Source organism: Hyaena hyaena, unplaced genomic scaffold (genome assembly GCF_003009895.1).
Source record: "Hyaena hyaena isolate Hyena2069 unplaced genomic scaffold, ASM300989v1 scaffold_2289, whole genome shotgun sequence".
NCBI classification, from domain to species: Eukaryota; Metazoa; Chordata; class Mammalia; order Carnivora; family Hyaenidae; genus Hyaena; species Hyaena hyaena.
In genome coordinates, this window is record NW_024082922.1 from 1 (window position 1) to 65,603 (window position 65,603).

General features: G+C 46.3%; 1 long non-coding RNA gene and 1 pseudogene across 1 annotated transcript; one reads left to right on the forward strand and one right to left on the reverse strand.

The window, feature by feature from the left end:
- Window positions 1-6,458: 6,458 nt before the first annotated feature.
- Window positions 6,459-6,840, forward strand: LOC120227414 (annotated as a pseudogene).
- Window positions 6,841-19,032: 12,192 nt separating this feature from the next.
- On the reverse strand, window positions 19,033-40,964 carry LOC120227413. Its single transcript, XR_005527249.1, has 2 exons — window positions 40,892-40,964; window positions 19,033-19,828 (listed from the first exon to the last, which is right to left on the reverse strand). It is a non-coding gene; the product is annotated as an uncharacterized LOC120227413 (long non-coding RNA).
- Between the last annotated feature and the right edge of the window lie 24,639 nt (window positions 40,965-65,603).

Below are 65,603 nucleotides of genomic sequence, written 5' to 3' on the forward strand. Positions count from 1 at the left end.
AAAAAAAAAAAAAGAAAATATAAGGATTTAATGGCCAAACACAATTGCTTCATTTTGGAGAACATGCATTTATTTCATTAAAGACACTATGCTAGATGGATAAGGCACCCAAAATTTTGGGTATGTTATTTAAGCCACCCAGTTTGTAGTATGTTGTTATATATATTGTAGCAAACTAACACGCTCGTATATCCCCGACTTGGAGCTGAGAAAGCTGACAATCTTGAAATGGCAAAGGACGCAGACAAAAAGAGCCCCAGCAAAGCCTGCTCTCTCTAAATAAAAGGGGCAGGATAGCAAAGCAGAAAACTTTTACATGATAGTAACTAATTCAGCCAAACCACCCAGAAGAAACTCAGCCCACCCTCACCCACACAAGCAAATGTAGACAGCCTATATTTCCAGCCTTGTCCCACAGCCCCTAGCAGAGTGTCCGAGAGGGACAGCAGGGAGGCAGAACTGTCGTCCCTGCCAGCAGGTGATGAGGCATCCGCCTCAGCAGCATTGGTGGAGACTATGTGGGAGCCCCCAAGAGGCAGTAACAAGGCAACGGTAAGACCCCTCTCTACTAGGTGATATCAATGGAGAATATGGAGAGTCAGGTTACTCAGTGCTTATGAGGCCACTCTTCCCCTACAGGGTCACTGAAGCAGCAATAATGAGGCCCCCTCGCCCCTCCCAGCCAGGGTTGTATCAGCAAAAGACTACTGGGGGGAAAAAGACTACTGGGGAGCCAGAACTCTCACCTCACTCAGCAGTAATGAGGAAGTCCTCTCCTCAGGTATTAACAGAGATCGCGTCAACACCAGGACTTCTACTACCATCTGCCAATAATGATGCTGTACCCCATTTCCCTGCTCAAAAGTCACTAGAGGAGGCCTACTAAAACACAAAATTTAAGTAAAATCCAGAGTCTTATAGTGCCCCAATATATAAGTCTCAATCAAAACTCACTTGTCATATTAAGAACCAGGAAGATCGCAACCTGAATAAGAAAAGACAATTAACAGAGGACAGCACCAAGATGACACAGATGTTAGAGCTATCTGGCAAAGATTTAAAGTAGTCATCCTAAAATGACTCAGCAAGCAATTAGAAACATGTTTGGAAACATTAAAAATATAGGAAGTTTCGGCAAAGAAATAGAAGATATCAAGTGAAACCAAATGGAAATCTTAAACTGAAGAATACAATATCAAACAAAAACTCAATGGATGGGGCCTAAAGTAGAATGAGACAGAGGAAACAATCAATGAACAATAGAAATCACCCAATCTGAAGAATGGAAAGAAAATAGAATGGAAAAAAGATCTCAGAAATGTGTAAAACTGTAACAAAAGACCTCATATCTGTGTCACTGGGGTCTTTTTTTTTTAATGTTTCTTTATTTTGAGAGAGACACTGGGGGAAAGGCACAGAGAGAGGGAGAGAGAGAATCTCAAGCAGGCTCCATGCTCAGCACAAAACCTACATCAGGCTCAGTCTCACAACTCTAAGATCATGATCTGAGCCAAAATCGAGTCGGATGCTTAGGTGACTGAACCAACCAGACACCCCACTGGAGTCTTGAAAGGAGAAGAAAAGGCAGAGCTGAAAAAGTACTCCTAGAAATAGTGCCCAAACACTCCCTCCAAAGCTGAGCAAACTCCAAACAAGATAAAACCAAGGAAATTCTCATTATAATATAGTACAGTGAAATTTCCAAAAGCTAAAAACAAAGAAAAGTGGAAGCAACAAGAAAGAAACATCTTGGGGCACTTTGGCGGCTCAGCTGGTTAAGCGTCCGACTTCAGCTCAGGTCATGATCTCACAGTTTGTGGGTTTGAGCCCCGCGTCGGGCTCTGTGCTGACAGCCAGCTCAGAGCCTGGAGCCTGTTTCAGATTCTGTGTGTGTGTGTCTCTCTCTGACCCTCCCCTGCTCACGCTGTCTCTCTCTCTCAGAAATAAATTTTAAAAAAAGAAATTTAAAAAAAGAAACATCTTATCTATAAAGAGAAAATAATTTTGATTAAACCAGATTTCTAATTAGAAAATATGAAGACATATAAATGACATATTATTTTCAAGGGCTGAAGCGAAAGAACCATTAACCCAAAATATTATACCCAGTGAAAATATCCTTCAGGAATGAAGAGAAAATCAAGACGTTCTCAAATGAAAGAAAACTAAGAGAATTTGTCACTATTAGATCTACCCTACAAGAATTAAGGAATTTCTGTTAACCAACTAACCAACTAATTGGATGGATGGATGGATGAATCTTGGAATAATAGGAGAGAAAAAGAAAACATGAGGGAGAATAAAAATATGGTTAAATGCAATAGACTGTCCTCCTCTTAAGTTTTCTAAATTATGTTTGATGGTTAAAGAAAATTTATTACGCTTCATGATGTAATTCTAAATGTATGTAAAAGACTTATTTATGAAAATTATGCTGGAAATAGGGCAGGGTAAAGGAAAAGAAAAGGGGCAAGATTACAACATATCACTGGAACTGGTAAAATGATAGCACTAGAAGATTGTGATAAGTTACTTATATATAATATAACCTGGAACAACTAATTTAAAAAGCTATATAAAAAGATACAGTCAAAAACACCTTGATAAATCAAAATAGAGTTGCTTAGAAATATTCAAGTAACCCAGAAGAAGGCAGGAAAAAGGAAACAGAAAAATTAAAAACAGAGAACAAAATTAAAAATAAAATATTTGACTTGGGCCCTGACACATCACTAACTACATTAAATATAAATGCTCTAAATACACCAATTAAAAAACAGAAAATGAAAGAGTAGATTTAAAAGCATGACCCAACTATATGCTGTTTACAAGAAATTCACTTCAAATATAATGACATAGCCAAGTTGAAAGTAAAAGGGCAGAAAAGATATATCATACAAACACTGATGAAAAGAAAGCAGGAATGGCTATATCAGTCTCACATAAAATAGACTTCAGAGCAAAGAAAATTACTAGAAAAGAAGAGGCCATTATATAATTCTAAAAGGCCAATCTACCAAGAAGAGAAAGCGATCCTGAATGTGTGTGTACCAAACCAAAGAACTGCAGAATACATAAAAGCAAAAAACAGATAGAACAAAAGTCGAAACAAACATCCATAATTATAGTTGGAAATTTCAATTGATTGAACTACTAAACAGAAAATCAACAGGAGTACAGAAAAAAATCAATAATACCGCCAACCAGCAAAATTTAGTCAACATGTATAGATTTCTCCACACACCACCAGCAGAATACACGTTCTTTTAAACTGCCTTCAGAATGTATGCCAAGGTATACAACACTGTGCGTCATCAGATAAACCTCAACATATTTAAAAGAAACAAAATAACAGTAAATTCTACTACCATAATGGAACCAAACTAGACATTAATAACAAAAAGTAAATAGAAAATACAAAATTGGAAAAGAAGGAACTGAAAATCATAACAGGAAAATGTCCAAAATGAAACAACATTCTAAGTAATCAACGGGTCAAAAGGGAAGTCTCCAGCAAATTTAAAAATATACTGAATTGAATGGAAATGAAGTATAACATAAAATTTGTGGAAAACAGCTAAAGCAATAAGAAGAGGGAATACTATAGACTAAATGAACACAGTAAAAAAGAGAAAAAGTCTTAAATCAGTCATCTAAGCTCGTCTCTCAAGCATCTAGAGCAAAAAGAACAAAATAAACCCAGCACAAGCAGAAGGAAGGAAGTGAAAATGGTAACAGCATAAATCAATAAAATTTGAAGCAGAATAACCATTAAAAAAATCAGAGAGTTGATTCTTTGTTAAAAAATCAACAAAATTCACAAATCTCTAGCAAGGCTGACAGAGGAAAAAAAAAGAAAGCAGAAGAAGACACAAATTACCCATATCAGGAATGAAGTGGGATATTACTGCAGACTCTGTAGACATCAAAAGGATAATAAGGGAATGCTATGAACAACACTGTTATGAATGCTATGAACACAAATATTTGACAACGTAGTTGAAATGGACCAAGTCCTTGAAAAACATAAATTGCCACAACCCACCCAATATCCAATCAATCACTTGAATAACCCAAAAACTACTGTGAGGAAACTGAACTCGTAATTTTAAAACTATCAAAAAAGAAATCACCAGGCCCACATGTTTTCAATAGAAAATTCTAATAAAAGTTTGATTAAGAAGTAACACAAATTCTACACGATCTTTACGAGAAAATAGAAGACTTCCCAATTTATTTCATAAGCTAATATTACCATGATCCCAACACTGGAGAAAGACCAAAAAAAGTGCTGACCAATATCGCTCATGAATATTGATGTAAAAATCCTTAACAAAATATTAGCAAAGAAAATTCATAATATACAAGAGGAATTATACATCCTGATTAAGTTAGATTTATTCCAGGGATTCAAGGCTGTTTCAATATTCAAAAATGAATCCATGTAATCTGCCTAAAGACATACGAAGACTATAGAAGAAAAATCACATGTTCATATCAATTAATGAAGAAAACATTGAGAAAATTAAACACCTTTTCATGATTTAAAAAACTCTCAGAAGGAAGCATCCTCAACTTGATAAAGAACATTTACCAAACAACCTATGGATAATATTCTACTTGAAGGTGAAAATGCTTTCTCTCTAAGATTAAGACCACGGGAACTATGTCCATTCTCACCACTTTATGAGTACAGTGCTAGAAGTCCTAGCCAGACTGATAAGTGAAGGAAAAGAAAAAAGAGAAAGGTACCCAGACCAGAAACGAAGAATAAAACTTTCCCTATTTGCAGATGACATGATTATCTAGTACACAGTCACAAGGAATCTATAAAAGAAGTCGTATCATAAGAGGTGAGGTCAGCAAGCTTGCAGGAGACAATATAAGCATCCAGAAATCAACTGTATTTCTATATACCAGCAGTGAACACACAGACACTGAAGTTAAAAATATAATGCCATTCACAATCATTCCAATAAATGAAATAAGTGGGTTTAACTCTAGCAAAACTCATGCAGGACTTGTAGGCTGCAACACTGAGAAAGAAATGAAAAAAAGATTTAAAGAAATGAGTTATAATGATGGATCAGAAGACTTATAGGAGGAATCTCAGTTTTCCCAAAATCAATATACAGGTTTAACCTAATTTCTTTTTTTCTTAGTTTGTTTGTTGGTTTGTTGGTTTGTTTTGAGAAAGAGAGAGAGAGAGAGAGAGAGAGCTGGGGAGAAGGGCAGAGAGAGAGAGGGAGAGATAGAATCCCAAGCATTCTCCACACTCAGTGCAGAGTCCAACGTGGGGCTCAATCCCATGAACTGTGAGATCATGACCCAAGTCAAAATCAAGAGTAGGATGCTTAACCCATTGAGCCACCTAGACATCCCTAACCCAATTTCTATAAAAATTTCAGCAAAAATTGTTTGGTATATAGACAGGATTATTCAACTTATATGGGAAGGCAAAGAACTAGAATAACTAAAGTAATTGAAAAAGAATAAAAAAGACTCAGTCTACCCAATTTGAAGACTTAATATATAGGGAAAGCAAGCAAGACATGAGATATATTAAGTCTCATAATTTATACAAAAAGTAACTTTTTTAGTAATTAGCAAATTATAAAATTACACAAAAGTGGATGATGAACTTGAATGTAAATCTATAAAATTTCTAAGACCAAAACATAGAAGAAAAGCTATGGGAGCTGCAGAGTTCAAACACATGAAGGAAAAGCACAACCCATAAAGGGAAAATTGATAAATTGGAAGTCATCAAAATTAAAAACATTTGCTCTGATAAAGGCTATGAGAGCCTTTAAAGCATGAAAGTCTTGAGAGCATGAAAAAAAGCTACTGGCAGAAAATATTTGCAAACCACATATCTGAAAAAGAACAAGCATCTCAAGTGTCTGAAAATTTCTCCAAACTCACCAGCAAAAAACAACCCAATTAGAATATGGGTAAGAGACATGAAGACACATTTCATTGAAGAGAATATACAGATTGCAAAAAAAGCACATAAAAAGATGTTCAACATTATTGGCCATTAAGGAAACTCAGCTTACAACCGCAATAAGATATCACTACATATCTATCAGAACAGCTAAAAATTAAAAAATAGTGACAACGTGAAATGCTGGCAAGAACACAGAAATTGGATCACACTGCTGGGGGGTATGTAAAGTGGTACCGCGACTTTGGAAACCAGTTTGGCAGCTACCATATGATGTAGCAATTGCACTCATTGGCATTGATCCCGGAGAAGTGACGACTTATGTTCACACACACACAAGCCTCTCCGTGGCTGTTCACAGCAGCTTTATTCATAATAGCCCCAAACTGGAAACAACACAGATGTCCTTCCACCAGTGAATGATTAAAAGAATAAGTACAGAACAAAGGTTGGGTGAGAGAACTGACCACAGAAGAAGGGTCAGAGAGATACAGTGTTGCTGGCTGGGAAGGTGGAGAAGGGACCAGAGGCCGAGGAACTCAGCTTCTAGAAACTGGAAAAGATCTTCAAAGCAAAAATAGAGTTGGAATCTTGGCAGAACTGGACAGAGAGAGAAGAAAATTACCAATTAATCTTGGCAGAAGTGGATGAAGAGAAAAGAAAATTACTAAAGCGGGGCCCACCTTCAGCGAGTCATCCTGGAGCCGGCACTGGCACTCGCAAGACTGGCTCTTAATAAGGACTTTCGGGACAGTACTGAATGCAGCATCCATGAGTCCAACTAAGGGCAGCATTCCAGCATGCACACACACCCTCACCTGGATACCTCATAACTCCAGACGGCGTTTGGGAGTCTTAGTCTTCCAGTTTTACCTCTCCTTGACCCAGAATGAAGAAAGTATTTTACTGAAAGTGACTTTGTAATATCAAAGGCCAAAGCTACTCTCATTCAGTCTTGTACCAACTGTGACTTTCAGAATTCTGGTGAACTTCATGAAAAGAATGGTCTGTGTAAGTGAAAGCAAAACAGGTGGATAAGCAGGATGATGAGAGGTTTGGGAATTGTGTTATCTGAGGAACTAATGTGCTGCCAGGACTGTCACTTTTTGGTCATGCGGTTTGATTTTTGTAAATGTTTATTTCTGAGAGAGACAGAGCACGAGCTGGAGAGGAGAGGAGGGAGACACAGAATCTGAAGCAGGCTCCAGGCTCTGAGTGGTCAGCAACAGTCCGATGCGGGGCTCGAACCCACGAACAGAAGATCATGACCTAAGCTGAAGTCGGACACTTTACCAACTGAGCCACTCAGGAGCCACTGATTTTTAACCCTAAATGAGACTCTGCATTGGATGGTCACATCAGTTCACTCCTGAGCCCCCAACCAGTTGGACTAAGTATGTCATGTCCATAGAAGACTTTCAAGAACCGTTTACGGTACTCGACTTGAAAGAAATGAGGGTGCTTTTTCAAAATGTAAACTAGTAGGCTTAAATAAAGTTACACTCCTATTTGCTGTTTATAGAATTGGTATCAGTGTAGCTTTTGAGTTTATAGCCAACATGTCATCCTGAAATATTCTTTAACTCATACTACTTCTCCTATTCTGTTTTAAAAGAAAATCCAAGATAAGACTGAGTTGTTAGCCAGTCTTAAACATCTTCTATAAACCTATGCCACTATGAATAATGTGAGTAAATGCTATTAAAAACAGCTCTAAGGAAAAAAGTGATACATCCAAGCCACAGAATAGCACTCAGCAATTAAAAAACAACAACAATTGATTCTTTAAAAAAAAAAAAAAAAAAAACCTAGAGGCCTCTCAAGAATTATACAGAGTGAAAAAAGTCAATCCAAAATGGTTGTATTTTGTTATATAGCAAAACCTTCCTGAAATGAGAAAATGATAGAAGTGGAGACCAGATTGGTGGTTGCCCTGGGACAATGAGGGGGCACAGGTAAGAGGGAAGTGGGCGTGGCTATAAAAGGAGAACGTGGGCATCCTTGTGATGATCTGTATCTTCTCTGTGCCAATATCAATATCCTGGCCGTACTAAGATATTGCACTATAGTAATATTGGGGGAACTAGGTAAAGTGTATGTAAGAACTCTCTGTATTACTTCCCACAACTGCATTTGAATCTACAATTATCTTATAATGGACAGTTTAATTTTTTTAAAAAAGTAGCTATTCTTAGCTCTCCATCTGTTCAAAACAGATGGCAGGCTGGATTTGACCCACAGGCTGTAGTAGTTTATTGAGTTGAATGCAAACACCAGGAAATGCTATATGTTCATTTAATGGTGTTTTACATGCTAAAACTTTATAGAGATCCAAGGACAATCATAGCTCTTAAAATGTGTTTTCAATCTTCAGTTCTTATAATTACTGTAGTGGGTTTCTAGAGGGGGGTGTCCGTTCCCAGTCCTAATGTGAAAGGGTTACAAGCAGTGGGGCTATGGCCTCCTCTGGATTTGGCATCTTCAAAAGTCTCCGTTCTTGCTTTCATATCAGCATCATGAGCTCCTCTTCTCCTCATACACTGCTCCGATCTCCCTACATCCTGGTTTTCACTACATCACGGGAGCTGGTGTTACGTGGTGGGTCACAATAGCTATGATTGTTCTTTGAACAGTCGTTCTGTTTGAATTGTATAGATTGGTTTAATTTTCTCAGTCTTTCCATTTACAGTCTCAGTCTTGTCAGCTGTGCAGCACACAAAAAAATTTTAAACCATATTTGAAATACCTATGTTCACCTTCATATTAGGAAATCTACTTTGATCCAGTGCAAACGTCATTATTCGGTCATTCAGTATGATTTCTTTCCCTTCCATTGCTCTTTGTTTCTTTGTTTGGCCTGTTTTAATAAAATGCATGGTGATCCTTAGCTGTCTGACTTTTGTAAGGGTGGGGCACTAAGAAGCTCTGTGGCCAAGGGCGAGGCTTGGTGGAGTTTATCAACCCTAGGCTTTGCAGAGCGTAATCCAAATAGATCATTTCTTTGGGTAGTCTACACTGTTGGGTCCAGGTGTTAATAGATTACCTGGAGGAGATGCTTTAAGTTTTTGTCTGAGGGTAAATAATCCTCTTTGTTGCATTCTGCAGGCTGTGGAGAAAAGGCTGGGATCTCAGCATTTGACACGTATATCACGTAGGCCCCATATTTTTAGCACAAGACCTTCTTCAACTATACCTGGTGCAGGCAGCCAAGACATCATGTGTTTTAACCTTCTAAGGATCACCTGCCTTCCACCAGGGCTGGGAAAGGAACCGGGGGTTCTAATGAGTACAGGCTCACTTTCAATCAATGTCCTTTCTAGCTCCACTTTCACAATTACTTCGTGAAGAACCTAGTTCTATCAATTCCTGAGCACTTCCGGGATCTGCCATGCAAGCTGGGTTGATTCTTTGGTGCTCCCACTGGTAGCTTATAAGGCAGCATTCTGAGTTCTGCTAAGCCAGTTACCATGTGTCCCTTTGCTCTCCATCTGCCCAGACGTTGTTGCTCTTAACTCAGCTCATTTTCTGTTCATCCTGGGAATTCTGTTTTCCTTTACTGTTTTGCCATCAGGAAGGGAGCATGTGTTCAGCTCACCATCATCAAGCAGAGGTCTTTATTCAAATAATCATAGTCTGAGCCAACACATCAGGCACTCATGAGGTTGTAAGGGGGTTTAGCATGACATCCGGGCCAGTCGTCATTCTTAGCCAGGCAGGAGCTGGGATGTGTGCATATGCCCCAACCCATGGTCACTTCATGCACTTGGGCTCAAAGTATCCTGCTGGATGTAGCTGAGATGTGTGCTTCTTATTACAGCAGATGGTTAGACTAGCAGGCAGGGGGGCCAAATCTCAAGCCTAACTTGAAAGAATAAGATATCCTTATTTGGACGTGGAATATTCTTCAAAATCCTTTTTCTCCTGCATTGGGTTTTGTTTTGTCAATAACCACACTTGGGGCCCACCTTCTCTGGTTGCAGATTCTCCTAATCTTAGATAATTAATCAGAATCTACGGGGTTGCGACAGGAAGCGATAGGAGATTAAACCAGTAACCTCTACAGACCTTTCTAGAAATATGCACATTTAAAACATTGTGCTGAGTTCCATGTAGCAAATTTACATGTCAGCAGTTAGCTAAAGGCCAGCCTGAGGAGACACTCCCTGGGAAGAGAGCTGCATTCAGGCAAGAACAGCTAAGCATAGAGTCCTGGGGACTGTCCAGCAGTAGCTCAACCTCTGTTGTGGGCCTATAGGGATGGCATGCTTCCTGCCTCGGGCCGTGCCACCCACTGAAAGTTAGGATACCACATAACACCAGTAGTTCATTTCCTCAAGGTCATGGCTCACCTTGGATGTTTGCATGAGGGGATTAGGAACGGAGAAGAACTATTTGTGTTATCTATTCCACTTGACATTTTGTAGCACTGACACATTATTGAGGCATGCATTTATATTTAAGGCAAGGATTCAGAGCATGTTTTAAGTTTTGCCAATTTGACAGGTACGATGGTATTCTGTTATTAAACAGAAATACCTTTGTTTTTAAAGGTTGCACTTTTTTTGCCCCCATGGACTTGCTGGCCATTTGTATTTTTCTTTTGTGAACTATGTATTCTTTCACTTACTTAAAAATGCTTGTTTATTGGTCGGGGCGCGGGGGGCGGGGTGGGGGGCTCAGTCGGTTAAGCATCTGACTTCGGCTCGGGTCACGATCTTGCAGTTTGTGAGTCTGAGCCCTGAGTTGGGCTCTGTGCTGACAGCTTGGAGCCTGGAGCCTGCTTCGGTTTCTGTGTCTCCCTCTCTCTCTGCCTCTCCCCTGCTTGCGCTCTGTCTCTCTCTCTCTCTCAAAAAAAAAATTTTTTTAATGTTTATTGGTGACTTCTGTTCGTTTCTGAGAAAACAGAGTTAACAAGATAAGTTCCCTTGCCATTTCATTGAGCTCCTAATTTTGAGTACGTAGACAAATATTAAGCAAGTAAATAGATAACACAATTTTTGTAAGTGTTTCTGAAACTTAAAAAAAATACAGAATTTGCTATATATGAGTCAGATCTATTTTATTACGTTTGGGTCTTCTAAACCCTTATCTTTTATTCACTCGCTCTGTCATGGGCTAAAAATGGTGGACAACGTCTCCATTTACTAATATGTTTCTGTCTATCACACTTTATAGTTCCTGTCATTTCTGTAAGAAAAACTTGATCACTTTAACTGGTGTAGCCACTGTGGAAGACAGTATGGAGGTTTCTCAAAAAGTTAAAAAACAGAACTACCCTACGACTCAGCAATTGCACTACTAGGTATTTACCCAAAGGATATTGAAGGAACACATGCTTACCAATGGTTCTAGCAGCATTATCAACAGTAATAAAGTATGGAAAGAGCTCAAATATCTGTCAACTGATGAGTGGATAAAGACCATGTGGTTTAAACACACACACACACACACACACACACACACACACACACTGGAATATTACTCAGCCATCAAAACAATGAAATCTTTTCATTTGCAATGATGTGAATGGAGCTAGAGAGTATTATATTAAGCAAAATAAGCCAGTCAGAGAAGGACAAATAACACGATTTCACTCATATGTGGAATTTAAGAAACAAACAGATGAACATAGGGAGGAAAAAAGAGAGAGAAGCAAACAAGGAAACAGACTCTTACCTATAGAGAACAAACTGAGAGTTGCTGGAGGGGAGGTGGTCAGGGGGTGGGTTAAATGGGTGATGAGTATTAAGGCAGGCACTTGTGATGAGCTCTGGGTGTTGTAGGTAAATGATGAATCACTGAATTCTACACTTGGAATTAATACTACACTGTGTGTTAATTGGAATTTAAATAAAAACTTGGAGGAAAAAAAGATAGTAATTGAATACATACATATGTACATACAATCATGGGGGCGGGGGAGGGGGGAAGGAGGCAAACCAAGAAACAGACTCTTAACTATAGAGAACAAACTAACGGTTACCAGAGGGGAGGAGGTAGTGGGTGAAATAGGTGATGGTTATTAAGTAGGGCAGTTGTGATGAGCACTGGGTATTGTATATACGTGTTGAATCACTAAATTGTATACCCAAAACAAATATTGCACTATATAGTAACTGGAATTAAAATAAAAACTGAAATATTTAAAATTGTTTATAAAAAAGAAAAACTTGACCATTTTGTACATATGCATAATTTTAAAATTTTCATCATGAATTATATATACTCTAGCATCCTTTATCTCTTTTTTGCTTTTTGCTCCCATTCAACTTTAACAGTGAGGTTGTGAACACTGCTTCCTTCTGGTTTCGCCAACGATTTCATGTTCTCACGTTTACAGATACAAATATTTAACACTTTGAATTCTCCTCCCAGCATTGTTAGCCATTTTGTATGTATGCTGATCTATTTTTTGCCCATCCTTTTACTTTGAGTGGTTTTGAATCACTTTAAGATGTATCCTTTTTAGATGATGTATACTTGGGTTTTCCTTGATAATCCTATTTGAGACATTAAAAAAAATAAGTATATCCAGGCCACTTACATTTACAGAGAAAAAGAGCTTTTTAGTTTTATGTCTGTCATTGTATTTTACACTTTTTATTTCCATGAATGCTTTAAAATAATTCCAACATATGGCTTATTTCCTTTGCTTATGTATGTGTTCAGATCATTTTAATTTTTTTATTCATTTTTGAGAGAGAGAGGCAGAGTGTGAGTGGGGGAGGGGCAGAGAGAGAGGAAGACACAGAATCCAAAGCAGGCTCCAGGCTCTGAGCTGTCAGCACAGAGCGTGATGTGGGCTCGAACTCATGAGACATGAGATCAGGAACATGAGACAAAGTGGAACGCTTAACTGACTGAGCCACCAGGCGCCCTTTGGATCATTGTAAAGGTTTGTATTTTGTCTCACCTTTAAATGGTTACCTTCACAGTATTTGCTCATCTCCTCTGAGCTTCTAATGATACAGTATGCAAACTACGACAAAATAATATGCTTTTACCTCCTAATAACCCCCTTTCCACTAAATTAGCTGATATGATTTCTAATATTTTTTTTCAGCGCTCACCCTTATAAAGTATGTTATAAACCTCAAATACTTTTTACTCCTAACAGTAAGAGTAAGAAATCAGAATCCTTATGCCACTTCTTACCTTCTCCTCCAACCTCCAAGTTCTGTTACAGCTCTTCTGTGACCCTAACTTGCACACTTGACCCTGTCTTTGTCTTACAGAAAATTCTTCTGCTGTAGTTTCTCAGTTTATCTCCATTGTTTGGACTTTATCCTCTTGTGGCTTCTTCACAAAATGCTCATGACAGATATACTCCTTCATTTCTCCATGTTTATGTGTATTATGTTGATACAGAAGTGGTAGTTTGATTGATACGTTCCCTTACTAGAATGGACACTAGTCAGGAATACGTGCCTGTTTTGTCCACTGGTGTATTTCAATGCCCAGGTAAATATTTGTTAAATGGATATACAAAGGAAAACCACAAAATAGGTCTTGGGTAGGGCTTCTTCCTCCTGAGAATTTTGTCAGCATCAATCTTTGAGTGCTAAATGCTCAGGATGAGAAGTTTGAGACTGGTTTCTGCCTCTGCTACAATTTATTTTTAGTTCTCAGCAATCTGACCTTGAGGTGCCTAGGTGTGGTATGGTGGTGTGTGTGTGTGTGTGTGTGTGTGTGTGTGTGTGTGTGTGTCTTTCTTGGCGTCATTGAACTTCTTGAACCTGTGGGTTTATATTTTATATCAAATTTAAAAAAATTTAAGCCAATTTTTATGAACGTTCCATGTGTGCTCTTAAAAAATATTCATTCTCTGTTGAGTGTAAAGGTCATTATTTATCTAGTAGATCAAGTTGATTGATTTTATCAAACCTTCTATATCTTTGCTCTTTTTAGCTAATTTATCCATTCTGAAAGGTATATCTCAAAATCTCCAACTAATACTATTGATCTAATTTCTAGTGTGTCCAGTCACTTGTTTTATATATTTTGAAGCTATATTGTTAGCAACAAACATATCTATGATCATATCATTTGTTATGATATACATTATCCTTTGCCCTTTAAGGCATGTTCATCTTATCATTGTTTTGCTCATGTTAAATAAATTGCTGCCATGGCCAGTCTGGGACGACTGTGTGAGGCAGGGAACTTCAAGGTTTCTGGAGAATCAGGGAGGATCAATAGATGGGTGGACCTTCAACTGAGCCAGTAATGCAGTGAGCAGCAAAGGTATTTCAGGGTAGAAGGGCTTGCAAAAAGGAGCCACAGTGGGCTTTATGCATTTATTCTAGTCCAAATGAGTTATGTCTTGTGAGTTAGGCCTAATCCCAAAAGGCTTAATATGCTTTCTGAAAGAACCGAGGCAATCAGCGTGTGGGCAGCTGTGCTTTGTTCCAATTGGAAAAGGAATAGTCACAGGGTGGAGAAAAGTTTCCTTCGAACTAGGAGGGCTCAAAGAGAGACAGCCTTCATATGACAATGGGGGAGGGGAGAGACCCTTCCTTACTCGTGGCATTACTGAGCATCTCAATGCTCACTCTGATCTACTTTTCCTTAAGTTGTTACTCAACAGCTTAAAGGATGAAATGCTTTTTAAAAAGACTGGCTCCTTTCCACAGAACTGGGAGGCAAGGATGACCCAACCGACATACAATGAAGTCAGAGGCACTTTCCTTGCAGAGTGATGAGAAAATACTCAGAAGAGAAGAGGACAGACTGGCTACTGAACTGTACAAAGCCCTGTAAGAAAAATTAGGCCTGATGGAGTGGGTGAGGCAAAGCCTACATGCACAGGTGCTCTTCCTTGGTCTGTGAAACCTGGGGGAGAGAGGCACTAGGACCCGAAGGAGGTGCAAGCCCTCACCCAATCCTAGTACAGATATCCTGCATGGGTCAAGAGGAAACTACTCCTAGATTTCCTTGATCTGAAGATTCTGTACCTCATTTCTAATGCTGAAGCAAGTCTGTGGCAAATAGTGTAGAGAACACAGAATTAGAGATGGCTCCCGGGGGAAAACATTGCATCTGAAGTAAGGCAGTCAGCTTCAAGTAGACAGATCATGGGGGACATTTTCAATACAGCGTTATAAAGGAACACACACACACACACACACACACACACACACACACACGATGGCACACTTCCAAAAAGAAAGCTAAGAGCCACAGTTTCAAGAGATTTCCTTCTTTTTCCACCTCTAATGGGTAAATAATGATGTTAGACCCTTTGGGGGAAAGGGGAAGGACAGCCATCCCTTCAGTCATCCTAACAGCCCTGAGGCGGGTGTTCCCATCTCCAATTTACTTTCCAAGGACTGCAGAGCTCCTTCCTGGTTCCTCGAGAAGGATGCATGAGGGAGAGGTGGGCGTGGCCTGCTCAGTTTCGAACTGACAGGCAAGGAATTAAAGCTGGTAGCTTCAGAACCAGCAGAAACACAAATACATCTTGGCATCATGGTTTTCTGAAACACATCAAGTGGCACCTTTTAAACCAACGACAATGGTTTCTATTTCTGTTTCTAAGCCGATTCCTCCTCTCGGAATCTGCTCTTTAAGAAATGTGAGGCTGGGTAATGAGGACTCCGAAAGCCCAGAGCCCAGATCCTATTGCAGAACCCCAGCATGACTTTCTGTAAAACTCCTAATAAATCATTCAGTTTTGCCTTGAAGCCACTGAATAACTTGGAGTAATGTGAAAGCTGGCATCTCAAATCATTACCGGGACACCCACACGGGAGTCCTATTTACCCCAGGAATTGTCAAATTCTACCCGTGGTAAATTGGCATCTCCTCCCTGCCATGAGGTGGTTCACTTCAAAGTTGTTAACTTTTAAAAGTCCATTTGCAGCCCACTTTCGCCAAGACTGTCTGGTAATTACCTTCTCTTGAAAATTCAGACCCAATCCACTAGGCCTCCTGACGGACAACCAAGAGGAAAAGGGTGAGTGAGAGTAAGAGCCAGAAGCACCTAAAGGATCTATAAACACAGTGTATGGTGTGGTGTTGTGTCGGCCTGGCAAGTAAAGCCGTGGGAGGCAGACTTCGATGCGTGTTCTGTGTGGCTTGACAAGGAGGAACGGGATGGCCACTTACCAAGCGTCTACAATGTACTAGCCTCAGGGTCGTGCCCTTTTCCTATTTATCTTCCTGGCAGCCTCTACATGGTAAAATGGATCTTACTTGATAGATGTGGGACCTGACTGAGGTCATCTGGCCAGAAAGTGGATGAGTTACGAGTTCCCAGAATGCATGCTTCCCTCACGCCATATCCAAAGTGTCCTAAGTGACAAGGCCAAATGTTTTAATAAGGAACCCAGGGAACAGCTATTCCTCCTTGATTGCTACGGGGTTGAGGTTCCTCTCAGAGAGCAACAGATGAGATCAAGCGGGCTGTCAGGTACCCAGCAGACAGAACTGAACTCCCAGCCTGTCTATCTAAAGATGGCGTCAAAGTCAGAGTGGCTAAAATGAGCAAATCAGAGGACTCTAGATGCTGGCGAGGATGTGGAGAAACGGGCACCCTCCTACACTGTTGGTGGGAATGTAAACTGGTACAGCCCCTCTGGAAAACAGTGTGGAGATTCCTCGGGAAACTAACAATAGAACTCCCCTATGACCCAGCAATAGCACTGCTAGGAATTGACCCAAGGGATACAGAAATGCTGATGCATAGGAGCACATGCACCCCAATGTTCATAGCAGCACTCTCCACAATAGCTAAAACATGGAAAGAGCCGAAGTGTCCATCAACCGACAAATGGATCAAGAAGATGTGGTTTATCTATACCATGGAATACTACATGGCAATGAGAAACAATGAAATCTGGCCATGTGTAGCAACATGGATGGACCTTGAGGGTGTTACGCTGAGTGAAATAAGTCAGGCAGAGAAGGACAAATATATGTTTGCACGTATAGGAGGATTAGGAGGAACTTAACTGAGGAACAAGGGGAAGAAGGGGGGAAATGGTGGGGGAAAGGGAGAGAGGCAAACCATGAGAGACTCTTGAATGCTGACAAAAACTGAGGACTGATGGATGTGGGGGGGGGATGGGCATGGAGGAGGACACTTGTGGGGATGAGCACTGAGTGTTATGTGGAAACTAATTTGACAATAAACTATTTGTAAAAAAAAAAAAAAAATTAAAAAAAAAATAAAGATGGCATCAAAAGCCATTTGTGTCTACTGTTACCAGTAAGGGCTGTTCACACATACGTGGGTAGGAAAAGGTTTCCTGAGACTGGGAGAGTGGAGAGAAGGACATTAGTATTTACTAAGAGGTAACAGATCTTCATGATGAAGAATGCGGATGCTGGGGCCAGACGGTCTGGGCCTTAATCTCATGCTGCAAAACAACCCAACATGGGTGTGCACGTGAAGGTCCCTGGGTGTGGGGGCTGCAGAGACAGACGAGCAGGAGTGGCCCGGCGCTGGCTCTGCTGAAACTAGTCAATGACGACATGAGATACATTGTATTATTCTATTTCTGTAGAGGTTTGAAATTTCCCATAACAAAAGCATAAAAATAAACCTGAACTCCTTCACTGCTTACTTGTTGTAAGAAAAACAAAAGTTTTTTGGCCTGCCTCAGTTTACTTATCTGTAAAACTAAGTACTAATAGTCCCTACCTCATAGGGCCATATGAAAAATGCATGAGTTAAGCCATGGAAAGTGCAGAGTAACCACAACGTCCCAGGCGCCAAACACAGGTTTACAAATTTACTATTTCAACTGATTCCTCCCCTCAACACTGAGGCAAGGTCACTTCCATTTTCACATGAGGAAGTGGACTCGCGCATTCCAGCAACAAAACCTGCATAAAAACTCGGATTTGCTCCGTAAGCCTGGTTTTCTCCTTGACGGCCCACTTCCCTAGAAGGGACGTGACCAGTTATTTACAGACAGGGACACTGAGGCTCAGGGGGTTTCCACTGTGCCTAGCGTAGCTGGGGACGAGACACAGCCAGGCAGTCTTGTGACATGCAGCCCGGGCTCTTTCTAGTGCACTGGATAGGCTGTCCCTGCACTCTTGGGGCAGGAGGGTGAGGCGCTCCGCATCTCAGTGGCCCTGTGGCTACTGTGAAGAGCACAGATGCCTCCTTCTCTCTGTGCCCCTGAGTGAGCAGGTCCCTGAGGCAGCGGCCTTCAGTCCCAGACCCAAGCACTGAGTCTCATAAAAGAGAACAAAACAAGGGAGAGAAAAATAGAAACCTAAGACAAACTTTAGGTTATGCTAGCAGCCTCTGCATTTAATAAATATTTTAGTACATCTCTTTCCGGGGCCACGGGCACTTGAGTGTGCCTAAGGCCGCACGGCGTCTCCCTCGGAGACCAGTTTTCACAGGGCGGCCCCACAGCTCTGAGTACCAGGATTGCAGGGCATCAGCTGGAGTCCTTCCTTTCAACAACAGCTGCTTCCTCTTCCCAAGGAACTCGCTCCAAGAGGCCCCAAGTCCCCCGTAACAGCCTGAGCCATCAGGGAGCAAGTCATGCAGGCTCGGTGATTAGAAAAACACTTCTCTCCCCACAAATCTCTCTGTAATCAGCAATAACAGGAGGATGGATACCCTCGGAACAGGCATCATGAATCTGACTTCCAAAAAGGGGTCACTCCCTCAGGAACCAGAGCTGGGTTAACAGTGCCCTTAGAATACAGTGCAGAACCTTCTAGCAGGGTCAGTGTGCATCAGAAACTCAGCTGGACTACAAAACAATTTGCATCCTTTCAGCAGGAACAGAACCAAGTCTGACCTTTACCTCCAGGACAACTTTCGGGTTGCCGTCCTAACTTGTGTAAAAAGCACCTGTGGTCATATTCCAATTAGAACTCTTTGCTAAAACAGACCAATGAATGCACCCCTTCTGCGCCTCTCAAGATTCTCCCAACCTTAAACCAAGGCAGTCAAAAAGCACAAATGCTACTGGAAGTGATTCAAGCTGGGACTGAAGGGGAGGTAGAGCAGCCGGGTGGGGGAAGGCGAGTGGAGTGGAGAATCACGCGCACAGCACCTCCCTGCACCTCCCCGAGAGCAAGGCCGCCTCTCCTGGCAAAGCAAGATAAACACCCAGTTTAAGGCTATTATCTCCTTTATTCAAAAAAATAAATATTTCACTTTTGAGTCGACATATTTCAAATCACATTAAGCACAGAGAAGAAGTACAGTCCCTTTGGAAATTGTGAACACGTGTAGGAAAAGTCATGTTCAAAACAATGGGGGTGGGCGAGCAGTGACTCCAACTGATTCATGACCCAGAGATTCCTCCTCTCACCAGGTGGGCTACATTATCGATTTTAGGAGAGAAACACACACACACACACACACACACACACACACACACACACACATACACACACACACCCCACTTTGAAGTCTGAAAGGCACATGAAGTAGACCATAAGGTGTATGGCACGTTCACTGATAAAATGTTCCCTATTCCCTCCCAGGGAAATTGGAGAAACTTTAATCAAGTCGAAGACCAGAGAAGACAGGGTGCTCCTGCTCAGAGCTCAGCATCAGGAAAATCTCTGAACACGAAAGCCATGTTTTGTCTGCTTTCCCCCTCCCAGGCCTGCACTCCCTGCTTGGGGAGCCGCCCACAGCGCTCACTCGGTGACGGTGGGGCGCGTGGCCACGTACACGAACACCACAATCAGAAGCACGACCACGGCCAGCGTGGGCAGCACCACCGTGGTGATCTGCTGCCGGGCCTCCTGCATGGCCTGCTTCCGCTCCTTCTTGTCCTTGGACGTCTCCTTCTTGGGCTTGCCTTTGAGCTGCCGCATCTTTCCCAGGAGAGGCTAGGAGGGCGTCCGGAGAGGGCTTTGAAGGAAGGGCCACGCTCTGCAGGTCAAGGCCCACACCTCCTGTGGGGAGAACTGTGATTAAAAACGAATGGAGTGAAAAGGAAATGAAATGATACGCTGCAAGGCAAATGCTAACCTAGGAAACACACCTGCAATTTGAAGATGAGGGGTTAGGAACAACAAGGGTCACACGACAGAGGTCACCGCTCTGAGTAGCGGGGGTGAGGGCGAACTGGATGGACCCCGGGGCTCCTGGCCCGGCGGCATACCATGAACGAGTCTCTGGCACACTCACACATGGCCTTGGTGCACGTGGGAAGATGCTGGAAGGTACACTGTCTCCACTCGGATGAGAGAGGCACATTTCTCCCCGCCTACTTTCCTCACTGGTCTGTCACGACCTCCCCAGCTGATCGTTACTGTGGGGCGGCCTGCGGACTCCAGGCACGTCTCCATCCTGCCCAAGCCCCGAGCCTGATCGCTGGCCCGGTCAGCCTACAGACAGCCCAGTGGCACGGACTTCTCCACCTGTACACTGGTTCACTCATCTGCCCAGACCTTCCTGAGCACCTACTATGTGCCGGGCACTGCTGGAGGAGCTGAGGAAGAGGTGAGGAAGTCAGTCCCACCCTCGCGGCACCCTCAGTCGAGGGGTGCACCACGGGCTGCGGGCAGGGTGGTGTCTGGGTCAGGCGGACAATGGAGCCGGGCTGAGCCTGCGGTCCCGCCGCCCACTTGGATTCTTGCGGATTCCGTGCCCCGAAGAGGGGCTCAGGTGGGAAAGCAGTGCTGTCAGGGGCCTGGGAACGAATAACACCCGTGGACAACTTTAGAGCAAGAGCTCCACAGAAGTGCGATTCCTAGCTTTAAGCAGCAGCAGCAGTCCTCTGGCTGACTGGGACGGAGAGGGAGTTTGCTCAGAGACCTCGGGCCCTTCTCAGGATCCCCAGAAAAGCCAAAGAACCAGGCTCAGGAAACGCGCAGGACACGGGAGCCGGGCGGCTGTAACCAGAGCCCAGCTCATACCGCAGCACCACCTGGGCACTGCCCCTGGCGCGGGAGGCCACCACCACTGTCCTTGGAAACTAGGTGTGGCTGCTGTCACTGTCCAAGACGAACGGCCGGGCGCCTGGCTTTTCTGTACCACCAGCTCCTGTGTGTGTCAGACTAGCCACGCCGAGGCCCAATACGCCTACAGCCCAGCCCTGGAGTCTCCACAGTAGGTGGGGTGTTTTTTAAACACGGAAAGCAAGTGGAGGTTGCATATTGGACCAAACAAGACATCTGGCCATCGCAGTACCCTGGGACTAGCATGGGGTTCGGCGCTCTCAGAGGCAGAAGGGCAGCACACGCCAATAGTCCTTGTAACACGATCTTGTGTGTGCGGTTTTGTCCAAGGGCGGTGGGCGGCCTGTCGCCATGCTGACAAGGAAGACAGCATTTATACCTAAGTCACCACGCTAAGTGGCAGAATACGGAACGTGGATTCTGAGACAGAAGACATCCTACCTGAGACCCAACTGCTGGTAGAGAGACCCTGATATCTCCCACCACTCCTCTCATCTCATATGGACCCCGGAACTCTTTTCTCTAGGACCCACATCAGGCAGAGTTTCTTATGGCACAAGGTGACGAATTTTAATACACTGGGATGGCATAAGGCCAGCCAAAAGCAAATACTGAAGTTCAGGGCAGCCCTGTTTTGGCCAATGTACAATTTCCACTAGGATTTTAAACATACTCAACACCTGACAGGTGTAGGAATCCCTGGCGTTACCAGTTTTCCTTCTCAAATCTTTCACAGGACGCTCAGACACAGCTGGCCTCCAACCCAGCACGTACCACTCACTGGCTGCATGGCTGTGGGCACGGCACTCAGCCTCACTGGGCCTCCCTGCTGTCATCTGAACAATGAGAACAACTTCCCTCGCAAAGGCTGACCGCAGGGACGAAAACGCACCGGACACGGAGCCCTACCCCGCCACAGGGAGGCAGGACAGTCCGCTGAGCCAGGTGGAGCTGGCTTCCTCTCCCCACGACTCACCTGCCTGGACCCTGGGTGGCTTCCCTGCGCTTCTCGGAGCTCCAGCTACCACCCAGGAGGTGCTACTGATGGCGGTGTGCCCTTCGCAGGACTGTGGCGAGAACAAGAATCTGGAACGCGGCGCATGGCACAGAGAGGGCGCTCGCTGCGTTAGTGGTGCTGCTGGGCCGAGCCCCAGCAGCCTGTGATGTTGGAACGCACAGGATGGAACAGGCTTAGTGGCCCCACTTCAGAGATGAGGACACCAAGGAGCAAGAGGGGAGGTCTCCCACCACTGGTCACCCAGTTCGTAAGCAGCAGCATCAGTGGTTTCTGGCAGAGCCGTGGACAGCACCGCTCATCAGCTAGGAACCGGGGTCCATCCTCTCCCTGACGACCCCCCCTCCCAGATGGTTTAGAAAGAGTCAAGCCATTAGCAGCACTCAGATTTACAGCTACTCCCCGGGGGGAGCTAATGGCCTGTGGGGCCTATGCAACATGGAGGACCTGCTGGTGCCGCTCACAGGGCCCATCACTGGCCGGTCGGTCGCAGGCAGGCAGCCCCAGAAGCCCCAGGTTAACAAGGTCCCAGGCTGCTGTGGCTGCTGCTCTGCCCAAGGGCATGGGCCCTGATCCTCCTTAGCTGCGGTTGGCCACCCTCCCATATTAGCATTTCAAAGGCACCAGCGTCCGTGCAGACCAGCTCCGCCATCCAGAAGCTCCTGGGAGCTTAGGAAAAAGTCCAGAGTTGCTGGGGACAGCGCAGGTCTGCAGACGTCAGGATTTAAAGGACAAGCAGGCTGGCCCAAATCCTGGGCTCCTCAGGAGGCCACAGCGGGCGGCCTCCCTGCTCTCACTCACCCAGGCTGCGGACCTCTAGCCACAGCCCCATACTCTCGCTGGGGCCCAAGAGTCACGGAAACCGTCTCTGAGATGACCCCAGAGGAAAGGGAAGGGGATCAGCCAGGACAGAAGCGGGCAAGCACAGCAGGCGGGGAAGGAACCAGGCGGGAGGAGAGTGGCAGGCGGACCTGGAGAGGGCGGCAGAGGCCACGGCAGCGAGTCACCATGTGTGAGTGGCCTGAGGCCCTGAGGGCTTCACACTGGGAGGCACGGGCTTTAAAAGGCTCCCTCTGAACTTAACGAAGGACCAGGGGAGAGAAGAAGGGGAAAAATAGTGGGGGAGAGGGAGGGAGGCAAACCAGGAGAGACTCTTGAACGCTGAGAACAAACTGAGGGCTGATGGGGGTGGGGAGGAGGGGAAGGGGGGTGATGGGCATGAAGGAGGGCACTCGTTGGGATGAGCACTGGGTGTTATATGGAAACCAACTTGACAATAAACTATTAAAACAAAAACAAAAACAAAAACAAAACAGCTCCCTCTGGCTGGTGCGTGGAGAGCGGGCAGGGCAGAACAAGGGAGGCTCCGGAGCAGGCCAGCGGGGTGGGGGCGCTCACACTGGGAGAGGCAGTGGTAACAGGGAGGACAGAGTCAGGCCGCACTCTGGGGGCACAAGTGACAGGCCCTACTTACAGATTAGATGTGGCCTATGAGGGAAAGGGAGGGCATCACCGGTGGACCTAAAGTTTGGAGCTCAAGCAACTGGTCGGAGTGGTCCTGCCTCATGAGTGGAGGGAGAAGGGGCGGGGGAAGGGGTGGGTTTGAGAAAGACCGGGAAGTGCTCTGTTCATCTCTATCCACGGGTGAGGGTGCCTATTGGACATCGCCATGGAAATAGCAAGGAGGCGGCTGGAGCAATGAGTCAGGAGCTCGGGCTGGGCCGCAGATCTATATTTGGAAGTCATCTGCTATTAGACAAGGTGAGCTCACTAAAGGCAAGGTGGACAGAGAAAAGGCCCTGGCCTGCCAGGGTCCTCCCACCTGATGGAGGACAGGTAGGGGTGGAGCAAGCAAAGAGGCGTGGGGCGAAGAGGCCAATGAAGGGGAGAAACAGAATATAAAGTCCTGGGGACCAAGAGAAACAAGAAAGGTACTGCTTCAGAACACTACTGAGACAAGGTGAAGATCAAGGAGCATCTACGGGCCTTTGGCAACATGAAGATGTGACATGAGCGACTTGGGTGATGCTCAGGGGAGGGTGCAGAGGAGGGGGTATTAAAAGTGTCACCCACAAACTTGGCTGAGAAGGGAGAAGCTTGTGCCAGAATGCAGATGAACATGCTGCTTCCTTCATTGATAAAGTTTTGCCATGAAAAAAAAAAAAAGCTGAACTAAATTAGGCGTGTCACAGCTGACTTACACGCTGGCACAACGTCTCGAATCCGGTGACGACTGGTGATAAATGGCTCACATACCAGCACTCTGACCAGCACTTGCACAGACAACTGGCCTGAGGTCCTGCTGGAAGAGCGTGTGCAGCCGGGAGGGAAACCGGAGGAGGTCTGGGGAGTCCAGCAGAACGGGGGGCAAGCCCTGGTGCTGAAAAGAGGGCGCATGAGGCCCGCCTTGCCTCTGAGAGAAGCGAAGGCACACAAATGCACCAGGAGGCAGAGGAGACAGGGACGGAGGAGGCAGGTCTGTACTGTGAGTAGGAATGAGAGGCTCGTGCTTTCTTAATGGAACAGGCAAGGGCTCAGCTTCAAGTCTGGGGTGGTGGGAGGCAGGCTTGAGGATACAGAAGGCAGGAAATAACCACGCTGGAGCCAACTCAGCCGGGAAACATCAGCCCTTATGGCTGAAGTTCATAGATGCTTAATATCCAGGCCCCGCCTCCTTGTGGGCCATCAGACCACCTCACCACGTGCACTGGCCTCAGTGGACCAGGCGGCCTGCTGGGCCACGGCTGGCTCGTGCACACTCAGCCAGGACCTCTGATGTGTGTGGCCTGCCTTGTGACCCTCCTGGGATTTCCCTACTGGGAAATCCACAGTAAGAAACATCAAGGGACATTACAGGTAGCCAGCTGGGGAACCATCTGATGCCATGTGCAGAAGGCGAGAGAGAAAGAGCCGGGCCGGGGAGAAGGGATGGGGCAGAGGGGACCACACTCCTGTCTTCCCAGCTCTACCAGGCTGTGGTCCTCACAGCACACTGATGTGTTTCTGTGTCTCATGGTGGACACCTCTCACCTTGAGCTCCGCGGGACCTCTGTCTTCCAGTGAAAAGAGCCCTGGCTACAAGGATCACTCATCCAGTCTCACCAGTGAGGAGTCCAAAACCCTGCCTCGGTCCCCAGATTAGGGAGTGGCAGACTTAAAGGTCAATCCCACATCTGTCAGACGGCAAAGCCCGAATAAGTCACCACCTGCCTGCGCCCACCCCACCTACCTTCCTGACCCGCTCCCCACTTTGGGGCCCCTTCATCGCTTACCAGCCCCCCACAGAGAAGAAACTGAAGATCAAGTTCACACCCTGCAGTCTGGAATCTTCCCAGCAAGCAGCCCAGGCAGGAAAGAGAAGCCACCCGCTGAGTTCCAGCTTCATGACTGTGACTGCCACCTGGTGCCCCCACTGCCTCGAACTCCCCTAACCAGGGAAACAGAAGACTTCACAAAGACTTGAGTTCCATCCGATTCCAATGAAACTCCGCCTGCTCTGCCCCCTCCCCCACCAGTGCCAGTCCATGGCAACTGGTCGGCGCCGCAGCAATGCCACCTGGGCCCCAGTGTGTGGGGGCAGGAGGCAGGGAGTGGAGAGGAAGGGTGGAAGCACATCCTTTTATACTGAATCATTTCAAGTTTATGATTTTTCTCTGATTATAGCCACATACAGACACACACACACACACACACACACACACATACATACACACACACTTGTGTGTGTACATGCTGATTAAATTCTTTTTTTTTTTTTTTTTAAATGTTTTATTTATTTCTAGGAGAGAGAGAGAGACAGCATNAGAGAGAGACAGCATGAGCAGGGGAGGGTCAGAGAGAGAGAGGGAGTCACAGTCTGAAACAGGCTCCAGGCTCTGAGCTGGCAGTCAGCACAGAGCCCGACGCGGGGCTCGAACCCACGAACCGTGAGATCATGACCCAAGCGAAAGTCGGACGCTTAACCGACTAAGCCACCCAGGCGCCCCCATGCTGATTAAATTCTTAATGCGTAGTTTCTTCAGTTTGGAGCTCATAATGTGCAGACAGTGTTAAAGTCTATTAGCGAGACAGCCAGCAGCACAGGTAAACCGGGGTGTGGAGCCAGGTTTGAGCCTCAGCTCTGTCGTGTCCAGTCACACAACCCTGGGCGAGGGACTTCTCTCTCATGCCCTGACTTCCCTCCTGTCACATGGGATAAGAACAGGCGCTTCAGAGAGGGGCTGAAATAATTAGGGAGGATGTGTCATCCAAATCTCCAACATTAACAGCCCATGCCAGCCGTTCCATAAATGGCACATGGTGACTTGCTCTCCAGGGAGGTCTGTCCAGTGGACACGCACACAAAGGGAGGAAACCAGGGGATTCTCATGCTTGTGGTCTTTGGTTTTGTACTGTATAACCTGCGGGGGATGGAATCCCCCAGGTTTTTCTCTTTTGGCTGCTGCTAACGACCAGAGTCGCCAATCTGGTGGTGGGCAGGGTTCCCCAAAGGTTTGATGGGAGAAGGTGAGTTCAGGCTGAGGGAAGATTCAGGATTACACAGACCATGGCCGCCTCCCATATTCCAGAACCGCTAAGCCTTTGCCGCTCAATGCGGCAGCCACTAGCCACACGTGGCTCTGGTATTTGAAATGTGGTTGTGGTCCAAACTGAGTTGTGCTGTGGTATAAAATATACACCAGATTTTGAAAAATTAGTACCAAAAAATAATAATAACGTGAAACGTGTCACTTAAATTTTTACACTGATTCACGTTGACATGATACTTTGATAATATATCAAAATATAATATTTTGATAATGAATCCTCATTCATGTTGAAAGAATATTCGTGTTGAGACGATAATATTATTGGGGCACACCTGGGTGGTCCAGTCGGCTAAGCATCCGACTCTTGATATTGGCTCAGGTCATGATCACAGTTCATGAGTTTGAGCCCGGCATTGGGCTCTGTGCAGACAGCTCAGAGCTGGCTTGGGATTCTCTCTCTCCCTCTCTCTCTGCCCCTACCCCCCTCGTGCTCATGCTTTCTCTACCTCTCAAAAATAAACTTAAAAAAACTTTTTAAAGATAATATTATTAATTTCACCTGTTTTGTGTTTACCGTTTGAGTGTGGCTACTAGAAAAATTTCAGTTCCATGACAGGCTCACAGTGCACTTGTACTGGACAGTGCCATGCTTGCCCCACGCAGGAGGGTGCACCTCCCTCGGCCCTCTTACAGCTTCCCACGTTGTAGCCTCCACGCCCAACACCGAGGACTCTGACACTTCACAAGCCGGCCCTAACACACCTCCCCAGCCTTGCCAAACCTGGCGTGAGCCACAGCCACCACGGCACCCACACTCCCACCCCGCACACTCCTACCTCCGCGCCCGTGCCAAGGCGGCGCCTCTGCCAGAGGCCCCCTTCCCTCGTACCCATCCCTTGCCTGCTGCCGTCTCTCTCACCCTTGGTCAGCCCCCTCCCGGGGCTGAAGCAGCGGCTCCTTCCTTGGTGCAGTCCCAGCACTCGGCGTGTGCCCCTCCCGCAGCACTTACCAGTGGCTCGTAGCCAGCTGGGGCTCTGATGTGCCCAGCGGGCTGTGCACTCCTGTAGGGGAGGAATAATATTCCCCTGGGTTGTCATGGTACCTCTCACATAACAGGTGCTCAGCAAACACCCCCAGATTAAATATCTAAGCTAGAATAGTCTAACAAGCAGGTCCTCTTAAGGACTAACCACAGAGGTACAGTAGAAAATTCTATGGTGCAGTAGAAGTTCTAACAGACAATGATAAAGGAGCTAGCTGCCACTTCTCAATGCTCACTTCATTCTCAACCCAGTCTTGCAAGATTGGTATTTTCCACCCTCATTTTATGTGAAGAAACAGAGCGTCAGAAAAGTGTGGTGACTCGTCCAAGATCAAATGCTATTAGGGAGCCAGCAAAGCCTCAACCCCAGTGTAAAATCCACAACAAGCACTCATTAAATATTTAATGAATGAACAGAAAGAGGATTTGAACTCAGACCTGATCCCAAAGCCCCAAAGACCATCTGTAGGGCTACCACATGAAAGTCATCTACAGACACACGACCCTCACTTTGGCTTTCATCCCATTTTGCAGACCAGGGAACTGAGGCTCAGAGAAGGCCCCAGGAGATCAGTCAGCAGTGAAGCTGGGGTTCACCTAGTGCTCTCCGGCTCAGAAACCATGCTCTTCCCCACCACCGCAGCTGCCTCCGAGTGGCCGGCATCCCCTAGAAACACATGGAGGGAAGGGGTGCAGTATCAAAAGTCCATGCCTGGTTCCAGCCCATCAGCTCTGCAGGCCGCGGACTCAGGGAGGGTGACTGAGAGGGAGCACAGGCTGTCCTGGGCTCGTCTCACTGGCAGCGTGTCCCCACTGGTGAAAAGTATCCCGGCACACACGCCCGGGCTGGGCAGCGGACCTGCCTTCGTGGGTGCAGCATATCCTGCCTGAGTGTTAACTATGGGCCCGGCTGCTTTGGTGTCGCCTGATCTCACTGCTGTCCGTTCTCACCTGATGTCACCGGCTGTCCGAGAGGCGCCAGCCAAGAACAGCACGGTCTGGCCTGGCCTGGTGACAGCGTTAAGCAGTTGTGAACTGCGTCAGTGGCACCCACCCGCACACCCCCACACAATCAATGCGAGAACGGAAGCCAGGCCTAGGCAGTGGCTCCCCAGGGAAGACAGCCCGGCTACTTTCCATGCTGGTCACCTTCTCCAAAGTGCCGCAGCTCTCCTGTCCTCGGGAGAGGCAGTTTAAGGTGCTCACTGAGAAAATGGCTGCGTTTTTCTCCTACTTGGAAACCAGGCATGCAAACAAATGAACAACACATAAGGAGGGTATATGTCGGGGGATGCCTGCCACCCTTCCTCGTGGCTTTATCCTAACAGGAAGCATCAGGAGGGCTGAACTGCTCCATGCTCCATGCTAGGAGACCTGGGGAAGCTGCCCTGGGGTCAGGGAAACCTAAATTGTGAGCTCGAGAGTGGCAGCTCTGTGCTTCATCAAGTGCGCCTGCTTCACTTTATGTGCCTGGTATTTAGCCATAATGGGCCTGTGATCGCTTCACTCCAGTCTGCCGCAGGGATGGGGGCAGGGGGCGGGCAGGCTGCCAGGAGGGCTGTGCAAGACGGGACTCCTGATACCCACTGAGCACCTGCTGATAACATAAGCACCTCCCCCAGGAACACAGACATGAGCAGTGACAGCCACGTGCATGCCAGCTCCAGCCGCCCCCTACCCATCCCCCCAGCCTCTGACAGGACATGGGTCTGGGGGTGGGGGGAAGGGAGATCAGAGCTACCGACAGACAGAAGCCAATGGACACGAATGCACAGGCACAGAGTTCTCTCACCAAGGGCAGAGGGAAGAAGGAAGTAGATAATTTGGTGGAGGCGGTATCCACTACTCCTAAATAAAAGCCCAAGAACACAAAACAGGCTTAGGGAGGGTTGCTGAATAACAGACGTGAAAAGCTAAGGTTCTCAATGAGCGAGATAAGCACCAGGCCTTTGGCACACCAGGGCTTACAAGTGCTTTCCTGCGCATTATCCGCTTCATGGCCACAGTAACTGTTACGTATGACTGTCCTTAGCTTCATGGCCACAGTAACTGTTATGTATGACTGTCCTTATTTAACAAGAAAAAGGAGGACACAGAGCAGTTAAGGTTTTGTCATGGGTTTCCATCCTTGTCCTGACACTTTTAGGGTCTGTGGCCCTGGGCAAGTAACTCTCAGACTTTCAACTATTCAAGGATAAAAGTACCTATCATTCAAATATTTTTTGAGCACCTACTGTATGTGAGGGGCTCTAACGGGCAAGACAGGCAAAACGCTGCCTTCAGGTAGTTTACAAGGACACGGGGAGACGGGCAACGAACCAATGAAGAGAATGTGTGTCAGTTGCTGCTACGTGTTGTGGAGAAAATACAAGGGAGGGGCTGGTAAAGAGGCTGCACACTTAGAGTAATCAGTCAAGGGAGGCTTCAGGAGAAAGCGATTTTGGACCAGAGACTCGAAGGAAGTGAGAAAGTGACCTGTGCAGAGTCCTGGGAAGAGCTTCCAGGCAGGGCAGAACACGTGCCAAGGCCCAAGGGTAGCCCCCAGCCCACCGCCAGCACGTCTGAAAGCCAGTGCAGCAGCCAGCACGCTGGGGAGGGCAGAGGGAGCACTTAGAGGAGAGGCCAGATGGGACCAGGAGGAGGGGGAGGCTGCCCCCCACCCAGGGCTCTGCAGGCACTTAAAAGAGCACTGTTCGACGACTAGCTGCAGGGGGACAGGGCTGAGGCAAGCGACTGGGGACGATGCCAGCGCACTCGTCACGTGACACACGGGGGCACGGTCCCGGGGAGGGGCGGGTGTGGCGGAAAGCGGACAGATCCCGCGTGCGCTCTGAAGACAGGGTCAGCGTGACTGACCAGCAGACTGGAACTGGGGTGTGAAAAAAGAAACAGACTAAAGCCTGAGGGGACGGGGGGCTGGAGGGACGGGAGGGTCCGTTCGGGGATGTGGGGAAGACGCAGGGCAGGTGGGGTGAGGCCGTGGGAAGCTGGGATGCATCAAGTTTGAGATCCTAGCGAGCAGGCAGGGGGATGCAGGAGTCTGGTCCAGGGCGAGAGCTGCGCTGGACGCAAGACCCTGGGGCTGCCGGGCTGAAGGCCGCGAGGCTGGTGGGCGAGCGCAGACAGGGCCAGGGGCCAGGGACAGACGGAGCCCTGGTGCAACGTAATGCTTCGATCTGGGAGGGCAGAAGGGTTTGGTGGGGAGGTGAGGAGGGGGCAGTGACAGGAGTTGGTTCCAGAGAGAAAAGGGGCAGAGACCCTGGAGACCATCAGCACCAGGAGGCCACTCTGCTCAGGACACGGCCTGGGGCTGAGGGTCTGCGCGGAAATCCCAGTTTTGGCATTTGCCAGCCCTGTGACCTCAGGCAAGGCGCTTAATCTTTCTGTGCCTCAGATTTCTCATCTGAAAAATGGGGATGAAAATCGTACCCAATGAACCGATGAGAATAATGCCGGGTACTTACTAAGTACTATGGAAGGTTAGCTAGCATCCTCCTCCTCCTCCTCATCATCATAAAAAGAAGGTCAGAATTATGGGCTATGAGGACAAGAGTTTTGTTCTGCTTGTTTGTTAGGTAGTTAAGGCAGCTACAGAATGTTTGTATTACAGGGGGAAGCATACCAGGAGAAGGAAGGAGAAAGAAGTGATGGACGCACCCCTGGGGGAGACAGAGCGGGCTCCGGGCCACCAACGTGGTGCCGGGAGTACGTGCAAGTTCCCACGTGGCCCCCACTGGCTGTGCGTGAACCGGGAAGAAGGTCCTCAGCTAAGGAGGCAGGAAGATGGAGGGACATCAGAAGCCTGAAGAGAGAGAAGCTACGAACAGTTGTCCCAAGGGGGACAAGTACAGCAGAGGGCTAGCACGTGACTGCAGCGGCATGTGGTCCACCCGCAGCCACAGATCTTGGAGTGAGGACTGTCAGGTGGCGCCAACGGAGAAGGTGCGGGTGCGGGGGGCCGGGGTGGAGGATACTAGATGGACTCGGAGAGGGGGGGGTCCTGTCAGTCCACAAGGACAATGTGAGGGCTGCATGTGGTTACAACAGCAAATGCCTGGCACAGGCCCTGGCGCCCAGAATGCCACCACTGCTCAAGGGGCTTCCGTGGCCTGTCGGGGAGCCCCTCCCACAGCACACCTACCTCCCTGCCACCTCCCACCCCAAACACACACCAAGCTCAGGAAACCCTCAATTCTGCTCCGTCTTTGGAGCCATGTCCCCTTGCTCTTTTCAGCTGAAGTTATAGTCACATTTGTCAGGACAACGTGTGACAAGATGACCCCTCTCCTGCCTGTCTCCAGAAAAGCCAAGCAGCCCATGTGAATGCAGGCTGGTCCTAGGCATGCTCCTTGCCTCGTCCAGCCTTGAGGAAACTGTGGCTTGCCAGACTCTGCCCTATGGTTACGGGGCTCTCGGGGTGCTTAACCACCAGCTCCCCTCACTGAAGGAGAAGAAGGACATGAAGCAGGGCCTCTAATGGATCTTGTTATTTACCTCTGGAGGGCCCACCATCCTGCTTTAATGAGGACTTCGATATGCTCGGTGACTGGCAACTTTGTTTTAAGCGAGCTGACCTGAAGCAAATCAACCCACAGGAAGGACAAAAAAAGACAAGGAAACAGAAAAAGGAGCAACTTGAAATTCCTGCAAGAGGGTTGAAAACAAATGGCTTCGGAAGTGGTTATGATGCCCAGAAAGCAATATAATTAACAGGGCACACCACACAGACTGACGCTGAAGTTTCACAAGGTAATATGTAAGCTTACTATGAACAACCACCACTCTGATATGTTCTATTTTGTTTTCTGTCATCAGGAAAAAAAAAATACCCACTGCAATCCACTAGGAGATTTCACAATCAGTTGACAGATCGATAAACACTGCATTGAGAAGACCTCCCCGCAGTGAGGGCTGCTAAAATGGTTAAAAATCACGTTTCCTCATGAAGTTGTGTGAACACTAGGTCCAGAGGTCTGCGGCTTCACAAAGAACCGAGGGTGCATGCTGAAGAAGGGCCAGGTTTAGTTGTGCTCTGGAAGACAGACCTGAACGCAGGGCAGAAGACGTCTATGGTTGGAGGAGGGAGCTCTCCATCACTAGGGGAAACCAAGAGACGAATAGGAAGGGATTCAGAAATCAGACGAAAGCGACTGGCCAGGGTTCCACGCTGACGGTCTTCACCTTGATGGATAACAGCTGTTTATGGGATGAAACGCAAGCAACAAGTCAGGTCTGTCCCGGCCTCTGAAAAGCTGCAGATGGTTAGAGTGCAGTGACTCCTGAGTTGGCAATTCTGTATCCAAACCCATAGGTTCCCTCACTTCACCTGCTGTCAATTAGGTACTTTAAGACAGCAGTCACTAAAAGTAAGTGTCGCTAATTTACTACTTTGTTAATGACAGCTCAACTCTGTGTCAAGATGGAGGCAAGTTTAGGGGAAAATTCATGAAAACGAGCAGCCCAGCCAGTGGTGTGCATTGGGTTTTTTTTTTAAGGCGGTACCTCGCTAATGTTTCCATCTGAAATATGGCAGACGTGAATAAACACTCACCCCTAGAGGCCAGGTCTGGGGCAGAGCTTCTGTAAGAATAGAATTTTCATTTTTGCTCTCTTTCACCTAAAAATGTCAAGCGATTGTATGTAACGCTGGCCCTTACGATGTGCATGCCACTGCGAGGAAAGCCTGTGGTGGCGGTCACTGAATGCCGACCCTGAACCCATGCGACAGGCTCGACTGCGTCACAGGCTCCCATCCGAGAGGCAAGAACTGAGGTCTGGGGTGGCCCAGGGCCACAACACAAGTAAGTGGTGAGACACTGTCAAATCCAGACAGGTTCCAGAGGCCTGCCCTTCACAACTAAGCAATGGTGATTCTTCTCCAACACATCCACATTTGTTTCAATATTCCTTACATGGCACGTTCCCCAAATCTCTGGGTAGAATGCACCCCTCACGGGCCCCGGGGCCCTGCCCGCATGCCCCGTGCTCTGCAGCACCCCGGGACTAGAGAAGCACAGCCTGCTAGGGCTCCTCCGCTCGTCACTCGCATCTACGGCCAGGCGTGGGCTGATGGCCCTTCCTTCCTCAGCCCCTAACACCGTTCTCGTGTTCCACTAGGCGTGCACTTCATTAACAACCAAGATATCATAAGCACTGGTTGTTTATGGCATCTTTAAAATGAAAAATTCATCTCTAAGCTAAATTACAGCAAGTTAATTACAGAGCCTGGCTGATGGCAGACAAACTGAGGAGTGAGGTATTGACTGAATTTTCAAGCACAATCAGCAACCGCAGCCGCTGGCACCCGGGACTGCCCGTCTGGGACGTCAAGTGACGAGTCTCCCCCCCGTCAAGAGTGGGCCTCAAAGGCAGGCGGGCAAGCTCTCTAGTCCACTCGTTTACTTATCCACCAAACCCTTGCTGGGCACCCGAGCGCGGGGGCCCTGCTGGTCACACGCAGCCACCCACTCACCAATTCGTTCATTCACACGCATCCTGAGCACCCACCACGTGCCAGGCTCCCATTCCATGCTGGGAATATTCCGTGTTGGGAATGTGCAGACTGACCAAGCGACTGGTCCCCCAAGGACGCTGATCCCCAGGTACAGGGCGACCTCCGCGAGCTCGGTGCCAGCTTGGCAGTGGGGATGGAGGAAGGAACAAAACAAAGTCCCTGCTCCCACAGCACATGCACCCTGGGGGCGGGAGTCGGACAAGAGACAAAGATGTAGCATGTCAAGGAGTGACGTGCTGTGAAGGAGACAAAGCAGCGCGAGGTGACAGTAGGGGACCTGCTCTAACAGAGAGGGTGACAAGGGACTGCGTCTGAGCAGAGAGCAGAAGCCTGAAGAAAAAGTGCAGCAAGCCCTGAGCATAACTAGGGGAAGGGAGGTGGTGGCCGGAAGGGACCGGGGAGGGCAAAGGCCCAGGACAGCCTTTCGGGGGAGCGCCCCGAAAGGCGTGTGGGAAGTGCGCCTGGAGCAGGCCCCCAGGAGCATGCGGCTCTGGTCCCCCCCACGGAGGGAGCGTGAGGAAGAGCAGAGGGGCGAGAAGGTCAATCCAGAAAGGGCTCTACAAACCCACCAGCGAATGTCTCAAAGCCTATTATTTGTGCTTCACTCCAGGCCTTGATTGCTGCCCAAATTCAAATATTCTGCAAAAGGCAGACCGTAAACTAAGCTGCTATCAAATATTTACGCAGTGGCATGTCAGTGCTGTCTGCAGGCTCCGGGAGGGTGGATTTGGGCGTAGGAGAAGGAGACTGACCCGCTGGACAATGACCTTGGCCTGCTGGAGCTGAGTATGTCACTAACAAAGGGAGAAATATTCGATCTTTAGTTTAAATGCCACATTTTTTTTTTTTTTTTTTGGCTGACCCTTAGGCTGTCTTACCAAACTGAGCAGTCAGTGAGGATGGTTTGGGCCAAGGCATAGAACCATCAGTTGGAAGATGAGGTTGACTGATTTTGCCAGTCTGCAGGCTCCACAAAGTGCCGCTGACCCCAAGGTGCTGGTCCCTGCAGACCAGTGTGCTGCCACTAGCCGAGGCAAAGCCAGCCAGATGTGCATTCTTCCCATCGTGAGGTCTCCATCACCTTCTACTCACACGTCTTCCTGTCCCCACCTCTGATTCCTCGGTCCCCAGACTGAATGACTTCACTTAATCCAAGGTCCGATCTTAGTCCTCTAACTACAAAGCCTTCCGTGGTCCCCAGGGCCAATAAAACGCAGCGTGGATTGGCCTGGCCTTCTAGACCCTGAGTGCCGAGCTCAACCCCACATCACATCGAACAGTCACACTTCTGTCCCTCTGAATATAGAGACAAAATAACACATGCCTAGCCCCAGGTCTCTTCACCTTGGCCAGCTCTACACACTCTCGCTGTAAAGAGAACATTCCTGATCCCCTCAGTCAATATTAGTTACCCTTTTGCCTACTCTTAGGCCTCTAAAATGGCCCTTCTTTCGTTCTGCCTTTTCAAAGAGTTCATTATTCTTTGTCTGCCTCCCCCATGAGGGGTTCAGTAAGTGTTTGCTGAATGGTATATGCCTGTTTCTTACTAATGTTGCCCAAAGCAGAAGTCGGAGGTTTTCCGGGATGCCTCCCCGGGCCCCAGTCCCTGTATCAGTTGTTCCCTGAGCGCTCCCAGCCCCTTATCCTGAACATATCTCATATGTACCCCCCTCCATCCCCGCTACCAGTGCATCAGGCTCTCGTCTTTGCCCATGAGCATTTCTGCAACAGCCTCCTACCCTGGGTTTCCCTGCCTTCCCCTTCCTGCTTGCCCGAGCCCTAAATAGTACAAACATGTCTAAATCCTTCTAAAAATCACTGCCTGTGGTGGCAGGGAATGGATGCTACAACTCGCCCATATCCACAAGCAAATGCAGGAGACGTACACATCTTCTGTAGCAAAGGGGCATGGATGACTCATCTGAACCTCACGTGTGTTTTAAAGTCTAGTCGTTGGAAACTCTTAAGCGAAAAAACATCGCTGATATACATATGCATTACCATATACTTCAAGGTTAACTACCAACCAAATCATGCTAAATGAACACTGAGAAAGCCAAGCTAAGAGTAATGGATAATTAAACATCTAGATTCCTAGCAATTACAAATTATCAGTAATTGAATACGGTTTTGATATTGCCCAGCGACAGTGCCATTTCCAACATCTATAGAAAATCCAATGGCCTATGAGTCTGTGCTTCCCAGGAGCCTGAAACACACCGCTTCCCAGTACGGGAAGGCGGCCGGACCCCGAAGAGGCAGGAAACAGTCATTCATAAACTCCAGAGGGCTGTAACTTAACACCAATCACATTTCAGTAACTTCCAAAAATATCTGTGATTCCTGGTAGACCGCCTACAACATACCTTAAACTTAGACTTTCTGAGGCCCATACCTACAAGACCTGATCAAAGGCCTTGTGTGTGGCCTTCTGAACTAGATCATCACCACTAAGAAGCAGCCCTGGAAGTAGAGACCAAGCTTACAGAATCCCTACTGCAAAAGACAAATCTGATCCAGGAACCCACAGTGTAGACTCCCACAGGGGATGGGGGGGTTCCACCACAGCATTGGGCCCCCAGCACACAGTTCAGTACCCCCCATGCTGTTCCCTGCAGCAGCCACAACCACCATACAGCCACCTTTGTGGGTGTGCCACACTCCAGCCGACCCCCGGGCCTCCATCCACGCAGCTGTCTGAAATGCCCCTTTCCACCTCTTTTCTCCCAGTCACTTCTTCTGCTTCGCAGACTCCTCCTTCAAGACCCATCTCATGGGTCATGTGCTCTTAAAAGTATTTCATGACACTTCAGGCCTCAGGTGGATAAGGGCTCATCTCTGTGCCCCGACGACACCCAGTAACACAGCACCCTAGTGCTCATCACACTGCATTGGGGTCCCCTTGCCTGGTATTCCTATTACAACCTCTACTTGCAACTCATCAAACCCAACGATCAACCTGGTATCTTTAAGAGTTTCCAATTCAAGGTCACAGAAGAGTTGTCCGAATTTGAGGCCATAGTGCCCCAGAGCTAAAGCTGGAATTTCAGGATTCCCGTTAATTACCTTGAACAGAAGGCCTGAGAGCAGAGAGTGGCACTCAGGTAAGACGGACTTCCCTTTTCAAGTGTATTTGTGGGCACAGGGTTAAAAAGCTCGAGGTGAGGGGCGCCTGGGTGGCTCAGTTGGTTGAACAGCCGGCTTTGGATTTCTACTCAGGTCATGATCCCAGGGTCATGGGATCGGGCCCCATATCAGACTCCATGTGAAGCCTGCTTAAGATTCTCTTTCTCTTTCTCTCTCTCTCTGCCCCTCTCCCTGCTCATGCACACATGCACGCTCTCTCTCTCTCTCTCTCTTTCTCAAATAAATTTAAAAAAAAAATTTCAAGTTCAGTTTAAGGTAAAGAAAACAAGTAGGCTTCAGGGTAGGAGAAATGTGTTTAAAACAGAAAGCTGTGCACTAATATTTAGTTTGTTTTTTCCCTGTAGGATGTCAGTCGTTTCTTCTACTGACCTAGAACCAAGTTTCAATCATGATTTCTGGACCTAAAGGCGGCACGTGTTTTTACATCGAAATATCTGGAAGGGAGGCTACTTGGAGAGTGGCAGGGGTATGAAAATTCCAGCTGGTTATTTGCTTATGCAAGTTCCAAATGAAATAGTGGCCCACCCTTGTGTTCTACGAATTGACATGCTCGGTCTGGAGGAACAAATCACTCCCTGTACTGCTTCCCAGAACACAACGGCCACTCAAGCACACCTCTGCCAGCCTGGCAGTTATTTTATTGCACGCGGAAAACCAGAATCATCACAGCCCACCAAGCAAGTCAGGAGTGAAAGGTTAAAGTGTCTCACGAGCTACTTGAACGTGATGTCGCCAATGCTGTGAGACCTCTCACCAGGCCTAGGGCCCAGACCATGCAATCTGCTCCGTGTGCCATGCTGGGCACATGTGGTCCATCCACCAGCAGGAAGAGGTCACGGACAGATTTGAGCAAGGAGTGACGTGACATGACAAGCATCTTAAAGACCACTCTGGGTCCAAAGTGATGAGCAGAATGGAGGGAAAGTGGGAGCCGGGCAAGCAATTCGGAGGCCTTTGCAGTGAAGGCCCCCTGGTGTCACTGGACGTGGGCGTGGACAAGGGAGGGCAGATGAATTCGAGATCTACATTAGGGCCATCACAAGGACTTGGAAATCTGGAGGCAGAGAAAGGGGAGTGTCAACAGACAACTCCCCAGAGCACCCAGGGCACTCCTTAATCTCCATCCTCTATTTAATTTGTCTCCCCACCATCTCCCCTCTGGTAACCATCAGTTTGTTCTCTACAGTTAAGAGTTTGTTTCTTGCTTTGCCTCTATCTCACTTTTCCTTTTGCTCATTTGTTTTGTTTCTTAAATTCTACACTTGAAAAAGCAAGTTATCAGCCATGGACCCTAACGAGATGGGGGTAAAGGAGGTTTGCAAAGGGGCTGTGATAGAAAGAGACCAAGAGATAAAATTCGGGCCCCATGAGCTGGAGCACCCACGAGACATTCAAGTTACCTAGCTGCCGCAGTAGGTATAAAATGCCCCACAAAGCACAGAGGAGTCCTGTGGAATGACGGGCGCCTGGGGCTTTCGCACTGGTGACCCTTCCACCATCCTCCCGGGTGCTTGGGTCTCCTGCTGCTGTGCCGGGGCACCACATGAGCAGCGTACGGGTCCAAGTTCGCCCACGCATGCCCCTTCTGTGATGACCCTCGGTAGTGATGCAGATACCAGCCCTGTGGCCGGGAAAGCAGTAACTCTAATAGTAACATGATCAATCATATTTGCATCATACCACAAAGGGAAGTGAAATAAAAGGGAAGTGAAATATATAGGCCAATATTTTCTTCAATCACAGGCATCCTAATAGGTTTGCTGATTTCTTGATACTGACGTTTTCACGGAGTCCCAGCAGCAGGTACCTGGCCCTGTGCCCTGCCCGTAATACCACTGGGACTACCACCCTGTTTGGCGGGGGGGGGGGCACGTTAGACTGTCTCCTTGGGCAATGTTAATCTAACGTGGTATTAAATGCAGAGAAAGGTCTCTTAACAAAAGACCAGAGAAGACAGCCTGTTTTAGGAAAACAATGACTCACTGAAATCACATCCTGCCCTTAAGTTAATATGCCTCCTTCTGGACTAGAACCTGGTTTCCTATCATGATGGGTCTGTTTTCCAAGTCCCCCATCGAAGGACGACTCAAAATGTCATTTAACAATCTGCCTTCTAATTAAAATTTGAGCCATTTTTAAAAAACCACATTGAACTGAACAATCCCACATGGCAACAAAGCGCTGCGCTCTGGCGCCGTGATTAATAGACGCCTTTGCAACTGTTTAAAGGAGAAGGGAAAGGGGGAAAAACATCATTAGATACAGCGAGATTAAACCCATTAGTGTGCTTCCGTTTACTCATAAGAGTAAGACGGTGCGGCATTAACATAAACTAATTAAGTGTCCTGCCTTTAAATAAGCCCAAACAAAAATAAAACTTCCAAGACTGACTGGAAGGTCCTGGAAGGAAGAGAACCACTTTTTCAAGCAAGTGGCCTGGCTGGGGTAGGCGACACACCAGGCCGGGCTGCATGTCTTAACAGAAGGTCAAGGGTCCTCTCTCGGGAAGGAGCCCTGGGGGTGGGGAAGAGACAGGGCCGCAGGTTTTGTGAGGGCACCGGGGGCTTTGCAGGGGAAGGACCAAGGCGGTGCAGGGGAGAGATGAGCTGAACTCCATTCCTGCTGGCGACATGACTTCGTGCAAACACCTAACTGCTCTGAGCCTGCTCCTGCCTGAATGTGAGAAGGCACCGTATGCCCCTGACTGTTTCCCAGGCCTGGCGGGAGAAGACCACCTGGTGACGTGCGCAGAAGCACCCTGTAGCAGAGGAGGGTGTGCGAAGGTAAGAGCACTGCTGGTTACTGGCAGACAGGAGAGGGGAGGGTGAGGACGCTGAGTGGATGGTGACCCATAAAACTGGGAAGATCGATGAGAAATTTCTTGAGGAGACCCAGCAGTGCAGTAAACAGTTTAAGAAAAGGAACCTGCTGACTCATTCGCTTAAAGTAAAAGGTCCGGAGCAGGGACGTGGGTGAAGATGCAACAGTCTATTGACTGAGCAGCTCAGAAGATCTTACAGATGGATGGAGGAGGGGGTCCGCCATCCAGGAGACAGGCGGGGACACCTCCCCTCCCTTTCAATTTCTGGATACTTGCTCCTAATGTGGGCCCATATTTGCCCATAAAAAAAAAAAATCAGACACAGAAGCTTTGCTATTAGCTTCATTTCACCGATAGCCCAAAGAGAAAGGACATCTAGAGAACAGCAACTTGTGATGAACGCTCAAAGAACACAATCGATTTGCAAACGACAGTAAAGGCCCCCACAAGGATGGAGTGGAAGAGGTGCAGAATGCATCCGTACAGGAGCTGCCTGTCTAGAGGGGAGGCTGAGACTCTGCTCAGCCCATCAGTGCTGATGGAGCGATCCAGGCACAGCTCGGATGCCCCCTCCAGGAGCTCATGATGGCCAACGTGCAAACCCACAACTATACTCAGGTGTGGATATACCAGGATGGTGGCAGGGAAGAGACAGAGGCACGGAAGAAGATGGGTCAGGAGAGGGGCACAAGTGATCATGTAAAGCTCATTATGATACATGCCTGTGAGGAGATAGTATAGGGGGTTCCAAAATAGGAGGAGCGGTATCAGCCAGGAGGGGACAAAAAAGGGCCTGACTTCTGGGGAAGCAGTACCTGATAAGGGCCTTCAGGGATCAACAGGAACTTGGCCAGGCAGAGAGCACCGGGGCACACGGTACTTCTAAGACTGGGCATGTCTGAGGAATGATGGGTACAGAAATCTCTCCTCAAACAGTGGCTTCCCTCGTAAGAAAACTTTAGTAGGTACCAATTTCTCTCAGTTTACCTTTTCTTCAACTCCAAGAACTGCAGTCTCAAGGCTTTCAGCAAGCTGATTTCCAGTAAAGGTGACTTGGGTTATTCCTGTTGAGAAATCAGAGTAAGAGGTATAATAGGTTTTGGGGAGCTACTCCTCCACTGACCCCTTTTTTGGATACTCCCCCCAGTCCATGCTGAGAGGGTGGTCCAGTGGCTACCATCCCCAGACTGATTGGCTTGGGGAGGGACACTTGCCAGGGTCAGCTACACTGCTTCCTCCCTCCTCATTTGAGGATGACGATGTGCAAAGTTAGGTGAGCAGTGGTGAGCCCTTATCCGGGGAAACACACACACACACAGAGGAGGTGAGCAGGATTGCGCACTGTGCAGCCTCTGGATCAAGGGCCCTCCCCGCTCCAGTTCCCAGCAGGCTGGTCACACTTTGCTCCCCGCATTCCTGAGATTCCTACACAAACCCTCTACTGAGGTCAGCTGGCCTGAGAGCATTTCTGTTCCTTGCAACCAAGAATCAATGACTTAAGAATAAGGGATCCAGGTTTGGGACCAGAAAAAGAACATAAGCAGAGGGTGAAGAAACAGAGGCTTCTGGAACACAGTCTTGGGAAAAAGAAAAGAAGATGGGAGAAAGTAACTCTTAACTACTGTCCCATAATAGCTGAGAGGGAAGGATGAGAGGGATGTGTGAGACCCCAGCGAGGAGATCCAACAGATAATTCATAAAATCCCAGCTGTATTAAACATTAAGATGGCAGCCCAGACACTGGGGAAAAGGGCTCTCAATATGGGCATTACCCAAAACAATGCAAAGCAAGTAAGAATTTCATTGAAAATAAAAAGGTAGGAGACTCTGAAAAGTACCTATAGCAAACAAGGAATAATTGAGTAACTATAAGAAGTGTAATAATTTGAAAGCTGATTTACTGTGGGGTTTGTTTTTGTTTTTTGTTTTTTTTTGGTCTAAAACAATAAACATTTTATTTATTCATGGTTTGGTAGGTCAACAATTAGTGCTGGGCTCAGCCAGGTAGTTTTTCTCTGGTCTTGCCTAGTTTACACATGTAGCTACAGTCGTCTGGTGGCTCAGCTGGGCTGGGTGGTAGACCAGATGACTTAACTCACATACTAGTGACTGATACAGGCTGTTGGTGCTGCTTTCATAGTCTATTTTAGTAAATGTAAACTTTTTTTTCCCCCCTGAAAGCTTCAAAGATGTATGCCTACTATCCCCTTGCCATATTTCTTCCATTGGTTCTTGAACTGGTCAACCATGAATTCACCCACTGGAGGGTTTTCTAAATCTAACCTCTTCTACCCCGTCTGCCAGGAAGCGATGATCCTGGCGAAGCTCAGAGATAAAGGGGTGGGAAAGGGAAGGGTGAGAGGCAGAAATGGAAAGGGGAAGGTTCTTCAGGGGCCCTAAATGCTGAGTTCAGTTGGATGGACTTTATTCAAGCAGCATAAGTCAAGATGACTGTATCTAAACCCATATTCTTTAAGACATAATTACCACTCAGAAAATGTAGAAAGTTTAAAATTGGGCTGTGTAGGGAAAATATGACCCAAACCACAGAGACTGAAGCGGTCGGCTAGAAATTAAGTCAGCGGCAAGCCGTGACCCTTGCCCTTGACAGGATCCTTTGCCTGCTGCTGTTGGCTAACGGCAGCAAAGTCTTCACAAGATTCCCCTGAACTCTGAGCCTTCTAAGCAGCTCAGCGCTCCAGGGGCTCACCAAGAGTGGGCTTTCACTGAGCAGGAACAGGGACACCAGCTGACTGTCACCACAGGCTGCTCAGCCCAGGCCTGGCCCCCAGGAGGCGGCTACCACAGCCGTCTCTCCATTCCGAGCAGCAGAGCACCTGTGCTCTATCTCATCTCAGTCCCACCACTTCCTCCCTGGGCGTCCGTTTCCTCGGCCATGAAACGAGGGAGGGAGACTAGACCCCACTGCCACTCAAAGGCAGTCATCCACCAACCCTTCGCTGCTGGTTCACGACAAGGTGAGCACGGAAATCAGAGAAGCCGAGAAGCCGTGACAGCATACGGTACTGCCACACAGCCAAGCACGTGACCAGAGGAGCCATCTTGCTGAAGCAGCAGAGACCGGGGTAGGAGTTTCCTGTAGCTGCCGCAACAAATTCTCGCTAACCGCATGGCCTGAAACAACAAAAGTCCATTCTCTCACAGTCCGCAGGTCCAGGGGCCTGAAATCAAAGTGTAGGCAAGGGCCACAATCCCTCCAGAGGCTCGAGGGGAGGGTCTATGCCCCCTGCCTTTCCCAGCTTCTGCTGGTGGCTATCGGCATTCCTCGGCTTGTGGCCGCACCTCTCCTCTGCATCACTGCCTTGTGTGTGTGTGTGAAATCTCCCTCCTCCTGTCTCTTAGAAGCACACTTGTGGTGGCACTTAAGGCCCACCTGGACAATCCAAAATGGTCTCACTTCCAAATCCTTCTCTCAATCACCTCTACCAACACCCTTTTTCTAAGTAAGGTAACAAGATTTGGACACATCTTTGGGGCTACCACTTAGCCCCTGATAACCGGGATGGACATCGCCGGATTTGTGTGCGACCAGCTGTGGCTGGTATGCACTGAATGTTCATATCAGATCACCACGGGGGGAAAGAAGGCCCCACCCCATCTTTCACTCAGCTAGGACCCCTGCTCTTCCTCTATAGTCAGGAGGCCTGGGTTGGACAAGATCAGACTGCAATGAGCAGCCCCCAGGAAGGGGAAGGAGAACAACAGGAGGCAGAGGTGCCAAGAACAGGTACCGACTTTCTCTCAGCCCTTCCCAAGCTGGTCTCCCACCTTCTCTGACAGGCAGCAGAGGAACTGGCCCTTCCTTACCCCAGCCTCCTGTCCTTCAAGCAGCTTTAGTTGTAAAGTAATTAAATCAATCGGTGTTCTGTTCAAGTGTTTTCAGAGTTTTCAATGTCCAAGTTTGAGAGCAGAAATGAAACTGTTTTGCTAAACTCCTTGTGTACTGAGAACTGTCCTGCCACTAACATATCCTCTCCCCAACACTCCTCCCTGTAACCCTGAAAGCACTCAGGAAAACACTCAGGCTTCATAACCAAATGGAGAAAGCACTTGGAGGCTTGACACAGCAAGACCATCGTTTTCATTAGAAGTTTTCTTTCCTTGCAAGAATACTCCTTGCTAAAGGAACCACTATGTTGAGTCCCTTTGCTATGTTACATTTCAGCTGTAAAGGGCAGATGATGTCAAAAATACCTGAAAATGTTCAAAATGATAACACTCAATGCAGGTACGGCCACAGTAAAATGGGCACTCTCATCATTCAACTACTGGTAGGAGTATAATAGGCACAATCTTTCTGGAAAGCAGTATGGAAATTCTTATTAAGCAGCTTAAACAGTACATACCCTTTGACATTAGAATTCCATTTTCAGAACTCTACATTAGGGAATGAATCAGAAGTGAGGACAAACTTAATGTTCAAAGGTATCTCTGGCAGTGTTATACACTGATAAAAAAAAAAAAAAACAACCTGGAAATAAACTTAACAGCCAACAAAAGGAAATGATTAGATAAATTATGGTATATTCATAAATAAAGATTTATGCAGACATTAAAATGACATTTTACAAAGAATTTTTAATGAAAATAACAGTTACAAGAATAACAGCTAATCCTTACATGGGCCAGCCACTACCCTAAGTTTATTATTCCCACTTTATAGAGCAAAAAGTGGAGACACCAAGAGTTAAGACACCTGCCCACGGACATCCTGCTAGTAAGAGACAGCACTGGAGCGTGAACCCACCCAGTCTGGCTCCAGAGTCCATGCTCTTAAACCCTGTGGTAGGCTAAAAACTGGCCCCAAAGACATCATGATCCAACCTTGGAACCTGTACATGTTACCTTATATAGAAAAGGGTCTCTGGGGCACGTGGGTGGCTCAGTTGGTTAAGCGTCCGACTTTGGCTCAGGACTTGATTTCACGGTTCATGAGTTTGAGACCCACGTCAGGCTCTGTGCTGACAGCTCAGGGTCTGGAGCCTGCTTCAGATTCTGTGTCTCCCTCGCTCTCTGGCCCTCCTCCGCTTACACTCTGCCTCTGTCTCTCAAAAATGAATAAACTTTTTAAAAACAGAGAGAAAGAAAGGGGGTCTCTGCAGATAGGATTAAGATAAGAATCTTGGGGTGCCTGGGTGGCTCAGTTGGTTAACTGTCTGACTTTGGCTCAGGTCATGATCTCAGTTCGTGAGTTTGAGCCCCGCATCAGGCTCTGCTGTCAGCACAGAGCCCATTCTGTCCCCCTCTCTCCCTGCCCCTCCCCTGCTCATGCGCACATGCTCTCTCTCTCCCTCTCTCTCTCAAAACTTAACATTTAAAAAAGATAAGAATCTGAAGATAAAGAGATAGCCTCGATTATCTGGGTGGACCCTGGAGGCCATCACCAGTGTCCTCATGAGAGACAAAGAATACACACACACACGTACATACACACACACGCGCACGCACACACACATACACACACACACATACATACACGAAAGGCATGGGAGAGATGAGGCCACAGGCCAAGGAATGCCAGCAGCTACCAGAAGCCTGGTGGGACAAGGAATGGACTCTCCCGAGAGCCTCTAGAGGGAGCACAGCCCTGCCTATACCTTGATTTGAACTTCTGGTCTCCAGAACTATAGAAGAATAAATTTCTGCTGTTTTAAGCCTCCTCATTTGTGAAAACTGTTATCGCAGCCACAGGAAACTAACATGAGCTCCTATGTTGTACTGCTCTCAATGCAAGAGAAAATATTCTTATGTTAAATAGAGAAAGTAGAAATTGAAATTTATCCACAATGATCTTAATTATGCGTACAAAAATACATGCAAATACAACAAAATGGTTTGTAGTGATTATCTCTGAGTGCTAGAATTATGGGTAATTTTCAGCATTATGCCTTTTGATGTTTTTCCAAGTTTCTACAATTAGCGTGAATTACTTTTACAAAGGAAAGAAAATTATTATTTTTTAAAATTAGCAACTCATGAAATTTCTGCAACTCTAACTCAATCACAAAAATTAGAAATCAAGAGGGCCCAAATTCCCTGAGTGTAAGATTTCTTAATTCAGTCTCAGAACAACACCTGAAAAACCAGGAATCCAGATGCATGCTGTTCTCAAAGTGACTCCACTCAGCCCTCGGCCTCTCAAAAGCCTGTTAATTTTCAGACTGGTAGGAACATGATGTGGCTGAAGAAGTCTCAGGCTTTGAAACAAAAGGAGAATTTGGGCTGGTCAATGTTTTCCTGTCCATCTATCCATATGAGGGGGTGCGGGGAGAGGGGCAAGGGGGCCTTCAGTGCATTCGCAGCATTCATCCAGCCCGAAGTGGTGCAGGCCGCATACCAGAACCAGGGGCGCTGGTTAATAACCATGTAGATGTCTGATTTCTCTGTAGGTGACTTCACAGAATGAAACCTCAAGTTAAACACTAGGTTAATCTTACTGAAGTCCTGACTCCTAAGCCTCCTGCCGTCATCTGCCCAGGCAATCAGAAGACCAAGGCCAATTTCACTGTCTCAATACCATGCCCTTTGATTAAATATATTCCCGTAAAGAGTGTATTAACATTTCCCCCATGTATGGGCAGTACTAGACCAAAACAGAAAGTCGAGTGTGCCGTGCCTTTTGTCTTGAGCCTAAGAGAAGGGAAGGGAAGAGAAGGTCCCTCTGGGATGCGCCAGACCAGGGCAGCGAAGCATGAACAGCACATTATTTGGTTTTACTCAGCTCACCCTGAACAGTGCACTGGGGCCATCATACCCCCATGTGGAATCTGTCCTTGGGTCTCAGATTTTTCAGGGCACATGTATTCATTCTTTGTTCAGCCACTCAACATAAACACACACCTACTATGTGCCAGGCACCAAGGGGAGGTTGGCCTACATTTTAAAAGATCTTATCTCTGACACATTATCCTCTCAGATGACATGTTTGGGCAGATGGCCCACATCTTAATGATCTTCATTAGTCTCTGGATCACAGGGATACCAGCAGTGGCAAAGTGTAGAGAGGAATACCTAAACAGGATGGGCTGAGCCTTGAAAATGCAGACGACAAAAAGCAAGTGGTTTAGTGCTGTGTACCTTCCTACATATCGCTGACATACCACTTGTAATTTCGGGTGATCAGCGGATGCATACTTGAATCTCGGACTTGACCTCTACTCGATAAAAATAGAATATTAGCATTTTCTCCAAGTCCTTTTTTTTTTTGCTTGCACTGCATGCCTGAATCCGCTAACACCTAATTTTTAGAAAGTACTCATAAAATATCTGAGATATAAATTAATGCATGAATAAACACAGGTAATCAGTTTCCTCATCTGCAAAAGTGGAAAAGCCAGGCTACACAATTATTTCCCAATGAAAATTCTAAGAAACCTACTTCTATGACATATGCCAAGAGAGGGACACTCACATGTTATTCATCTTGGAAAATACTACAGTCTATTGCCTTCTACCCCCTTCAGGATTCACAATGCACAGTATACAATGAAGGATCTGGGAAACCTGTGAATTAAACACCTGCTTGAGTACCCCTAAATCGAGTTAGCCACACATGCCCTTCATGCTTAACACTTATGGACATCACAGAGAACCAACGTTCTAAGGAAATTCTGGAAAAATACTAACTCACACTCTTCATTTGTTCAAAACACTCTTATTAAGCCCTGGCAATAATGATACGATGATGATGAAAAAAGCCAACACTGAACGAGTCAGCATTTGGAGCTACTGCCACCAAGATAAATATGAAACCTGGCTCACAGTCTACAGTCTACTGGGAGAGACCCGTGAACACATGACTGGCAAAATCGGTGTGTATATGTGCGTGCGTATATACACGTGTATGTATATACGTGTGTATATACAGTTGCACACAAGCATGGAGAGCTGGTGAAGACAGTGTTCCACGCAGATGGGAAGCAAGAGAGTCCACTGTGTACAGATGAACGAGGACGGTCTGTTTTTCAAAGTATGATTCAAGAACCTTGGTGGGTGCCACAAGGTCAAAACTACCTTCAACTGTGTTGACATCTGCACTGATGGTACAAACGCAAAGGTGGGCAAAACTGCTGGTGCAATAGCAAGAATCAAGGAGTGGCGTCCAACTGTACTAGTAGTCACTCTAGTCCCCACTGCCACGCAATCATGGCTTACAGAAAAAAAAGTCAATTTCACCTAAGAACTCAGTCCTTGATGAAGCAGTAAGAAAGTATTAATTGTATTAAATATCGACTCTTAAGAACACATTGTTTTAATATCCCATCTGACAAAATGGTGAGACCCATAAAGCACTTCTGCAGCCGGCCAAGTGTGACGGTTATCAGGAAGAAAAGAGCGCTTGTGTGACTGAGCTGCAAGCTGCATTAGCCAGACTTTTTCATGGAGCACCATTTTTATTTGAAAGAAAAACTACGGTTATTCAGACTTGGGCACCTGTAGAAATTTTCTCAAAAATGAATAAAGTAAGCTTGTTATTTCAAGGAAAATTGATGATATTTTGTTGCTAAAATTTTTTTTGAGCTTTCAAGCAAAAACTAAAATTCTGAAAACTTATTATCACTTACTACAAGCTTTGGAGCATCCCAATTCTTAGACTTTTCTCATCAGAGTGGTAGTAACATCAACAAAAGTGATATTTCCCAAATGGCTAATGTATGATATTTCAAAAGAAATATCATAAAAGAAACTTCCAAAGTGCAAGATGGACCAACAGATTTTAATGTTACAAAGTACAAAAAGTTCACGGATACGGTTTCAGATTCTCAGCTGCAACAAACCTTGAGGAAATTATCACTTGTCAAGCTCTGTTGTACTTTCAAAGACTACCCACAGCTAACTGAAATGGTTATTAAAATACCTCTCCATATGCCAACCACATACCTGTGTAAGGCTGTATTGTCTTAGTACAGTTCAACCGACCCAACATATTGCAATGGAATGAATGCAGAAGCATTTATGAGAATCCATCTGCCTTCCATGAAGGCAGACATCAAAGAGATCTGGACAAATGTGAAACAATGTCACTCTTCTCAGTAAATGTTTTTATTTTGGAAATAGTTATTTTTCATTAAAAATGTTATGTATGCTATCATGTAATGGGTTTATTACAACCATATTTAAACTAATTTAACAAATATTTTTAAATTTTTTCAATTTTGATTTCTAATATAGTAAATATTGCTAGCTACGATCCACATAACTGAAGGTTCTTTGGGGAAGCCATTAATTGCTAAGAATTTTTAAAGGGGTTCTGAAACAAGAAGTTTGAGAACTGCTAGTCTGGTAGACAGGGGAGCAGGGAGTCATGGAGGGTGAGGTGTGGGTGAAGAGGCAGCAGGGAAGGTCTCCCATGGTCTCCCACACAGTTATGACGTGTTCAGAACTGATCTTATCAGAGCCAGTGGATGGTGTGGAGCACCACATGGTAGGGACAGATTTGCCCATTAGAAAGAGTGAGGATGCCGTAAAGGGGCCCTCTACTCCATGAACATGCAGTTCCCAAAACAAGTCAGTCTTCTGGGAAGTCCCACTGCAGCACACGGAAGGTACATTATAATGATCTAAAAAAAAAAAAAAAAAAAAAAATATATATATATATATATATATATATGAACAACAAATTTCTATAAAAGAGCAGGAACATAAAAAAATATTAAAATTTAATGGTGGAAAAGAAAGAAGCAGAGGCTTGCAAAATAGACTTGCAACCAAATGGAATTCTGCAAAATGAGGGAAATCGTCAGTAACAACGTGCAGGGCTCTAAACATCTGAAGATGCCAAAATCAAGATGCATTTCAGGCAACTTTAGAAAATAAAAATAAAGGAGCCAGCAAAGAGCAATAAACTGTAGCAGTAAAGAAGGAAAATGAATGCGGCCCAGAGAAGACAAACAGAGGCATTTAGAAATAAAAAGAAGTAGGAAGGGGGGAATCCAGATCCCATTTCCAGAGTGTGCACTCCATCCTATCAGCACACACTCCACCACTGCGCAGGGGGCAGGGGGAGGAACGGATGGGGCAGGAAGCTCCCCCATGGCCAAGGACAGCACCCAGCAAGGAACGGGAAGGCCCAGACTAGACAACCAGACAAATGTCTCACAGGAAAACCTGGATTACACCAATCAAGAACTCAGACCATATAGAACGGACAGAACACAACTACTGAAAGTTCCTCTCAGGGAGTTTACAATCGTTATCATCTAAGTTAAAAAAGAAAAAAAAAAAGGGGCGCCTGAGTGTCTCAGTCAGTTAAGCGTCCGACTCTTGATTTTGGCTCAGGTCATGATATCAAGGTCGCGAGATCAAGCCCTGCACTGAGCTCTGCTTTGACAGTGTGGAGCCTGCGTGGGATGCTCCCTCTCCTCTCTCTGTCCCTCCCCTCCTCATACTCACTCTCTCTCTTCCAAAATTAATAAAGATTTTAAAAAGGATAACAGGGTAGTTGTAACTAAAATGAGAATGAGATCCTGCAGAGAACTCCAACTAGAACATCTCGGCAAGTTTCTTCAATGCATTGGACCTCAGTTTCCTCTTCTGCAAAATGAGGAATCTGCCACTTACTCCACCAAGTGGGTGGGGGTTAACGCATAGCAGATGCTCTGAGCACACATCTGGCATCTAAACTCAATAAACAAAAGTTGTGAGTATTTTCACTTTAGTTATGAGTTGGGGGCCAAAGCAGACTACAGAGTTGTCACTGCACTAATCAAAGCCAGAAAGGCCCCAAGGTCAAATATCAAGGTTTTAAAAATCACCAGTATATGAGCACAGAGAAAGAATTTGAATGGCTTTGGCCCAACCTACACTCACTCGACAGATGAGAGAACTGCCCTTGACCTTGGTTGGGTCTTATACCACTGGGCCTGCAGAGTCTCTCGAACAACAAAGGAACATTGTCAAATACAAGGAGATCCAAGTAAGAAGGGAGAGGGAAAAAACCAAACCACCTTCCTGAACAGCCAACACTGCTATATCACATACCCTTCACACAATTTATCTCCCTCGACTGCCATCAGCAGCCCAACTAGAAGTGGGGATGCCGTTATCACCCCCATTTCATTGACCAGGGAGTAGTCTCAGGGCTCAATTGCAAAGAACCAGTGTAGCCAAGGCCTCTCTCTCTGGGTCTGGGGGCTTAGACTCTTTCACAAGACCACACTGCCCATCCCCAGAGAGACTGACGGCCCGACTAACAGATGTGGGCAGACGGCTCTTCACCCATTTCAAACAGGACATTGGGAATCCACCAAATTAAAAGATAATCTCAAACAAACAAACAAAAACCCACTCAAAAGATTCTGAACCATTTCAGAAATAAACATGGCCAATTAAAGGAATGCTTTCTAGAAAGGTCAGACAGGAAAAAGAGAGTAAGGAATATTTGATAGATACAGTCAATGCTGCCAAAAATGAGATGCCTGCCTTCCTTTACCATCCGCAGCTAAAAGAATACCCCGGAAGCACCCACTATGTCACATCGCAGACCCTGCTCTTGGGAGGGGGCATGGGAGCCAGCCTGTGACTCTGCCCCCAGACAGACGTCTAGTGAACAAAGAACTACTTCTTTATGGATGTAGTAAGTGCTGGTAAGTGCTGTGAACTTGCAGTCCAGGGTACCATGGGGCAGGTCATGAGGGGCCTGAGTCTGAGAGGTCAGGGGGTGTCAAATCCCATGAGACAGAAAGAGCTATAAGGCTCAAGGGGCCGGCAGGGAGGGGGCTGCACAGACCTCCTGACTACACAGACCGTACCTCTCTAACAGTATGTGACCCTGCTATAGAGAAGCATCCAATTTGCATCGTAAGAAGTTGTTCATTGTGGCTGCAGCTCAGAGTGAAAGTACAGATGTCTGTCAAACAGAAACTTTACAATTTTTTTTTTACCATAACTTACAGACCAGGAAAGACACTTGACACTTTACAACCCAGTAGGTATGTACATACACACACACATGCACACGCTTTTGGCTGGTAAAGAACTCTGCTTTCAGAACCCAGTAACCGGTCACCGGAATCACGACCGGCAGGGGAGTGGGAGGCGGTGGCTCTGGCTGGGTGGCGGCAGCGGAGGGCAGCGGGAGGAGGCAGAACTGCCGGGACTGGGTGGCGAACGAGATAAAGGTGGAGAGAGAGGGAGGGGTGGCAAGGCTCTCAGCCTCGGGGTTGACGGCGGCCCCCTTCTGAGACAGGGAAGCCTGGGGAGATGCCGGCGTGCGTCTGTGGGAGGGCAGGAAGAGATGAGGCTCCTGGGTCTAGACTTGGCTTCACATCTAGACTCTCTGCCCCGAAGAGGATTTGCATGGGGGTGACGACAGGGACCTTCACTTAAACACTTCACCAAGCAGGGACCCACGCAGAGAAGTCTCACGTCAGAGCCGCAGACCCTCATAAAGAACGCATTTGTGCAGGCTCTGCTCAGGGAGATAGACCTTTGTGAAGTGAGCACAGCAGCAAGCGGTGTCAGGAGGACTTGGGGACTTGGGGCTCCTGCCAAATATCTTTCCTTACCTGACCAGCATAAAGCACTAATCACATTTAATTAGAGTCCATCTGCCCATCTGCTTCCTCTACTAAGTGAGCTCCTTCAGAACAGGGACCGCCTTGTCTCATCAATCTTTCCAGTCCCCAAGCCTCCCTAGCACACTGCCCTGCCTGCTGCCTGTAGTAGGTGTTCAACAAACAGCCGCTGAATGAGTGGCCATGATTCAACATGATAAAATTCCTGAAAAGGCCAATTACGTTGCAAGAAACTAAAATAAGGCAGAGCAAACGGGACGGGGCAGGCAGAATCTGCCAGGAGAATTCTGATCATTGAACGGTGTGGGCCAACAGAAAGCCAACTGTTCACAGAAAAAAAGGAGTCTTCAAAAAAATGTTAAAGTCTGGAACGTGATACGGGTGTGGATCTTCACCATCTTGATTAGACACAGTCCGCGGGTCTGGGATAGAATCAGGAAGACAAAGGAAACATAAAACAGGGGGAATGAGGCAAAACGTGTATATATTATTTGGTCTTTTCTAGAGATTGCCCTAGGGGTGCCTGGGTGGCTCAGCCGGTTAAGCGTCCGACTTCAGCTCAGGTCATGATCTCACGGTCCATGAGTTCAAGCCCCACATTGGGCTCTGTGCTGACAGCTCAGAGCCTGGAGCCTGCTTCAGATTCTGTGTCTCTCTCTCTCTCTCTCTCTCTCTCTCTCTCTCTCTCTGCCCCTCCCCCGCTCACGTTCTGTCTCTCTTGCTCTCAAAAATAAATAAAACATAAAAACAAATTTCAAGATCACCCTAAATGTTTAATTCTTTACATTGCTTCTCTTGCCTCATTTTTCCATCAGCTCTAGTTCCTTCTTTGCGATGCCTCCCAGTTTCTTATCCCCTGCCATCCTCTGAACCCCAACTCCCTGCACGTTACCTGTTTTTTTATATGTACATGACTTGTTCCCCCAAAAGACAATAATGGTGTTACATACCTTCTGATCCACTGCATCCATACCCCTTGCACAGACGAGACACCCAATAATAGCTGATAAACTGATTTTTATAGTGCTGATTTTTGTTTTAAATGTCAAATTCAAATTCATATTTTTCTAGTCTCACCCCCTTTAGTTGTGACTGTTACCAAAACCTTCATTTTTTAATAGTAACAGCCCCCACTTATTCAGCATCTACCACATACAAGACAGGGCCAAGGGCTTTAAGTACATTATCTCCTATAATTCTTAATCTCCAGGATTGGATTATTCCCATTTTACAGATGACAAGATTGAGGCTCAAAGACAACATATTTTAGTAAGTGGCAGCACTGGGATTCAAACCCAAGGCTCCTTAACTTCAAAGCCAAATAAATGTGCCATCACTCTAAACTTTCAGCACGATTTTCCCTGGCATAGAAGTGTAGGGAACAGTCCATGGATATGGAATCCACACTCAGTGCTCACCGAAACATACTTAGAGCTCACCTCAGAGGAGGCTTTTATTAGGCTTGAAAAGTCCATAATTTATCAAGACCCATTCACTCACTTCTACAAACACCTAAGTCAGGTTAAGCTTGTCTTAATTCTGTGATTTAAAAAAAGGAACATGCTAAGGGCATCCTTTACTTCTGAAAGAATGTTCAAGTTAAATGATGAAACAAATAGCTTCAGAACAATCAACTCATTAGTGTCAAGTAGTTAATAAAATGATCACAGGCACTATCAACAATAGCCGAAGTATGGACAGGGCCCAAATGCCCATCCATGGATGAATGGATAAAGAAAATGTGGTATATATATACCCATACACAATGGAGTATTATTTGGCAATCAAAAAGAATGACATTTTGCCATTTGCAACAACATGGATGAAACTAGAGGGTATTATGCTCAGCGAAATTAGTCAGAGAAAGACAAATATATGACTTCACTCATATGAGGACTTTAAGATACAAAACAGATGAACATAAGGGAAGGGAAGCAAAGTAATATAAAAACAGGGAGGGGACAAAACACGAAAGAGTCTTAAATATGGAGAACAAACAGAGGGTCACTGGACGGGTGGTGGGAGGGGGATGGGCTAAATGTGTGAGAGGCATTAAGGAATCTACTCTTGAAATCACTGCTGCACTATATGCTAACTAACTTGGATGTAAATTTAAAAATAAACAAACAAACAAATAAAACGATCACAGAGCTGTCACAGCCTCCCTGCCTCCTAAGTTACAATCCCCGGAAGTTTTCACATACCTGTTACTGCACCTGAACACTCCAGTATCTGTGAGGCAATTACTGTTACATTGTACACATGAGGGGAAAGATGAGCTAAGAGAAGTCCAGTGGTTGCAGAAGATCACAGTGTCTATTATTTGGTTGTAAGCAACTAAACAAAGCACCTCCAATTAGTCAAGGCTAAAGAGAAACGTGACCACAGGAAGGGTAGCTGGGGACTCGCAGATGAAGGTGTTTCTATTTCTGCTTCTCTCTGCCTGCAGGCTCCTCTGACGCCCGGCCGGGCCAGCTTTCTCCTCCAGACAGGAAACCTGGGCCACCGGAGCTCCAGAGCCCCATTCCGGCTTCACCACCTCTTAGGAAAAGGCTCTTGGGCCTCAAGTTCAAAACTTCCGGGAGATGGGCTTGAAGTGATGCCCACAAGGCCTGTCTGCTCTCCTCAGGCGGACGCTGGGTGGTGTGACGGCGGGTACAATGGGACGATGGCAGATGTCTCCAAACACATCACAGAGCTGTCTCTCTAGAACTCCTCTCCCTTCTCCACAGTCTGACTCCATCCCCAATATCTTTGATCTGGCTGAGGGGCCCAGAAGGGGTAAAACCAGTTCCACACTTTTCCTCTGTGTTTTCACATAGGAGGCTGCCTCACGTGCACTTTGGTATGGGACAGCCCTGTGCTGGAGGCTCTGTGGAAAAGCCCCATTTTAACAACCTGCTACGTGGCCGTAATTAGGGTCTTGGAGCCTCGGAGGCACCCGGCCTCACAATAAATTCTGCCCTTTTACTAAAAAAATTTAAAAATTTTTTTAAATGTTTAAAAACTTTAGAAAAATAAAAACTGCAGAGCGAGGCCTGACTGGCCTAGTCAGGTCAATCAGTGGTCCACTGACGGCACAAGGGACCAATCAGGAAGGCCACTGGGCAGGCCCCAAGGGCGGCGGGGGTGAGGGGTGCCAGGTCCAAAATCAGTAAGTGAACAGATTAAATATTAAAACTAAATAGAAATCATATACATACAACTGCTAAGCTACTGCTCTTCAGACCCCAAGTCCGATGATCTTTCTTCTTTCTACACCAGGGCTGACATTACTCGGGCGCGAAATGGTGAAGCGACAACAGGAAAAGAACAGCCAGTACCTAATAAGGTGCTAATTGTGTAGTAAAGATGTTTAGTGCAAACAGAATTAGAAAGAGATCAATGTACCCATTTACATCGAGTAATATCCTAAAATTAGAGCTCTCCACGCTACAATTTTGTGCTAAGAAGGGCTAAAAACTGTATTTCTTCACCAATTAAAGTCAGATAGGGACCACCTTCCCCCCCCCCCCCTGACCAACCCCCTACTCCCCTCCACCCCTTCCAGCTGAGGGATGAGAGCCTCTCCTCAGGTCCAGGCACACTTGGTCCTCTGCGCCACAGGAAGGTTCATCCAGACCCAGGGGATGACTTAAGTCCCTTCTGAGGAAGAAAGCGGCACTGAGACACACAAAACCAAGCCTGTGAAGAGGAACCCAGCGGCCCAGGGCTCTGCAGAGACTAGAGGCAAGCTCGCCTCAGTGAGCCCTCAGTGCTCACAGGGCACTCTCTCAAGTCTGAAGAAGTAGGGGCGAGGGAGGGAGGGAGGGGAAGCGGGCAGGGGGCAGTTCCCCATCGCTGCCTCCTGAAGACCGCTACAACTCCCTTGGGTTTGGCTTCCCCCCCTTCTTTAATTTAATCAGCTGCTTCTGTTTAATCAACGCACGTTTCAAAGTGCTTCCTAAGCTAGTCTTGTCTTAGCTGGTGGGGGTGAGCTTCCACCAGCTTCCACAGGCTGTAAGCGGCTATCAGGGAGGGCTCCTAGAAGAAACACAGGAAGCAGGGCTTTCTGTCTCCTTTCCTTAAGAGTCTCACGACAGCCTAACTCGCTTAAATCAACTCTCATTTCTCTGTTTCCAGCATTTTGTGTCCCTCCCTGAGTCCACTTCGTTCCCTCCTTCCAGAGAAATGAAGCCAGACCCCAACCAAGACTGAAGTTAATTAAATTAATTAGAAGTTAAGATCTATTAAGTGCTTACTGTATGCCAAGCACTTCCTGTCTCTTACTTCACCTAATTTTTTACTCGAGGCCAGATTCATAGAACGTAAATTAACCATTTAGGGTAAAGTGTTCAGTTCAAGGACATTTAGGAGAGTCATGACGTATAACTGCTGCCCCAACCTCGTTCCAGGATATGTCTGTCACTCCAGAAGAAAACTCGTACCATTAGGTGGTCAACCCCACGTCCCCTCCCCCAGTCTCTTGCAACCACCCATTTGCTGTTTCTGTGGATATGCCTACTGTGGATATTTCACATTAATGGAATCACGTACTATTTGGGCAATATTTGGCTTCTTTCACTTACAGCATCATGTGTTTGAGGTCTATTCGTGTTGTAACACATCCATAATTCATTCCTTTCTTTGGCTAACATTCCACTGCATGGATACACCACGCTTTATTCATCCGTTCATCTGCTGCTGGGCATTTGGGTTATTTCTATTACGGGAGCCAGGGACAAGGCTGCTGGGAACAGTTGTAAACAAAGATTTGTGTCCCTGTTTTCAATTCTTCTGCACAGATAGCTAGGGTGCAACTGCTGGGCCCCATGGTACTTCCAAGTGTAACTTTTTGAAGAACCCTCTAAAATATTTTTAAAATATGAAATTCTACAAAGAAACACCAAAAGGAAACTGAAAGCACATGCAAAACCACAGGGAGGCCAAGGAATTTTAAAGACAGATGTTTTTCTTGTCTTACCCCATTTCTGAAGAAGTTCAAATCTGGGCAGAAGGAACCCAAAGAGTAAACTTCCTTTTGAAAGGTCAAGAACACCATCAGGAGAAAATGGAGATGCACAGCCCTACCAAATAGTTAACAAGGGGTGCTATGTCTCCACAGTATTTTTTAAAAAATGTTTATTCATTTGAGAGAGACAGAGAGAGCGAGCATGCTTGTGCATGCGGCAGCAGGGAAGGGGCACAGGGGGCAAGGAGGATCCAAAGTGGGCTCTGCGCTAACAAGCAGCAACCCAGATGCGGGTCTTGCACTCACGAATCGTGAGATCACAACCTGCGCTGTAGTCAGATGCTCAACTGACTGAGCCACCCAGGCGCCCCTCCGCAATATTTTTAACAACAAAATCACACATGAGCCAGGGCTCCACTGAAAACTATGCTGCTGGCAATGAGATTCTGAACCAAAGAAAACAGTTGGGAAGACCCAACATAGGTCATGAACCAGGAAGGCTTTCTGTTTTCAGGGAAGACAGGATTCTCTGCTCGCGCTCTCATTTTTAGTAAAATCACATAAACTTCTAGGGTCAAGGAAAGTCAGCACTCTTTAAAAAACAGTCTTGCCACATCATATGTCATTGGGGCAATGTAAATTAAAACACTAATGAGACATTACTACACACCTCTCAGAATGGCCGAATTCCAGAACACTGACAACACCAAATGCTGGTGAGGATGTGGAGCAACAGAAGACTCACTCATCGCTGGTGGGAACACCGAATAGTTTGGCATCAGAAGACAGAAAGCATTTTGACAGTTCCTTATGAAATTAAACCTACTTTTACCCTCCAATACAGCAATCACACTCCTTGGTATTTACCCAAAAGATATGAAAACTTATGCCCACAGAATAACCTGCACACGGATGTTTGTAGAAGCTTTACTCATAATAGCCAATACTTGGAAGCAAGCAAGTTTTTATCATTTCAGCAGGTAAATGGATAAAGAAACAGGGGTACAGCCAAACAACGGAATATTATTTGGCACTGAAAAGAAATGATCTATCAAGCTATGAAAAGACATGGAAGAATTTTAAATACATATTACTACTTGAAAGAAGCCAACCTGAAAAGGCCTCGTACTGTATAATTCCAACGATAGGACACTGTGAAAAAGGCAAAAACTACGGAGGCACTAAAAGATCAGTGGCTGCCAGGGGTCGGGGTGAGGTGCCCAGGCAGGGCACAGAGGATTTCTAGGGCAGTGAAAATACTACATATATGTCCTTGGCTGAATAACATTTGTCCAAATTCTTACAATGCACAACACCGAGAGTGAGTATTAAATTACAGTAAGCTCTGGAGGCACCCGGGAGGCTCAGCTGGTGAAGCGTCCGACTCTTGACTTCAGCTCAGGTTCCGATCTCACGGTTCACAAGATGGAGCCCTGCCTCGGGCTCTATGCTGACAGCTCGGAGCCTGCTTAGGATTCTCTCTCTCCCACTCTCTGGCCCCCTCCTGCGCATGCTCTTTCTCTCTCTCTCTCAAAATAAAACACATAAACTTTTTAAAAAGTAATTAATTAATTAAGGTAAACTATGGATTCTGGGAGACGATGATGTGTCCAGGTAGGTTCCTCAACTCTAACAACTGTACCCACTCTGCCTCTGGGGAGGCGTGTTGATAAGGACAGAGGTCACGCATGAGGGGGGGGCAGGGGGAGGTGGAAATCTCTACACCTTCTACTCAATATTGCCGTGATCCTAAAACTGCTCTAAAAATATAAAGTCTTCATTTAAAATGCAACTTATGTCCCTTCCGCTAAAAGAGTATCTCTCACCAGCTCTAAACTGTGAGCACTACTTTAAGAAGGACTCGATGGAAACTTAGTCTGGGGGTCCAGGGAGAGCGAGGTGAGCATGAGAACCACACCACGACGCACACATGCCCTCCCTCTGCGTCTGGACTTGCAGCAGCTTTTAGGAGGCTGCCGTTGAGCAATGATTTTAACTGGGAGGACAGTGGCAAGATGGGAATGCAGAGACACTGTCCCAGAAGGCGACATATTGGCACCTTTGAATTAAGTGAAGAAGAAAGCAGTTCTCAGAAAGACACAGTAAACTAACTGCACATGACAAAACCGAATCTTCTGGTACAAGCAAGATACCGACATGACAGGGACGGCTGGCAAATCAGGTAACAGGCAGGCGCGCTGGTGGCAGCTGGCGGGCAGGTGTTCAATTAGGCAGGAAGTGGGCTGCAAATGACTCAATTAATTCACTGTGCACGGCTGTCCCAGAGAACATGGTGAGGACCCTCAAATACCAGTGCAGGCCAGCAATGAACCCCACAGCTCCACCTTTTGCAAAGGGGTGGGGGCTAGCAAAGATGCATGTGCAAAATCGAAAATTACATGGAGATGCGCTTGGGTAAGCCCTTTAAAATTCTAATGAAAACTGAAGGCCAGAAGGGAGACAAAACGAGCAAGTAGTTCATTACAGATCAAAAGGTCCTCCCTGTCTCGTGAGGGCTCTGCCTGGTCAGCCTCACATACCAGCAGCCCCCATGCTCAGGTTGGGGAATATGGAAAGGACGAACACAGACAGGATTCAAAATCCAACGGCAAAGGGAAGGGATCCCCCTTATTTGTAACCTCCCCGAGGTGTGAGGCTCTGCCACGTGGAGACTTAACTCCGGCCCACCAGGCACTCCCACGGTATGAATTCATTTGAAAAAGCATAGAAAAGCATGGGGTCATTCTACAGAGGCCAAGGAAAGGGAGATCCACTGAGAACATAAAATCAAGGAAAGAAAAACAAAGGTTACAAGGACCAACATTTGGCAGAGGGTTACAGGTCATTAAGAACATGGGACCTCACCCTCCCGGCAGCCGGCATCACATCCTGAGGCCTCAGAAGAAACAGAATGCACAGCACACAAAGCAGAGCGTTAGAGGTAGAAGAAGTCTGAAGCATCTGGGCCTCTCCCTTGTTTTAGAGAAAATAACACTGAGGTTCAGCAATGTACCCAAGACCAGCTATGAACAATGGCACAGCCAGACCTATAACCTGGTTTCCACTAATATTAGTGATGACAATGATGATGATGCTACTAATGACGACAGCGCCCATGTGCAAAGGGTTCACACTCAGCCGTTCAGATGGCTTTGCACATATTACCCACTGAATCCTCTGCAAACTCCCCTGTAGTAGTACTATTATTAGCCCATTTCACAGATGGAACACGGAGAGGTTAAGCTACATGCCCAAAGTCACACAGTACAGGCAGACGCGTGACAACATGGATTAGGTCAGAGGGCATTACACCAAGTGCAATAAGCCAGGCGCAGAAAAATAAATACCATATGAGCTTACTGGTAACATGAGATCTAAAACAGTCAAACTCATAGAAGCAGAGAACAGCATGGTGGCTTGGCAGGAGCTGGGGGGTGGGGTGAATAGAGAGAGGACAAAGAGTACAAGCTTTACTTTATAGGACAAGTGAGTTCTAGGGACCTAATGTACAGCATAGTGGCTACAGTTAATAATACCTGGCTGTACACCTGATATTTGCTAAGAATGGCCCTTAAGGGTTCTCACCACAGACACAAAAAAAGTGGTAACTACAGAAGCCGATGGATGTGACTTAATTAACTGGACTGTGATAATCACTTCACGGTGTATATATATATATATATATATATGAAATATATCTATGAAATATATCTATGAAATATATCTGTGAAATATATCTATGAAATATATATCTATGAAATATATCTATGAAATATATCTATGAAATATATATCTATGAAATTGAAATATATCTATGAAATATATCTATGAAATATATATCTATGAAATATCTCTATGAAATATATCTCTATGAAATATATCTCTATGAAATATCTATGAAATATCTCTATGAAATATCTCTATGAAATATATATCTATGAAATATATATCTATGAAATATATATCTATGAAATATATATCTATGAAATATATATCTATGAAATATATATCTATGAAATATATCTATGAAATGTATATATCTATGAAATATATATCTATGAAATATATATATCTATGAAATATATATATCTGTGAAATATATATCTATGAAATATATATATCTGTGAAATATATATCTGTGAAATATATATATGAAATATATATCTGTGAAATATATACGTGAAATATATACGTGAAATATATCTGTGAAATATATATGTGAAATATATATATGTGAAATATATATGTGAAATATATATGTGAAATATATATGTGAAATATATATGTGAAATATATATATGTGAAATATATATGTGAAATATATATATGTGAAATGTATATGTGAAATGTATATGTGAAATGTATATGTGAAATATATATGTGAAATATATATGTGAAATGTATATATGAAATGTATATGTGAAATATATATATGAAATGTATATGTGAAATATATATATGAAATGTATATGAAATATATATATGAAATATATATATGAAATATACATATGAAATATAAATATGAAATATATATATATGAAATCATCACGCTGTGTTCCTTAAATATATACTATTTTTATTTGTTAATTATACCTCAATAAAGCTGGAAAAAAAAATAGAGTGGGGAAAAGGCAGCACAGTCAGGCTAGAAATGTAGGTCTGGCTGAAGTCTGTACTCTTAACTGTCACACTCGACTGTTTCCAAACAAGGGAGAAAGTCACATTTCCAACTAAAGTATAAGCCCAAAACTTCCGATCATTGAATAATTTTCCACCACCTTTCCCTCCCAAGATGCAGAAACAATCAGCACTAAGGGATACAAAGGGCAAAAGTATTTTAACTTTGGAGGAGAAAGAAGGCTCACGACTTCCCCAGGCTGTACGACAGAGCTGAGCAAACTTGGACTTGAAAGTTAGGGCTAATGCCAAACCAAGTCCCTTTGGGTTTTGCCCAGTGTCTTGCACCTTCAACATGTCCCATACTTGCTTTCCTACAGTTAATTCGGACTGCGCAGCGGTGCTGCCAGGCCCAGTTGGTGATTTCAGAAGTCTGTGTTGACCAGGTCTTGGAGTTTTCACTGAAAACATCACTCCTGTTGGGCACAAAAGCACCAGTTTAATCACACACACGGCTATGTTCAGCTTCAGGAAACAGCTGCGTGCGTGTGTATAGTTAAAAACCAAACAGCCAACAACAACAACAAAACCCTGTACCATTGAACTGAAACTGTTGCTTTTTGATTAAATAAAAAGGCCCTGGCTTTTCTAAGAAACACCACTTATAATCTCAGATGCCACAGCGATATAGTCCTAGCTCACTGCACATGAGAGATGCTGTGTACTCTAAACTACAAAACCAGGCCATCTCGGCCATCTCTCTGCATGCACAGACACCTGCTCCCACTGCTGCATCCACTTCCTTTCACCACACGACCAACCACAGGCTGGGGCTTCTAGTTCAGTTCCAGATCTGCAAACATCACAGAACGGGAGCTCTGGCAGGGCCTCTCGCTGCGGACCCGACATGAGTCACTTAGTCTCTCGTCGTATTCATTACAAAAACGAGAGCAGCAGACAAGGCTTCCTAACCACTTATCGATGCGGAGCACTGGGCTAAAGGCGCCGAGCTCTCCCTTCTTATCTTCACGCTACCTCGGAGGCAGGTGCCCTTACTACGCCAAGCTTACAGATGCAGAAAGTGAAGCTCGGTCGGGTTAAGGAAGCTGCCTGAAGCCACACACCCGGACAGGGCACCCCCAGAACGCAAACCCAGGTACCGCAGACTTTGGAGCCAGGCTTTTAACTACTACACGCTTGGGGTCCTTCTGCTTTCCCCACCCACGAAGCATGGGAAATACCACTGCTCTCATTTCCTTCGGAGGACAGTGTAGCACGTGTGCTGACTTCTTCCGGTCTGAAGGAAGAAGGGAGAAATGTAGTTAAGTTCTTCCAGACGGACTGACCGACCCCATACTCGGCACTGGGTTAGGGATGGAGGGAACATAAAAAGAAAGAGAAAACAACAGACCCTGCTCCCAGGCACCTAACAGTCTAATCTATAATGATCCAAACTATAATCCCTATCTCTCTAGGACATTTTTGACCGTGACTCACAGGCAGAAACATATTTCCATCATGGTCTGCGGCACAAACACACATCAGCCTTACCATCTCTGATGCACTGATAGTTTTTACTCTGTCTTTCTTCTTTGCTTTGCTTTTCTCTTTTCTGTCAACGCACTAAATTGATTCTGTGACTCTGGATCATGGATGACAGCTTGAAAAGCCCTGTCCTAGAATGCCCCCTTTAGCTCTAATTTAAGAAGAAAAGAAAAGTTAGGAAGTTCTTCCTTAGATCTCATTTAAGTTTCTAGGGCTGTCACGTTAATTAATCTTGTGTGGCTGGATTGTCCTCAGGGCAGAGGCAAGCAGTGTATCAGATTAGTTCAGGGCCAAGAATCTGGACTGACTTGCCTGTTGGCTGGGTGACTTCTCCAGATCTTGGCCTACAGAATAGGAGATAACACCACCCACGCCTTGGGCTTATTACAAAGCACCTATCCAATACTGGGGTACTGGCTTCGTGTCCCTCAACAGAGGCACTATGCGCATGGGTGGGGAAGGCAGACAAATGGGGTTTGTGGGATGGACCTGCCTGGCGCCACACAGCTCCCAACGCCCCCTGGTGGTTCAGAGCCAACTCTGCAACATCAACGGCTGCCTTTGACAATCGGCCCCAGAGCCTTCTTTCAATCACGTGAAGTGATGCCAGCTCCTTCAAATCTCTTATGTACATATCAACTATGTTCCCCATAAAGTGAGACACGTAAGGACCTAGGCTATAACAGGGCAGAGGCCAAGTCCCTGCCCCTAGCATATCTCCCCATCAAGCTGGGCAGATGGACAGGCAAACAGGTAACTGTAAGCCACTGTGCCAGATGGTGCAACTAAAGTCTGGGAGTCCAAGCAGAGGGCAGCTCATGCTGGAAAGTCCTGTCCTTAATCCTACTTGTGATGCTTTTAGTAAGAAAAAACCACAGCTTACAAATTTCTAATTTATAATGCATTATGATTTAGAAACTACCACCACCACTACCACCACCACGCCAAGACTTAAGCCCTGGAGAAGAGCATCCTTGTTGGCACCCACAAAAATACAAGGGCTGCCACAACCCCATGTCTATGTCCCTGACGAGACCGCCGTTCCTTGAGGCTGGACGTAAAGCGGATTGCTCACCATAACACGGCAAATACGCGAAATTAGAATCCCCAAAGATCAAAAGTCACCATCACCTTTCTGGTTCCTCTGGAACTTGCCCTATGCTTGTGTGGACTCAAGCTTACAAGGGGTGGGGTGGGATGGGAGGCCTCCCATTAGGTGGTCAAAAATGCAAGGCTGAATCTGCTAGACACTTCCATAGGCCTTCAAGATGCAAGCCCAGAAGGCATCACCTTTGGACGTGAAGTTGTCTCATGATATTATATAGTCACTGTATGTGTGTATGCTAAAAGTACTGATGTGTCCAAAGTGCACACTTAAAATACCTGTTTCTAAGACCCTATTTTAGCATTTCTTCCACTTTTTTAATGGGCCCAGGCAGTTGAGAGTGCCTATGTAGTTAACATGGACTTCCCAGAGCTCAGGTTCCCAGAAAATGAACCAAATCACCAGCTACCACACCCCAAAACCAAGAATAATGAGAAAAACTTGGAAAGATTCTAGCTATAATAAGGACTCTTTAGGGTTCCTTATGCCTTGTCCTCTGCTTCTCATTTTGGGGGAGGGGCGTATAGAAGTCACTAAGGCTGCATGGTGGGGGAGGGAAGCAGCTTCTCAGGCCTCTGCTTCTGTGGCTGAGATCTGTGGCAGCTCCGAGTCACCGTGGTTTAAAGACCAAAAGTATGGGGCGCCTGAGTGGCATAGTCTGGTTAAGTGTCCAACATCGGCTCAGGTCATGATCTCATGGTTCGTAGCTTCGAGCACATGGGGCTCTGTGCTGACAGCTTGGAGCCTGGAGCCTGCTTCGGATTCTGTGTCTCCCTCGCTCTCTGCCCCTCCCTAGCTTGCGCGCAGTCTCTCTCTCTCTCTCTCTCTCAAAAGTAAATAAGCATTAAAAAAAATTTAAAGACCGGGGAGAGGGCAAGATGGCGGAGAAGTAAGGAGCTCCGTACTTGCACTCGCGCCCATACATCACACAGAAAAGATCTGAAG